This window comes from Herpailurus yagouaroundi, unplaced genomic scaffold (genome assembly GCF_014898765.1).
Source record: "Herpailurus yagouaroundi ecotype Mexico unplaced genomic scaffold, PumYag 77, whole genome shotgun sequence".
Classification (NCBI taxonomy): domain Eukaryota; kingdom Metazoa; phylum Chordata; class Mammalia; order Carnivora; family Felidae; genus Herpailurus; species Herpailurus yagouaroundi.
In genome coordinates this window covers 41,473,843-41,545,931 of record NW_024412388.1, presented here as the reverse complement: position 1 = coordinate 41,545,931, position 72,089 = coordinate 41,473,843, and the positions used below count along the sequence as shown (strand labels likewise).

Here is a 72,089-nt window from a genome sequence, read left to right as displayed (position 1 = left end):
GAAACGGTACTGATTTTTGTATATTGATTTTGTATCCTGCAACTTTACTGAATTCATGGATTAGATCTCAGATTTTTTAGTGAAATCTTTAGAATTTTCTATATGTAAAATCATGTGATCTGCAAACAGAAACAATTTGACTTCTTCCTTTCTAATATGGATACATTTTATTTCTTTTTCTTACCTGGTTGCTCTGTCTAAATAAGGTGAATAGGAGTGGTGAGAATGGGTACTCTTGTTTTGTTCCTGATCTTAGAGTGAAAGCTTTCAACCTTTCCCCAATGAAATATGGATTTGTTATATATGGCCTTTATTCTGTTGAGGTACACTCCTTCTATATCCAATTTGTTGAGGGTTTCTATCTTGAATGAATGTTGAACTTTGTCAGATGCTTTTTCTGTACCTATTGAGATGACCATATAATTTTTACCTTTCACTCTATTAATGTGATGGGTCACATTTTTTGATTTGTATATGTTGAACCATCTTTGCATCCCAGAGGTGAATCTCACTTGATTGTGGCATATGGTTCTTTTAATGTGCTGTTGAATTTGACTTGCTAGCATTTTGTTGAAAATTCTTACAACTATATTAATGAGGAATATTGGCCTGTAGTTTTCTTGCAACATCCTTGTCTGTATCAGGACAATGCTGGCCTCATAAAATTAGTTTGGAATGTGCCTTCTTCTTCAATTTTTTGGAAGAGTTTGAGAAGATTGGAATCAATTCTTCCTAGAATGTTGGGTGAAATTCACCAGTGAAACCAGGAGCAGGGATACTTCATCCATAATCACAAGAGAGAACAGAGACTATGAATTCAAATACTATGGTTTGATAGTTTGATGGTAGAGAGATGAATGAGTTTTTATCTGCTTTTAGTTAAGAAAAGGCTCAAAGCTTAGTGGTTAAGAATGTAGACTCTGGTGCCACAGTACCTGAATTTGAGTCCTCAGACCCATCACCTAGTAGCCATATGGCCTTAGGCAAGTTTTCTAACTTCTCTGTGCTTCAGTTTCTCCATCTTTAATATGTGAAAAATAATAGTATGTTGTTTGGGGGATTAAATGAGCTCATAAATGGAAAGAGCTTAAAACAATACCTGGTAAAGGGGCACCTGGGTGGCTCAGTTGGTTAAGCATCCGACTTTGGCTCAGGTCATGATCTCATGGTTTGTGGGTTCAAGCCCTGCATCGGGCTCTCTGCTGACAGCTCAGAGCCTGGACCCTGCTTCAGATTTTGTGTCTTCCTCTCTCTTTGCCCCTCCCCTGCTCATGCTCTCTCTGTCTGTCTCTCTCTCTCTCTCTCTCAAAAATTAATAAACTTAAAAAAAGAAATTTATTTTAAAAAAATACCCGGTAGATACTAAGCACTCAATGAATACTACTTCTTAGAATTTTTTCCAAAGAAACATGGCACAAAAGTGGAGGGGAAAGTTTGAAAGAGTCATTTTAGAGAATGAGAAATCAATAAAAGTGGAATAGGATTGCTTGGGCAGTATTGCATGCCCATTTAGGGCTCATGGTCACAAATTTAAAATGAAACCAGTCAACAGACCAGATACTGGCTTTTCTTCAGCAACATCAGGATGTTCAGGAGTAAGCTCAGAGTGTATAGAGAGCTAGATTAACCAAGCAAGCTGGATAAAGGGAGAGAAGGACAATTAAGTTCACAATGATACCCAAAGGTGTGATTATAATTTTGGACTATGAAACCGAGTTTGGGTAAGAAAGGAAGTAAGAACAAGAAGGGAAAGAATAATGGCTTGCGAATCTTATTAAGGTGAAGGAAGAGCTGGAGTGGGAGTAAATGACCTTGAAGGGTAAGAAGTGGTCATGAAAACTTCAGGTGGACACCTGAAGTCAAGATTTTGGAAGGAAAACAGTTACTGATGAGGGCAAAGACTGAGGTATGAAGACAGGCATGGGCAATTAAGGTCAGGGAGAGGAGCACATTGTGGATGTGGAAGTCTAGGAATGGAGAAGCAAAAGAGTTGTAAAGTGTTGTCCAAGGATATGTTGAGGTCATCCAGAATAATGACAAGACAGGTGTAAAAGAAGAAAGCTAGGAGCTAAAATCACCACCGAATTGGGGCTAATGCCCAGGGGGTAGGTAGATGACAACAAGAAAGCAGAAAAGCAGGTGGTAAAGTGGAATGGAAAGGACTTAAAGAAGCTAAGGTTTATGAAGGAGAAGGGGTAGTCCCCCCCCCCTTTGGTTTAGAGGCAGCAAAGAGGAGCATTTAGTCTTTAAAACACCCTATGGGATAGGTAGTAATACCCCTTCAGATAATGAGAAAATTGAATTTTCAATTTTCAATTTTCAAATTTTCAATTTGGGCAGATATACCCAAGTTCACAGAGTTACTAAATAACAGTGCTATCATTCAGCACAGAATTATTAAGACCTTTCTATGTGCCAGGCTTTTGGGCTAGTCACTGATATTATTCAGGAAAGTGAGTTCCCTCCCCTAAATATGAGAAAGTCTGATGCAAAAGAACAATATATAAACAGACAGTGACAGGACAGTATGATAAGTACTTTAGACTTCTTTCCCCCTCCTTTTAATTTTTATTTTAAAGAAAGAGAGAGCATGAGTTGGGGAGAGGGGCAGAGGGAGAGAGAAAGAGAATCTGAAGCATGCTCCACACTTAGCATGGAACCCAACAGGGGGCTCGATCCTATAGCTGCAGGATCATGACCTCAGCTGAAATCTAGAGTTGTACGCTCAAGCTAGTGAGCCACCCAGGCACCCCTATGCTTCTCCCCCTAATCCAATGTTCTCTCTACTGAATTCACTCTCAAGACTCCTGGACAAATAAACAATTATATATCATGGAAAATGCTGGGAGAGATACATGTTTATTGTTTTCTCTCCCACTTCAAATGTAATCTCCATGACAATAGAGATTGCATCTGTCTTGCTTTCAACTGTATACCCAGCAACGAAAGAAGTACCTGAAATATGGTTGGAGCTTCATAAATATTAATTGAAAGAATACTCTGTCCTCCCTTGCTTCTCATCTAGTTCAATTCAGCAATTCAATGTATTAAAATTGTATGAAGTGAAAGACACTGGTTTATGCATAGATATGTGGATGTAGTCCCTCGACTCAAAAAGTTTCCAGTCTAGTGGGAAGGATGGGCCACACACAAAAGTCAAATAAAGCTCATCAAAGAGGTACAAAGAAAATGCAATTGGAAGTCATAGAAAGGAGAAACTTGGTCAAAACGAAGGTGCTTATTAGGAAAAGGCTATTTTCATAATTATTGAAAGCATATCACCTGTTTCCTACATTCAAGAGTCTCTTTGACCTACCTGCTATTTGAGTTCTTCATACTATTCCGTTGCAAGCCACAATTTGTCTTTTCAAAGGAAATCTGTGGATCTCAATATACGTGAGGAATATTTTCTTTATCCTTATTTACATGGCTTTTCATTACTTTTCCAGAAGAGATGGCAAAATGGAATAGGAAGAACTTGACCCTAGAATTAAAGAGCTAAACATGAGGTATCCTAGCTCTGCCATTTTGGCTGTGCTTCGGTAAGCCTTTGTAAGACTTAAATTTATCTTCATAATCATGAAAGTAACATCTCTATCTAATTTAAGGAGCAAATGAGAACATATATGAAGGGGACAGCCGCCAATAAAAGTTACCTTCTTTCCTTTTCTTAGGATAGCCTCTTTCCTGTAGACTACAATTCAACAAAATTTGTTGGGAACATAGCAAGTGTTTGACACCTTCAAGAAAGCTAAAGATGAAGAGATATACTTTCTATCCAGTAGCTAACCTGGGGCATGAAACCTCTGTGCAACTGAGTGTAATATAAAGCCATTTTCTTTTTGGAAATTCTGCCACTATTGAGTGTCTACCATGTGCCAGAGACTGTGCAAGGAGTTTCATAAACCTTCTTATATTTATTTTTTTTAAGATTTTATTTTTTAGGTAATCTATACATCCCATGTGAGGCTTGAACTCACAACCCTAAGATCAAGTGTCTCATGCTCCACCAACTAAGCCATCCAGGGGCCCCAACCTTCTCACATTTAATCATCGCAATAACCCTATCAGTGTATTAGCCTCCACATTTTGCAAATAAAGAATGTGAGATTCAAAGAGATTGGCCAACTTGCCCAATATTAATAGTATCAATTGGTGAGTATCTGAGTTCAAGTAAACACACGTCTGTTTTTATTATGCTACATGTCCCCCCCAAAACACACTACACACTTCTCATAGAAACCTCATATTCTAGAAACATTATTTAGCAGAAAGCCTCATGTTGCTGATATTTTTTGAGATAAAGTGCTGGGATCTTGAAACATCATGATTCAGACTGAGTAAAAAGATTTACATAGTGTTAATAACTCCTTCTTTATTAGCTTCTTAAGAGCAGCAACCAGGTCTTATTTATCTTTGTAGCCCTAGAAATTAGCCCAGTACCTGGTATACAGAAGTGTTTAACAATTACTGTTTGATTTGAATTACATGCTGTATTGAAACTGACCTAAGTTCCAGGACTATGCTAAGAATCATCACCTACGTTTTCTCCTTTAATCGCACCACAATCCTTTAAGATCATTACACCCATCTTACAGATGAGAACACTGGGACACAGAGATATTGAGTGGCTTGTCCAAGGAAGCACAATTAGTGAAACAGCAGAACCAGAATTAGAATCTAGGTCTTTTCACTCCAGATCCATTCCACCCCAGCTGCAAGCTATATTTGCATTGTCTATGTGTAAATAAATGTCTTGGACATAACACAGGCAACACCATCAACTACTAAATCAGTTTTAACCAGAAGTCGACAGGCTTTACTTCAAATGTCAGAACACAGGTCCTCAGGAAAATCCAGGAGCAAGGACAATTCTTGACTCCTAAAACCATGTCCAATTGCATAGCACTTCGTCTATACTCTACATGAACTGTTCAACTACATGCTTTAGATTATCATCTAAAGTTAAACTTGGCAGAAATACACCAGCTCTCATTCTGACATTCCTCAGTGACAGACCTCTTGTGAAATGAGGTAGCAGCTGAAGCAGAGCAGAAAATGAGGATTAGATTCAGAATCAGAAGCTAGAGATGATATTAACCATCAAACATCATGAGTTCATCAAGGGCAGACACTGGGACTAATCCATCCTGCTACTTAGAATATCAATAAATGTTACACTAAAGTGATTTTTTAAAAGATTACTCACAGCAAAATTGAGAACAAATTGGAGAGGGGCAAGACCAGAGGCAGGAAGACGAACTGATTTTTACAAAGCCAAGCAAGCAGTAGAAAGAGTCTAAACTTGGAAGATAGCAGGGATGGAGAGTGGGAAAGTTACTCTGTTGCATATTTATTAAGAAATATTCTGGAGATGAGATCTTAAAACTCACTAAACAATGGGATTAAATGAGGAGAGAATAAGAGGAGTAAGAGACAATACCAAGATTTTTAACTTGTGTATAACTGAATGATTACTTAAGTGGTCAAGTTTGGTTTTTATGTGTATTTTTTAAGGAAGAACAAAAATGGCTATGTTTCTTAATATGAAGCTTCCTTCCTTTACACAGCTGTTTAGAAATGTGATTTTTTTTAGTTTCTTTTGTTTTTTTTTAATTTGAGAGAGAGAGCACGTGAGCTGGGGAAAGGAGCAGAAAGAAAGAGCCCAACAGGGGCTCAATTCCACAACCATGAGATCATGACCTGAGCTGAAATCAAGAGTCAGATGCCCAATGAACTGAGCTACCTAGGCACCCCATTTTTTAAAATTTTCTTGTAAAGATGATTTCCAAATTTTCCACAGCCAAGATTGTAGTTACAAATTGCTTCATAACGGATTCTGTTGTTGCTGGTTTGCTGCCTTCTCAAACTTCCAACCAACTGCTTTTTGTTGTTGCTGTTATTGTTGTCATGTTTCTTAATTGACAATTGTTGGGAATCAAATGATACCACATTTACAAAATTCTGCCTTCTTAAGGGAAAACACATAAACCTATCAAAACTTGACTGTCCTTTGCAGAGTGTAGAGGAAACAGAAGATGAAGCATAAATATGGAAAAAGCAAAATAAGACATAGCTTCTTTTGTCCACAAACAAGTCCTAGCTCTTTCCCACTCTTTCCTCTAGCAAGAGAGTAAGAAAGTGAAATGTCAAGTTTAGAAAAATGTGGCTATGATTTTGAGACAAAGAGAGTTGGGGAAGGAAAAGAAAATATTTTACATCTAGGCTATGGAAGTGTTCTAAGGAGAGAACAGAGGAATGTACTCATCTTTTGCCCTGCCCACCTAATGTCCCTTGGAGAGCCACATCCCAGTAACCTTTGGCTTTAAACATTTCCCTCTTTAAACATCCTCCCTCTTTCAGGTGGAATTGACCCCTCATTCCCTTGTATTCCACCTATACTCTGAACAAACTTCTAGCAGAAACAAACTTCTAGCAGAAATTCTGGAACACCTTATTGTATTTACTGATTCACAGAGTCTGAGTGCTTCCTTAACAGTGGGTTCTTTGAGGACTCAATTGTACGTGCATCCTCAGACTTAGCCCAGTGCCTGATATGGACAGTAGCAGAACAGTGGATGCAATTTAGCAGCAGTAGGCAATCTAGATGAAAGGTGAAGGGAAGTGGGTTTGCTGGGAACACAATTTTTACTTATATTTTATACTTATTTGCATTGGACTAAAGGAGCTAATAGAGATTAAGGAACTAAATCTCCTGAGCCACCCTCCTCAATAGATGGTAGTCAAAAAGTAGCTTCTCTGGATTATAATCTTCTTGAGGTCAGTGACTTACTCACCTCTATATCCCCAATGTTAGAATACTGCCTGAGTCATAGCAGCCCACACTGAATATTTATGAAACTGAACTGAACGGAGCTCTTGCCAGTCCCTCTTTCTGGATTGTCCTTTCCTTCTTTATCTGCTTTGGGAACTTTTTACTGATCATTCAGGTCCCAATTCAAATATAAATTTGTCTTTGAGGCCTTCTTTGGACACCCAGTCTATGCCAACAGCCAGATAGAATTGATCTTACCCTTTACTATGTCCCGCAGCAGATTACGCACTCCTCTAATAAAGATAGCAATATACGTTACAGTGTCCTGAATGAGTTCATCCACAATGCATTGTGACAGTATATTAAACATTGTCAGGATATGTTTTTTTTTTTTTAATTTTTTTTCAACGTTTATTTATTTTTGGGACTGAGAGAGACAGAGCATGAAGGGGGGAGGGGCAGAGAGAGAGGGAGACACAGAATCGGAAACAGGCTCCAGGCTCTGAGCCATCAGCCCAGAGCCTGATGCGGAGCTCGAACTCACTGACCGCGAGATCGTGACCTGGCTGAAGTCGGGCGCTTAACCGACTGCGCCACCCAGGCGCCCCGAGGATATGTTTTAGAACAACTCTGCTATGACCAGGATGGATGCCATGCTGGAGTTAAGAAGACCACAGTCTATAAGATGAGTCTAGAGCAGAGAGGATAAAGACTAGATTAAAACAGGAACAAAAGAGATGAAAAGGAACACAATGGAAAGGAGAAATGTTAAGGGATTAGGAAAAGGGAGGAATCAGGTGGACTCCAAATTTCTAGTTTGTGAACTCTAGAAAAGGTGTGAATTTGGGGAAACACTGATAAATGTTGGACATGTTGAATTTGAAGTATGTGGCACATCCAGATGGAAATAGATGCTCAGCAAGGCAAGATGATATACTAATTTGGAGCTTAGGAAAGAAACCTGAACTAGAATTATAAATTTGATAGTTTTAATCCATAGTTTGTAATTGAAGGCATGGGAAGCATTGAAATCACCTAGGGAATGTAGACAGAGCATATGGATCAGGATGGAACCCTGGAGGACAGCAACATTTAAAGAAGGAGAGGAAAAACAAAAACAAAAACAAAAAAACCCAAAACAGAACCCAAGAAAAAAGACTGACAATGAACAATTAGAATAAAGAAAAATGAGAAAACTTGGGGAAGCCAAGGCTGAAGGAAAATATTTCAAGGTCATATGCAGGAAATTAAGAGGCCTCCTTCTCAGTGGGCTCTTTCTGTGTGAATTAGAAGGTCATTGGTAGATAATTAGAGGGGAATTATTGGGGGAGGGGCATTGAGAGACAGGGAATGGACTAGATAGTGAACTTTAAAAGAGGATGAAGTATGAAAGGCAGGTGGGAGGGGCCTTGTGAAATGAAAAAGGATTTCCAAGTAGCAACAGGGGCCTAGCTGAGTTTAAGGATACAAACTTTTAGCAGCACTGGCTTATCTGCTTGTGGGGTTTGTTTGTTTGTTTGTTTGTTTGTTTGTTTGTTTGTTTTTCTCAGCAATTCTTAGCAACCTGACTCTAGGCACAGAAAAGCAACCTGACTCTAGCAACCTGACTCTAGGTACATAACTGGACATATCCAAGTTAGGGGGAATTAGAGGGTAGTTGTGGCAAAAAGGCTAGAAAGGAGTTGAGAGTATTGGTTGAGGTGAGAGATCATAGGATTTAGGCTGACTATAGCCAAAAAGGAGGATAGATAAGGAGAAAGGAGTCAAGAGACTGAATGGGATCTCCTTGTGAGGTTCCAAGTTTTAGTAGGATTAAGAAAGCTTGGAGGAAAAGAAGGTTATAATCAGACAGAGGAGTTTCAGATTTCACTAGTAGAATGGTGTCAAGTAATGGAAGGTTGAGGAAATAGCCATAGGAGTGGAGAGCTGAAGTGTGTTGGGAGGTATAGATTACAGGAGCTCCAGAAGTCAAGGAATTGTGAGGCCACTATACTGCAGAATTCATTCTCGTGGAGGTTGAAATTACCCATTTGATGGCAGGGGTTGGAGTTGAGAATAAAGCTGTAGACAAGTTGAGAATAAAGCTGCAAACTTAATAAAGGAAGTTGCTAACTGACAATGACAAAAGGATTCCTCTGTGATTGCCAAACTTTCCCAGTGGCCTGAGCAGAAGACTAAAGAAGGTTGAGTTTTGTAAATTATTTGAGTTTTATAAATTACTTGTGGCTATCAGTTATTTATGGTAACCCTTCGCATGACTAGCATAGATATTCTCCAGTTGCCACAGCAAAATAACATCAAGAACTTCTAGAAATTTATCAATAAGGAAGTAATATGAGATTTATATGCTAGGATGTTGTTTGTAATAATGAAACCCTAGAAACAACTTAAATGTATAACAATAGGGAAGAGGTTAAATAAGCCATAATAGATCTATCTGATGGGCTAAGGTATAGCTATTAAAAATTGTTTAAGATATATGACAAATGAAAAAAGTTATGATATAAAATTATATATATATGTATATCAATAGGTATAAAACAGTTCAAAATTATATGTATGATATGATTATGATTCTAATTTTATAAAAATGTTCATATCTTCCTGGAAGACTCTAAGGATAAATAGAAAAACATTTGAAATCAGTTTATAGTATTGTGATTGACTTTATTTTTCTCTTTATCCTTCTTTTGTATTCTCTAGATTTTCTACAAGTAACAGACACTTGTATTTATAATGAGGAAAAAAAATGCCATTTTATGAAGGAATTTTTAAAATAATATAAAAAATACCACCAGGTAATTATGTCAGCTCTGAATTTGTCCAGTATTTGCCATTTTTAGTCATAAAATGCCAGCCTTCTTAAAGAGCTGGAACAAGCTAACACCATAATTCAAACAGTGATATCCTGTCAGATCCCAACAAGCCTCTGTGCCAATCAGGAGGCCTGCAGAATTCCTATGCCCTCTCCCTCATTCTATATCCATATAAAACTCCATGTGGGCTGATACTACAACGTGTCACCTTTGCAAACTTAGAGACAGATCACTGCAGCCATGAATTTGGTGTGTATTCATTCACTCCTGTTTTCAGAAAAGCAGACTTTACTGAGCAGTGGTTCTGTGTCAAGCCCTGTACCAGACACTGAGGATAGAGATTAGTCGTGCGTGGTTCCTGTCCTCATGGGGCTCAGCGTCTGTGGGAAAACACAATGTGTTGCTGCACAAGATGACCTATGCTAAACCAGTGGTGAGCAAGGCTGTTAGGGGGGCAAAGAGGAGGCACCTAATGACAGCCAGCCTAGTGTCTGTCAGCCAGCCTAGTGACAGGGTGGAGTTTATCAGTGTGCTAAGGAAATAAGTAGCCTTTCCTTTTTCATGGCCACTGCTACCATCTTAGCTCAAGCCTGCACCATTTCGGGCTTGGATCGCAACAGTACCTTAGAGTTATCAACCCACTATTAGCCTCTTCAACTTGGTTTCCATACTGACTGTAAGAGCCATTTATATTTCAAAAAAGAAAAAAAAAGACAAAATTTGACTCCTTACTTTCCAATTTTACTTTTGTGTCACTCCTCTCTCCACATCCAAATATGACACTAGTTTCCTAAATTCGTCTTATTGATGATTTATGTTTCATTTTCGCTATTTCTGCCCACTCTAGGTTGAATGTGTTTTCTGCTCTGTTTCTGTACAAACATCTTTTAGGGCTCTGCTAAGGGATTTGTTATATCTTTTATGAAGATATAACACATGCTTGATTTCTCTCCCAACTAGTTAAAAATCACCATTCTCTTACTTGCATGGCTACTATAGCATTTGTAACACTTTTTTTGCACTTACTGGTTTACACATCTATCTTTTTCATTGGATTATAAATTCTTTAAAGACAAGAGAATAATCTTATTCATCTCAGTATCCCAAGTACCTAGCTCAGAAACTGGCAAACATTTTCTGTAAAGTGCCAGATAGTAAATGTTTTCGTTTTTGCAGGCCAGACATTCTGTATCACAACTACTTCATCCCCTTTGTAGAGCAAAAGCATAAGTGAATGGACATGGATATGCTCCAACAAAACTTTATTTACAGTGGCATCTGGGTGGCTCAGTCGGTTGAGCATCCGACTTCAGCTCAGGTCATCATCTCACAGTTTGTGAGCTGGAGCCCCACATCAGTCTCTGTGCTGACAGGTTTGTGAATTCGAGCCCTGCGTAGGGCTCTGTGCTGACAGCTCAGAGCTTGGAGCCTGCTTCAGGTTCTCCTGTGTCTCCCCCTCTCTCTATGCCCTTCCCCTGTTCTCACTCTGTCTCAATCTCAATCAAAAATAAATAAACATTAAAAAAAAAACTGTATTTACAAAAACAAGCAGCAGGCCAGATTTGCCTTCCATCCATAGTATGTCTATCCCTGACCTACTGTATAATGAACTTACAATAAGTACCTAATGAACTTCTTTTGAATGTTGAATGAAGTGGTAGAGGCAGGGTTTGTATTGCATTACATTCTGTAGCAGATGCTAATGGTTTCTTGTCCATATTTTCCTGGCATTCACTTCTATACACCAAAGGCCACTTACAAAGAGCACCTACAGCTCTTTGCCTTGAAGGGCTTTTTTGTTTTGTTTTGTTTTTTTAACTTTCTTACCAGAGAACATATTTGGCTTGTGCTGAGAGCAAACTGGGAGTCTCAGAGATTTAATGCCACCAGAAGCAGCCTTGAACTCAGTGATGGATAGTGAGCTAGTGAATAATACCCCAAGTTCCTCACCTTTCGATTACAATACCCTAAATGTGTCCTGTACTGTCACTCAGAGCTCCCCAGTAATTGAGCTTCAGTTGGCTACCATGGCAACTAGCTTGATAATGTATGTATTTTTGGCCTTCTTCACTCCCCTGTCTCACTACCCTACTCCCACTCAGGTTTTCTGACATCATAAGTAAGTTACTTGGATTTTAACCCAAACCAAGATACACATTCATTATACTATACCACAATGTTTAGCCAGAAGACCCCAGGGAAAATGTTATTGTTGCCTAAAGAGTAACATACAAATTATTAGTGTCTCTCAACATCAGGAATCATCAGAGAAATGCAAATTAAAACCACAACATGCCTCACACCTGTCAGAATGTCCAAAATAAAAAACACAAGACACAACAAGTGTTATTGAGGATGTGGAAAAACAGTAACCTTTGTGCGCTATTTGTAGGAATGCAAACTTAAATGGCCACTGTGGAAAACAGTATGGAAGTTCCTCAAAAAATTAAACATAGAATTACCATACAATCCAATAATTCCTTTACCCGGTATTTACCCAAAGAATATGAAAACACTAATTTGAAGAGATATATGTACCTCTATGTTTATTGCAGCATTATTTACAATAGCCAAGATACAGGAAACACAAGTGTCCATTAATAGATGAATGGATAGAGAAGATATGGCATATATATATATATATATATATATATACACCATGGAACATTGCTCAGCCATACAAAAGAACAAAATCTTGCCATTTGCAACAAAATGGATGGATCTAGATATAATGCGAAGTGAAATAAGTCAGAGGAAGACAGATATCATAGGATTTCACTCATATGTGGAATTTAAGAAACAAAACAAATGAACAAAGTAAAAAGAGACAAACCAAAAACCAGACTCAACTGTAGAGAACAAGTTGGTGGTTACCAGAGGGGAGGTGGGTGGGGGATGGGTGAAATAGTGAAGGGGATTAAGAGTACACTTATAGTGATGAGCACTGAGTAATATATAGAATTATTTTTAGTGGTTGTTTGTTTTGTTTTTTTTTTTAGTTTTAGTTGTTGTGGGGTGTTTTTGTTTTGTTTTTGTTTTTGTTTTCAAGTAGGCGTCACACTCAGTGCAGAGCCCAATGCAGGGCCTGAACTCATAACCTTGAGATCAAGACCTGAACTGAGATCGAGAGTCAGATGCCTAACCAACTGGGCCACCCAGACACCCCTAGAATTGTCGAATCAATATGTTGCACCCCTGCAACTACTATAACACTCTATATTAATTATACTGGAGTTTAAAAAGAAGAGTAGATTATGCTAATACAAATTTGGTATTTGAACAAAAAGAAAACCAAATTTCCAAGTTGTGTTACTATGATATTTGGTGATAAAAAATTCACAAAGCCCTTTTTGTCTTATGATGTTAAAAAATAAATAAATTACTAGTATCCCCTAAAATGTTGACACAGAATAATGCAGCTATCATTTTTTTTTTTTTAAGAAAAAAAAAAACAGGGCTCTTAGAGACTGGAACCTAGAATAGGCTCTGCTATATGCCAGCTGTGTGACCTTGGGGAAAACACTTAACTTCTTAAACAAAGAGATTTTGTTCCCTTTCTGGGAAATAGCCAATATCACTAACTTCACTGGATTTTATGAAGATGAAATAAGCCAACATATTAGAAGTGTTCCATCAAGTTCCCTAAATGGAACTCTAAGATGGTTTTCTCTCCAAGTCTAAAAATCTTTTTCTCAGTCCTCATTCACTTGGCCTTAGTTATTTTATTATATGGGTATGCAATGATGTTAGTCCTAATATTGTTTTGTTCATAATCTTTTTCACCTGCATATAGTTTGTGTTCTCATTTCTATTGCTAGCTTCCAAGGGCAGGGACTTAATCTTATGCTTATTTATAATTAAATAAACTCATATATGTGAAAATGGTTTACAGACTGCAAAGTGCTTTGTTATTATTCACCTCATTCCCTCAACATGTTTTGAATACCCTCTGTACACCAATCATCATGCCACATGTTAAGGATACAGAGAGAAGTAAGAATTGGTCTCTGATTCAAGATTTTAGTGAAGGAGACAGCTTATGCTGTTATGTAAATAAAATGCCATACAGTGAGAATTATTAGTATAGGGGTATGATGAAAAGGCTGTACGAGCACCAATAATGGAGTGGATTTTCCTGAGAGAGACAGCCCGGCAAAACCAGGTTAACAGTGCCACTTCCACTGTTTGCTAGCGTGAGACCTTGGCTAAGACACCTAACCTTCAGATGGCAGGTTCCTAACATGGGAACTGAGAATAAGCATAACATTTCACACAAAATTGCCCTGAGGATTAAACAAGATAATAAATGCAAAGGATCCAGCATAGTTTCTGAAACCATAGTTTCTACATAACTGTGTCTAGTACAAGTACATCCCTTTTTTCCCCTTCTAGAAAGGGAAGGTAAGAAAGGCTTCCAGAGGAAATAGCATTCAAACTGAGCTTACTAACATGAAAAGTTTGCTTTCCTACCCAGGAGGAGAAACTAACACTTGTAGAGTAGCTACCTGGAATAGGTACTCTCTCTGGGGTTTCCCAGAATGAGGAGAGGAAGAACATTCCAACCAAAGAGAACAGTAGAAGTAAAGACACAACACTTCGAAATTATATATTATGCATTTGGGAAATGGCATATCCTTTCGGGTGCAGTGGGGTTACAGGAACCAGTGAATCCATGGTGGGAGATAAATCTATAGAGAAGGAGAATAGGGAAAGATTGGATATCTATTGTTTGGAATTTAAATGTCCAGCTAACCCTGTAGAAGTGCAGACACACTATTTTATTTATTATTATTTTTTTCAATATATGAAACTTATTGTCAAATTGGTTTCCATACAACACCCAGTGCTCATCCCAAAAGGTGCCCTCCTCAATACTCATCACCCACCCTCCCTTCCCTCCCACCCCCCATCAACCCTCAGTTTGTTCTCAGTTTTTAACAGTCTCTTATGCTTTGGCTCTCTCTCCCACTCTAACCTCTTTCTTTTCTTTTTTTTTTTTTTTTTCCTTTCCCTCCCCCATGGGTTTCTGTTAAGTTTCTCAGGATCCACATAAGAGTGAACACATATGGTATCTGTCCTTCTCTGTATGGCTTATTTCACTTAGCATAACACTCTCCAGTTCCATCCACGTTGCTACAAAGGGCCATATTTTATTCTTTCTCATTGCCACGTAGTACACCATTGTGTATATAAACCACAATTTCTTTATCCATTCATCAGTTGATGGACATTTAGGCTCTTTCCATAATTTGGCTATTGTTGAGAGTGCTGCTATAAACATTGGGGTACAAGTGCCCCTATGCATCAGTACTCCTGTATGCCTTGGGTAAATTCCTAGCAGTGCTATTGCTGGGTCATAGGGTAGGTCTATTTTCAATTATCTGAGGAACCTCCACACTGTTTTCCAGAGCGGCTGCACCAATTTGCATTCCCACCAACAGTGCAAGAGGGTTCCTGTTTCTCCACATCCTCTCCAGCATCTATAGTCTCCTCATTTGTTCATTTTGGCCACTCTGACTGGCGTGAGGTGATATCTGAGTGTGGTTTTGATTTGTATTTCCCTGATGAGGAGTGACGTTGAGCATCTTTTCATGTGCCTGTTGGCCATCCGGATGTCTTCTTTAGAGAAGTGTATTCATGTTTTCTGCCCATTTCTTCACTGGGTTATTTGTTTTTCGGGTGTGGAGTTTGGTGAGCTCTTTATAGATTTTGGATACTAGCCCTTTGTCCGAAATGTCATTTGCAAATATCTTTTCCCATTCCGTTGGTTGCCTTTTAGATTTGTTGGTTGTTTCCTTTGCTGTGCAGAAGATTTTTACCTTCATAAGGTCCCAGTAGTTCATTTTTGCTTTTAATTCCCTTGCCTTTGGGGATGACAGACACACTGTTTAGACAAAAAAGTTCTCACAGATCCACAAGGTTTCAACTCCTAAGTGGGAGCATATCAATTACAAAGATCTAACCTCCTATCTAATTCCCAAGACTACACAGTGATTTCTAAAACATGGGCTGTGGTGCATAATTTATGCACTCACTTTGTAGCTCTGTAATTAAATCTGCAGAGGATTTGGAGTGGAGATACATAGCAATACTGGTACAACTCCTTGCATGTATAAACATACCATACAGGACTATAAAATTGATGGTTTCCAAAACTCATCTTTCTTATCTACTTATCTACCTGGCTAATGATAGATTGTGTTACACTATACCACCAATACCGCACGATAGATGTGTTATAAATGCAATTAAGTGAGCCCAGGGCACGGATGCACTGACAAAAAATTAAAAAGCATGCTAACTGATTGACGCACATAATCCTTCCTGACCCCAATTCCTGTTACATTCAGGATCTGTACCATACACTCCAGCTCTCTGATATCTGTTATGTACATCCTAAACTGTCCTCTAGGACTTCTGGTGAAAGAAACCTGACAGTTGTCAAGTGTTTACTGTATTCTGGCACTGTGCAGATAATTTCACATTCATATTATTGAGTGCTTACTGTGTCGAGTGCTGTAGGTACACAGTGGAAAATAAATTAGACTTGGTTTCTGCCCTCATGCAGCTTCTAGGTATCACAGATAATCATCCTATAACAATCCTTCAAAATTGGAATTTTCGGTAGCAGAAAATGAGAACTAGGTGAGGTCAGTAACTGGCCCCAGAGCCAACTTATCCATTTGGCTCAAAGGCACAGTATGAAAGAAAATAATGAATATATAATAATGAATCCAATCTGCATTGTATTTGGCTTTATACCATACAGTCATAAATATATATATTTAAATGCATTTTTTAAAATTTTTTATGGAGGAAGGGACTCATTAAGGCAAAGGTGCCTAGGGCCTATAAAAGTCATGACATGGCCCTGACTGGCCCAAGATGACACTGCTGATAAGTGATAGAAAAAGGTCAGGCAGGCCCTGGTAAGCCTGACATCCCTTTTGATTAGATGCATCTACAGGATGGAAACCATGCCTTTATTTCTCTCCTGCTGCATGGTACATAGGGGTAGCCCAATAAATGCTGAATTAAATTGCATTGGGTCACTCCAAAGTGCTTTATACAGTAAACAATTAACAGTATATTCTTACAGGTTGAGGAAAATCCTGTGGATGCTGCAAAAATCATGTGGGCCTATCTGATTTAGAAAATAAACCTGTAAATGAAATCTATTTTTTTATCAATTTGTATAACTTTTGGATCAAAAGATTAAAATATACATTTTTATTTGCTTGTAAAGATATTTGCTTAAACTATATATTAAACACCTGACAAATCAGGTGTCTCTATCAGTATGACATCCTAAAATTTTTATTTTATTTTAAATTTATTTTAAATTTAAATTTTTATTATACATATAAGTAACTAAAATTATATTAAATTTTATTATACATATAATCTTATTTATTTATATGTATAATAAAATTTAAAAATTCATCCACTCATTTAACATTCACTCCTAATTTTTGTTGAATACCTATTGTGCAACAGTGTATTTTTTTCTTTGTACATTATTTTATTAAATCTCTCAACAGTTCTATCAAAAAGATGCTATAACCTCTCTTTCATTGATGAGAAAACTGAGGTTCAGAGAGGTTGAGTGTCTCTCCCAAGGTTGCACAGCTAGTGTCAAAAGTGGTTTGGAGGCCAAGTAGGGCAAACTCTGGAAACGTTCATTGCATTGTATAGTTAGAAGACAATTTGATGACTCAGTGGAGTGGTGGAGGTGGAAGGATGACTTCAATAGGTTTAGGGGAGACGAGAGCCTAGAAAATGAATAGAACAAGTATGGGCTATGTTTTAGAGAATTCTGGCTGAGACACGAAGTAGAGATCCTAATTAATTTGGAATGCAAAGTGAGAATGGAAGGTTTGGATGACACAGGTGGGGGTTTTGCAGAAAGGCAAACAGGCAAGAGAGTTAAGAGACATGAGTAAGGTGATAGACCCATATCTCCTTCAACATTATAAACTTGCGTTAGTAGTGTCTGGCACATAGAAAATGCTCAACTAAAAGTTTGTGGAAAGAAGGAAGGAGGGAGGGAAGAAGGACTGTGAAAGTTACATAGGAAGGAGACAGCTGACTGAAAAGAAATGCAAGAGATCAAAGAACAGGTGTACTTCAAGTAACAGCGTGTGAGAACTGAAGGGTAGCAGGTCATGAATCATAAAGGGGAAGTCTGAGTTTGAAATTTCAGAGGCAGAACAGTTCCTGGTGATGAAAAGGCCCAAGGTGTGAAGGTAGGGACAGAGTGCTAAACTGGTGTGGAGGGAAGGTCAGTGGAGTGGGGGTAGCATTATCAATAATTGGGAACATTTGGAGACAAACCGAAATGTCCAACAGTAGGGGCTCAGGCAAGTAAAATATGATACATCCATAGAATATTTGGGAGGTCTTTAATGTCGTAAGGAAATCTTTGATATAAGCTTAGATGTAAAATGTATAAGATAATATCTAAGATATATATTGTCACTATTATAAAATACATTTGTTGTAGAAAAAAATAGAATATACCAAAATGTAAATAGATGATGGAATTCCAGATGACTTTAATGTTTTCTTTGTTTTCTACAATGAACTTGTGTTACCTTTTAATAAAAAAAAAAAAAAAACCAAGATTAAAAAATTAAGTGTTCTGCTGATCCATTTCTGCTTGGAACTAAATTTCCCCCTTTTAAACTCTGGTTTTTATAGCTAAATTGTATCAGAAACCTTAAGTAACCTTTGTTGAGCACAGTATTACTCACTAGGCACGATGCTTTCCATACTCCATTCCTCATCTGAACTCTGCAAAGTAGTTATTCTTTTTCCCAGTCTATAGACCATCTAACTGAAGCCCAAGGAGTTGGATCATTTATCTAAGGTCACACATTTATTAAAAGGCAAAGTCAGAATTTGAACCTGTGCCATATGAATACAAAAACTGATCTTTCTTGCATTACCCCTGCTCCCCACCCCACTGCCTCCCATGATTCCAATAAGTTGAAGTTCTTCTAGCTCACATTTTAAGTAGTATTTAACAACCTCGGGAAAGGTAAATCTTAGATACTTTGATGTTAGAGCTAAAGGGGCCCTGAGAGCTCATCCAGCCCCAAATGGCCTCCTTCTCCCCATATATAGATGGGAATACTGAGGTCCAGAGAGAGGTCATGACATTGCAGGGCCATTTAAAAGCTTTGTACCAGAGTTTGATTGAGGTTCCTTTCTCTCTGCTGTTTTCCTAGGCTATTCCAGGCCAGAGAGCAGCTCAGCAACCGGAGGGCATGCCAGGCCTTTAGAATCCAACCCTCTCACTGTACAGATGAAATGGAGAGACTCAGATAGGAGAGGTGGTTTTCCCAAAGTCACAGAGTAAGTAACTGGCAGAGATGCTTGTTGAACCCAGGTCTCTTGCTTCCATAAAGTTGTATTGGCCACTGCTGCAAAGCTGCCAAGTGTCAGTTAGCCAGCAGGAAGCAGTACCAGTGGCCTCAGGGCAAAATGAGCTTTTGGAATCTGAGACCTTGCATAGGGGCTGGCACATTAAAATATGCAGAAATGTTGATTGATTGAATTGGAGAATCCCTGAATTAGTGATACAAATAAATGTGAGGGGAGGGCGAAGGCAATGGCAGTGCCATTTGTAAAAGCACAAAATCAGGCAGAAAGAAACTGGAATGCAGATGAGGATCTAAATGATGCAGAAGTCACAAGGGGGTTGGGTGTGTGTGAATGTTAATTCTGTCAACTCTCAGACTTGACCATGAAAACTTGGCCGAAGAGACATTCTGAGACAAAGGGCCTCTGTGCCCAGCTGGCTCACACCCACGGAGGACAGCTCAGAGGGCTGAGGAGCAGCCTGCTGCTCAGGCCTCCAGCTGATGACGCGATTGGGTCCATCTGCCAATTGTGGATACTTGGACATGCTTGGCCTGAGGAAGAATCACTCTGGACAGATGCCCAAACCAAAGAGGCCTGATCCAGCTGGCCTTTCCAGGTCTCAAGTGCAAACTGATGGTAAGGATCTCTGCAGGGGCTGCAGAGATGTGGAGGTGGGAGCAGGGGCCATTGTTAACACACAAAACAACAAAAAGACTGGAAGGAAATATATCAGAATGCTGACAGTGGTCATGTCTGTGAGGTAGATTATAGTGTTTTTACTGTTTATTTGCTGCTACCATAAATTATTTTGCTTTGAAAAATCACGAAATATGAAATGAGAAAAATAGACACTATTAGACTGTGAGCTCCTTGAGGGCCAGAGGGCTTGAGGAATTGTGTCTTATTAGTACTTTGATGTCTAGCACTTGCACTGCAACAGTACAGGAGCTCTGTAAATATTTAAGTGAATGACTTGTATTGTCTTTTACTTCAAGCATTTAGACTCTTATTTAACGCCCCTTTCTTAATAGACTTGGTTATGTGCTTCCTAGGGTATAGTTGATTAGAAATGACAACCCATAAAATAAATGAAGGACCTACTAGTAGTACCCATTCAATGAGAGCAAAAATAATTATTTAAAAAAATGTTTTTTAACATTTATTTATTTTTGAGAGTGAGAGAGAGCACATGAATGCCTGAGTAGCAAAGGGGCAGAGAGAGCGAGAGAGAGAGAGAGGAGGACAGAGGATCTGAAGCAGGCTCTGCACTGACAGCAATGAGCCCAATGCTGGACTTGAACTCACAAACCATGAGATCATGACCTGAGCTGAAGTCTGACTGTAAGCTGACTGAGCCACCCAGGTGCCTTTTTATAAAATGTTTTAAATGCTTATTTATTTATTTTAATGTTTATTTTATTTTTGAGAAAGAGAGAGAGACAGAGCATCTGAGCTATCAGCACAGAGCCAGATGTGGGGCTCAAGCCTGCAAACTGCGAGATCATGACCTGAGCCAAAGTCGGATGCTTAACTGACTGAGCCACCCAGGCACCCCTATGTTTATTTATTTTTGAAAAAGAGAGAGGGAGCATGAGTGGGGGAGGGCAGAGAGAGAAGGTGAGAGAGAGAATCCCAAGGAGGCCCCACACTGTCAGTGCAGAGCCTGATGGGGGGCTTAAACCCACCAACCGTGAGATCATGAGATGAGCCAAAATCAAGAGTTGGATGCTTAACCGATTGAGGCATCCACGTGCCCCAAAATAATTATTTTTAATAATTATTAACAATCACAATAATAGAAATTATCTTAATTATTATTATCTTATTTAATTTGGTCCTCATGCCAATCGGTTATTCAATAAACATTGAGCAGCTACTATGTATTCAGTATCCCCTTCTTTGAAGAGTTTAAATATAAACCTTATTTATAGATGAGAACACAGATTCAGAAAAGGGATTGGCTCAAGTCACATACAGAAATAGGGGGGAAGGCTCAGATTGTTATCCAGTGCTGTTCACTATACCACAAGGCGTTTTATCAGTTAATAAATATTTGAGTGACTATGGTCTATGTAACAAACGTGGATAGACTGGCCAGTAAAAAGAAAGGAAAGGAAGTGGGCAGATAAGCTGGCAGGCAGGTAAGCAGGGATGTAGGTCCACTGATCTCGCTGGGTAGATTGCTAGAGGCAAACACATTGACCTCAGGGAAAAGTGAGTGTTCACGGCAGAACAAGAACAATGGAGACAAAATTTTCAAAACAAACCCACACCTTTGCTGTACATTACAACCTAATGTAGGGTTTGAGTCTTCAAGGAAATTTACATTTTAAGATTCTGTACGTAAGAGGTCAAAGTCTTTTATAATGTTTACAAAAATTTTCAATTGAAAATGATATATAAAATGTTGGCACCTGAAGAAATAAGCTTTAGTTTTGTCTAGCAAATTCTCTTTTGCAAAATGCAGTCTGATTATGTTGAATAAATGCAGCAAATCTGTATTTTCATGTAATTACACAAGCATTTTCTAAAGGACCTATTGTGTCCCAAGCTCAGGACTAGGTGTTGGGGAAGGTACAAGGCTTACCTTCAAGGCTAAAAAAGATTTCTCTCTCTTTACCTTTGATGTTGTATCTTTGCATACATATACACATATGTACAGATTCAGCTTCAGGTAGTATGTATTGAGCACTTACAATGTGCCTGACACTGTGTTACATTCTATTTTATTTGATTCTCCCAGAATCTCAATAAATTAGATAATCTCTTTCTATAGATGAAGAAACTCAATCTCAGAGAGGTTAAAGATACTGCTAAAGCTATAGGTGGAGATGAGTCCCTAGCCCAGTCTTTGGATTTGAGCTACATTATAAGCCAAACACGGTGGGAGGTGCAATGTGGATATAAGTTCATTTGACATAGGAATCATGTTATATGGCCTCCTTGGTCCTATATTTCTATAGACTTGGGTATGATTATGTGCACTCATCAGCTAGATGTACCAGCTTCCAAACATCTATTACTTTTTATTGATTGGATCTCTGGGGACATACAGTATTTGACCAATTTGAAGGAAAGATTTATCAGAGGACAAAAGATAGTAGCATATACTCGAGGTTGATACACTGCTCTCCTGCTCTCAATAAGATCTCTCTTTGAGCTGGTCCCTATTTACTTTCCTCTCCTGTTCCCTGAAAACTATAAAGTACTGTTTGCATTTCCCTTGAAACACTGTGCTGTTTGATGCCTCTGGGCCTTTTCATGTGCAAGTCATTCTATTTGGAACACCCACTCCTCATCTTTTCTGCCTTTCCCATTCTCACTTCTTCAGGTATGCCTTCTCTGAAGTTCACTCTGACTTTGGAGGGCATTCAGTGTTTTTCTGAATTTCATTGCCCTGTGCTTCCTTCTATCACTGTCCTTACCACACTGTGTTGTAACTGTCTACTTGTCTGTATTTTCTACCAGACTCTGAGACCCTAAAGAGAACCTGGGAGATCCATGCCTTTGTGCCTAATGCCTTGCACAAAGTGAATGCTCAAGAAATATTTGTTGAGGGGCGCATGGCTGGTGCAGTTGTCTAAGCGTCCAATTCTTGATCTTGACACAGGTCGTGATCTCATGATTCATGGGTTTCAGCCCCATATCTGAGCTCTGTGCCTGGGATTCTGTCTCTCCTTCTCTCTGCCCCTCACCTGCTTGTGCTCTCTCTCTCTCTCTCAAATAAACCTTAAAACATTTTTTTTAAATTATGTATTTGTTGAGTGAAGGAATAATGAACCCAGAACCAAAGTGCAGAAGAACTAGGTTCTAATCACAACTCTGCAACTGACAACTTTTTGTCTATAAGCAAGTCACTTCCTTCTCTGGGCTTTAGTTTCCCTGCCTGTAATATGAGGAGGTCAGATGAAATGACCACCAACAGTCATTCTGGCTTGAGCATTCTCTGATGTTAAGATGTTATGATGCTAAGAGGAAAAATATAAAACATTAAAGTAGGACTTTATTAACCACAGGACATTATTCTCCTAACAAGAAAGGCTCCTTATTTGGGGACATCTTAAGTTGTGTCAGGTTTGATTTATATCAGTACTGTTCACCCAGAAAAATAATTAGCCATAAACAATTCTGAGTTCTGCCCTAGCCTCTCTTACCATAAAGTTCAAGATCAAAGTTGTACAACTGTTTCTGCGTACTTGTTAAATTCAATTAACATTTGTCAAATGGATTAATAAATGAATCTATCCATTTGTAAAGCTGAGAATCTTATGTCATAGGCAAAAGGTAAGATCATACATACATCCATTCAGTCATTCAACAAATATTTTGGCAATTAACTTTATGAGAGATACTGGGACACAATGGTAAGTAAAACAGTTATGGAACTTACCAGCATGTTGGTGTCTGGGGAAGATAGACATTACTCCAATTATACACAAATAACTTTATTAATTACAAAGTGTAAAGTACTATGACTCTTACCTTTGCTGTGCATTCTAGGCTATAAAGGGCTTTTCACACACATCACCTCATGGGAAGCCTTATAGTATAGGGGTTAAAAGTAAAGATTTTGGCATTATAGAGGCCTGCGCCTGAACCTGGCTTGCCCACTTACTTACAAACTGGGCTCTTGGATAGGTTTTTCTTATCATTTGAATGGGGAAAAATAGCACGTTTGTCTCAGAGCTATTATGAGAATGCAGTGAGATAATGCATGTAAAGCACTCAGCACCATGCTTGACATATGACTGCTGTTAGTTGTTACTATGATTATACAACTTTTTGTTCTTCATAGCACTTTTCCCTGTAGCTCCCTCTTTTTCCAGAAGAAAGGCCAGGTTTGAAGTCAGACAAATGAGTTCACATCTCAAGTCCTCCACTTAGTAGACACAAAATGCAACTAATAGTACATTTTCATAGCATTATCCATGGGAGTAAATGAGGTGAAATTTTTAGGGACCCACATAAGGGCCAAACACACAATAACAAATCTTTTAACTTTGGTATCAGTCCTTATCCTTCTTTGGATGAACAATGGGAGGCCCGCTGTCAGGAGTGGTGGGTAAGGTGGTCACTGAGATGTCTTGTCCTGTCTAATGATGAGATCTTGGGAGATGAGGCAAGACCGTAGAAAGCAAACTCACCCCCTGAGCCTCATGAGGGGAGGAGGTGAGCTGTCAGGCTTGAGTAACAGGAGCTGACAGAGCCAGTTCAGGGTGGTCTTACTGGATGTGAGTTGAAGTAGGGTTTTCATGGGCAGAGCTCAGGCAATAACCCGACATACTGGGTAGTGGAATTTGAGAAATATCCATTTAGCTGCAGGGAGGAGATGAAATAAAGGCTACACCCAAGGCCTTTTCCATCACAAGCTGCCAAATTGCCCTGTGACTCTGGGACCATGGTGGGCCCAGGAAGTGGGAGTCAGCAACTCTGAAGCCTAAAATCAGAAGGGCACTGAATGTTTGCATGGAGTGCCAGGTCCTAAAAAGATGTCTGTATGCCATCTATGCCAAAGCAAAACAAATTTATCAGCATCTCCTCAAAACTGCAAGGAAGAGTCTAAAAATTTTAAGCAATAAAAAAATGGTAAATGGAAATTGATTGTTTAATATCATCATTACTAATTCAAGAAGTATAAAATGGTATTGCTAATCTCTTGGTGAGTTGATTTTATTATTTTATCTTACTAGACATAAATATGCATAAGGACTTAGTTCCCCTAACCATATTTTTTCCATCTATTGTTAAGAGAATCCCTCAAGTCTTTCAACCAATCATACATTGCCATGATGGTTTTTAAGACTTAACTCTCATAGAGGAGGGTAGGGTGGAGCATTAATGTGTAAGTGGCTCAAATATTTAGTAGTCAAGCCACTCCACACAGTAGGGCACAAATGGTAGAGTTTAGGGGGGTCTGGGTAGCTCAGTTGTTAAGTGTCTGACTTCAGCTCAGGTCATGATCTCATGGTTTGTGAATTTGAGCACCACATTGGGCTTTCTAGGCAACATGAAGCCTGCTTGGGATCTTCTGTCTCCTTTTCTTTCTGCTCCTCCCCTTCTTTCTCTCTCTCTCCCTCTCTCTCTTAAAAGTAAATAAACATTAAAAAAACAAACAAACAAATGGTAGAATTTAGGCATCAGATAGTAAAGGGGTTTTCAGGAATATTGGAGTTATCCCATGATATTCCCTTACTGTTCCTGTAGGCTTGGTCAGCCTTAGTTGCATCTTATTGTCTTTAAGAAAACACAAATAATTTCTATATGTTGCTTTTCTTCTTTCCCCCATTGGTGGGTGGAAAAAACGACGGGTATAATTTAAACATAGGCTTGATTATGGTAATTTCAGTTTACAGCAGGAAAATTTTATCGAGACAAAGAAGAGGATAAAGGTGAATGCTGGAATTCAGGAATATACTAATTGGGAAAAAGTTCTGACTTTCATGTAATTGTTTTTATTCATAATTATCAATTCATTTCTCTTTCTTAGAATAAAAAATTAGCAGGTAGAGAAGAAGGAACTGTCCACAAAATAATAATGTCCATTATTAAATAACAGATATTCAAAGCTAAGCCCTTAGACACATTATCCCCATTAATCTTCCTAACAACTTCATGAGATGGTTACTGTTATGTTCCCAGTTTTGCAGAGGGGGCCCAGAGAGGATGGGTAATTTGCCCAAAGCTATATACACAGCTGGCGAGAGGCAGAGCTGTGATCTGATTCTAGGTCTGACTCCAGGACTGGGTTAATTACTGCTGGGCTACCCTGCTTTCTCCACCCTGAGTTTTTTAAATATAACACTGCAATTGAAACAGGAAAAAATGCTGTATAACCTTCAAATGTTGCTTTCCCCTAGAGCAGCTTGGTGCAAAGGAGAGTGGAGCAGACAGACTGAGGGCTAACTCCTATGACTCACTAACTGCATAATTTGGGCAAGTCTTTTCACTTCTCTGAGCCTTGATGTTAAATGGAAATGATAATCATCACCTGCCATGCTCATTAGGCAGAACTGCTGTAAGAGCCAAAAAATATTATGAAGGAAGGGGGAGCTCTAAGGGCAAAGTCTACAAGGCAAGGGTTTTTGCCTGAGAAAGCTTTTATCCTATAAATAGAATCCATTGATTGTCCCCTGGAGTAACTTCCCATCTTCTCTCTCCTGGCTACTGTTATGAATCTCATTTTCATTTTTATTAAAGGAGAACATTACAAACTGACTTGAGCATTTAAAGTCTCATTTAAATCCACTCTGAAAAATTGCTTCCAAAGGAGAGAGAATTGGAGATTGAGAGACTCGTGGGACGCCTGCTTCTTGGTGGCTCTGGGGGCAGTCTGCACAGACACCCACCTCCTCTCAGTTTGATTTCTGATTTGTTGCTCCTCAGATCTCATTCCACTTAAGTGCATTAGGTTCCCTTTGGTTGTCCAGAAGGGCTCTTAGGTACAAATGAGGTTCAGCAAGGATGGAGGGGATTGCATTGGAGTACATAGCAGGGTCTGGTAGAGCAGAGATTCAGAGCTTGGTCTTCTGCTTATGGGTGCAATACTCTTTCCCTTTGGCCCACTCCCTCGCCCTGAAGTCTTCTCTGGCCTCACTTGAGGTCTTCAGTGAAGTAAGCATACTCTCTAAAATACACAGTTCCTAATGCAATATCAGACATGAAAGTGTTTAGCACAGAGATTAGTATGCAATAAATGCTCCAGAGATAGCTGAATCAGCACCTGTGATTCTTCTGTGCAATTTAACACATATTTATTGAACATCTCTTCTATGCTAGGCCTTGGCCTAGATTCCAGGAATATGAAGATTTCCCTTCTCTTCAGGAGCTTAAAAACTATTCAAAGAGACTGAAATAAACCTAGTTGCAACTTAGTGTGACCCAGGGACGTGCAGAGAGCTGTGGAATCATGAAGGAAGGACCCTCTCTAAGCATGAATGATGATAGCCCCTTGCATTTTATGTTGACAATGTACAAAGTGCTTCTCACATCTCTTACCCATATGAATTTCATGGGATCCCTATTAGGTAGGAATAATTATCCACATTTTCTGATGAGGAAACTGAGACTTAGAGAATTTAAGTGACAGAGACAAAACCAGTAAGCTGGGCAGCAGCATGGAATAATGGAAAGACCACTGGCTTGGAAGTCAGGAGACTTGGCTTCTTGTATGTCTGTTGTTTGTGACTGTGTGATCTTGGATAAATAATTTTCCTTTCTGGGGCTTGGTTTCCTCATTTATAAGATAACGTACATAGACTAGAAATGTTCTGTGCTTCTTGGGATAAACGGCCTTGTTTCGTAAAGCTGCAGAACAGTATTTATCTCTGAGCATTAAAGACAGAATGGTATAAGGGGAAGAAAGAATCAGACAAACATGGAATAAAATCCTAGTTTAGTTACTTATTAGCCACGAGGGCTTAGCCAGGTCACTTCACTCCCTGTGACTCAGACTTCTAATTTGTAAAGTAGAGATAATACCTATTTTGCAGGGTTCTTCTGAGGCTTGAATAAGGTAATGTGTCCAGGATAGCACCTGGCACATAGTAGGTATGTAAGAAAGTACCAAAGATTGGTGATACCAAGTACTGGGTCTCTCTGGCTGCTCTTTGAGTACTTAAGCCTAAAGATTTTGTGTTCTCTGCTCCCGGGTCTGCAGACCAATGAAGATGCCAAGTTTTATGCCCTTTCAACCAGGTTTAAGCCATTTAGCAATGAGAATGAGACCTTGGTGGTTCAGTTTTCAGTAAAACATGAGCAAGGCATTGATTGTGGTGGCAGGTATACAAAACTCTTTCCTGATACCCTGAACCAGGAGGATAGGCATTCAGAATCTGACCATTACATCATGCTTGTAAGCTCTCTGATAGTGGTCACTATAAGCCACATGAGGTCTTAATGAGAGGCACTGTAATTGTTGAAGAGGCTCAGATTGACCTGAAAAAGGAAGTTTCTAATCCACCTTCCTACACAGTAAGACTCTTCAATGACCTGAAAAAAGCAACCTTAAGCTTAAATGTTAATATAAATAGACGAAAGAGATAGTCACATGGTTATTAACAAGGCTGCAATACAGAGAGACATTCCCCAGTTCCCAAAAGGGAGAAAGGAACCATAAACTGTGTAGACACCCTCAAATGCACCTACTAAAATATGCTTTGCTTTGAAAGCGATTCCTGCCCTTGATGAGAGAAGGCCCAAGAGGTCATATAAATCACCTTTATTAAGCATCCATAGTGAGTCCAGAGTATTGCATCTGTAACCTCAAATATGTCACTAAGCCTCCTTGGAGCAGTCCACCTCTTACTTAGCTCCAATCTTGAATGATGGTTGAGATTTAAAAACCAACAAACAGGGATGCTTGGGTGGCTCAGTTGGTTAAGCGACCAACTTCATCATGATCTCGTGGTTCGTGGGTTCAAGCCCCACATTGGGCTATGTGCTGACAGCTCAGGGCCTGGAATCTGCTTCAGATACTGTGTCTCCCTCTCTCTCAGCCCCTCCCCTGCTCACACTCTGTCTCTCTCTCAAAAATAAATAAACATTAAAAAAATTTTTTAAACCAACAAACAACAATAAAAGCTAATCCAACTCCCAAAGAACTGATGAGGAATGTACCAAATGTTTTTGCACAAAGTCAGAGGCAAGCATTATGCCACATGTCATACAGCAAAATTTTCTTAAAATTTTCCCTAAAAATTTCTTTCTTTTCCCAGGGAATTTCAGATTTCTTGCTTCAAGCTTTTGCCAAAATCTTCCTCTTCAGCCTCTTTCCCTTTTTTTATTTGCACCCCTCCCCCACCAACTCTTTCTCCCTCATCTTTCAAGCTCTTGCATGCATAGAACAATATAGACTCTGGGTGCCTGAATGTGTCTTCGCCCATTTCTCTTTTCGTCAGAATCCACCCTCCTTACAAGGAGTTTATATATGTTTATGTATGAGATGGTTGTAGTAAGGAAAATGGAAATACTTTTTCAAATGTGATTTTTTCATATGAATATTATTTATTTGATGCTCAAACAACCAAAGCAGTTTCAGCTGTTAATAGCTCCATTTTATAGATGAGGAAACAGAGGCAAGAAATTTGCCCAAGGTGAGTAAGTGGGAAGTCAGAATTCATATCCAATCTATCCAGATTAAAGCCTGTGCTTTTTTCTACTCCATATTTTTGCCTTCTATTTCGTGGGGAAGCAAGCATGTGAATATTTTTTTTTAAAGGCAGAATGAAAGACATATTTTCTATTTATTTATTTATTTATCCATTTACTTCTTTTTGAGAGAGAAAGAGTGTGCTCATGCACGTGATCAGGGGAGGGGCAGAGAGAGAATCTCAAGCAGGCTCCACACCCAGTGCAGAACCCGATGCTGGGCTTAATCCCACAACTGTGAGATCATGACCTGAGTGGAAATCAAAAGTTTGTTGTTCAACTGACTGAGCCACCCAGCTGCTCCAAGACATAGTTTTAAAAAGATATTGATGAGGTGCTATGAGACTACAAAGATGGCATGACTCAGTCCAACTGGGGGTGCTTTTTGGATGGGGTATTAATTGTTCTTTGAAGAATGAGTTAGATGTTAATAGGCAGAGGAGGAGGTGGGGGAAATATAATGAGGACAGAGGAAGCTATACAAAAGCTCAGAGGCATGAAATTGAAATGCAAGTAGAAAACCGATGAAACCAGTGTGGCTAGAGCACTTTGCGCACGCACGTACGTGTGTGTGTGTGTGTTTAGGATAGTCAAGAAGAACATGGGGAGTGAGGTTGAAAAACTAGGTTAAAACCTATTCTTGGACCTTTGTCACATTAAGCTCTCCAGGCTCAGAGCCACTGATCAACAATTGCCTCTAAAGTTGTCACAAAGCAGAAAGAACCCCAGGCTCTATTTCTTAGTAGGCTTGGGTTGAATCCCAGCAATGCTACTTATTAGCTCTTTGACTTTGGGTGAGTTACTTAAATTTTCTAAGCCACAATTTTCCCAGCTAAGAGTGGAGATAGTAACACATGCTTGTCACAAGAACTAAATGATATGGTATAAGGTTCCTGGCACAGGAAGGATTTTCTGGTTGGGTTTGGTCAATGGAAGTCCTGGCAGTAGATCAGAGGGAGGAAAGAGAGTTGTGCCTCTCAACTGAAAGTCACAGCTTCCCTCCAGCCACCCTCCCCACAGGAGTCTTTCTTCCAGGCTCTGGTAACCACTCTTACTCTTTGCCCCTTCAGGGATAAGGGTAGGAATAGCCCTTCTGTTGCCAGCGCACAGCACAGCACTATTCTTTATGCCTTCTCAAGGTCCCCTATCTTTGTAAATAGTCCTTTTATTAAATTCTCCTCAAGTAATACTAAATTTGAGTGTGCTATCTGTTTCTTGCTGGGGCCCTGATTAATATATTAGCTATGTCTGTCTTAGCCTCAGACCAGGCAAACTGCCTAAAAGTGATGTAACACCATGCATTAGGGTTTAATTTCTAGGCCCTGACATTCTGTGGCTTTGGCAACAACAAAGTGCAGGTCATCCTTCATTATCAAGGGAAATAGCATGAGAACAACAAGACCATCAAATTCAGGGTAAGTATGTGGGCTGGTCTTCAGCCTAGGGGGAAGGATAAGCATTTTATATGTGTTATCTCACTTAACCTTTACAAAAACCCTATAAATTAAATACTATCAGAAAATAGATATAGAGAAGTGCTATAGATTGCAGAAGTTCACATAAGAGCCTGACTTCTGAAAGGAAGTTAGATAAGGTCCTCTCTTGGAAGAATGTTTGGCATGGCCCTGTTGCCCTGCTAATAAATATTGAAGGGATGGGCGAGGTGGCAGGTACTAAGCTAAAATATGAGTGATGGGCTTGTCTTAGTAGCATTAGATTAGAGAGATCTAGGTTAGCTGGAGGATAGTAGCTGGATTTCTTTAGCATCTCAATCGGCATTCACCAAATTCCAACTCTGTGTTGGGACTTGGGGTGGGGATAAAGTGAGCCCCAGACATGGCCTCTGACCTCACAGAACTCACAGTCCAGTGAAGGTATGAATCAAGAAAAGGAGAGGACTACCCAGTATGATCAGAGTCTGGGGAAGCACAGAAGAAGCCTTCTACACAACCTGGAGCCTTAGGAAATGTTTCCTAGAGGTCTTGCCTGTGCTGAGTTTTGAAAGATGAGCATGAATTGGTCTTGTGAAAGAGTGTGACAATTTTAGGGAGGATTTAATTCCTGGAAGAGGCAATCACATGAGAAAAGTAAAAAATACCTGAGAAAGAGTGGTACTGTAAGTAACTCAGCACAACCAGAGTGCGGGGGAGAGGCAGAAATTGGGTCTAGAGAAGCCCATAGGACTTGAGTCACTGGAGAAATTATGTTCAGGCTCAAGGCCTTTGCTAGCAGGACTGTGAAAGGACTGTATGTGCAAGGGCTCCCTGAGGTCCTCCTCTGGGGTAGGCCTTGTGCTGGAAGCTGTTAACACAGCAGATGAGTCAGACATGACCTCTGCTTTTGAAAAGCTTATAATCAAGGGGCACAGACAGAAAAACAGAAAACATCAGAGAATGACCAGAACTGCGATGGAGCTGAAGGATGGTGGTCAGGGGAGCCAAAGAAGTATGTACTTAGGAGAAAAAGATCCAGAGTCTCTACTGAATTAATCATAGAAATGGGAGGAGGGGTGTGGTGAAATATGTTTGTGTATATTTGGGGGATGGCATTCAGGAACTGTTTTAGGTGGTGCATTTAATGCTTGAGGTCCAAAGATGTCCAATAGTGGAGCTGAATTATTCCCTATCCTCTTTCTAGATCAATAAAGATACTCAACTATACACTTTGATCATTCACCCAATGCTACTTATGAGGTCAAAATCAACAACAACTAGCAAGTGGCTGCTGGGGGTCTGGAAGTTGACTGAGACTTCCTGTCTCCCAAGAAGATAAAAGACCTCTATGCCTGGAAACCAAGGAAATGGGATGAACATCTGCAAATAGAGGGTCCTAAAGATAAGAAACCTGAGGTTAGACAGTGTTTGGCTGGGAAACAGATGGAGATGTCAGCTATGGGGCTGGGAGAAGAAAGCTGGGAAGAGAAGCAGAAACTGGGGCATTAATCACTCCAAGAGGTATCCAACTAAATATTGGTATCCAAAGAGGTGTGGAGGAAAGAGGGAAGCAACTTACATTTGTTAAGACTCTATTGATCCATCTGACAGCCTCTGTGAACAGCGTGCTCTGATCCCTGTTATAGATAAGGAAACAGACAACACGTAGAAAATGAAGTGACTTGGCAAGTATACCTACATTAGCACCAGGATTTGAATCTGGATCTCTGACTCCAGAGTTATTGATATGGGGAGTGTGTGGAATATATTCACTGATTTCTTATCACTCACTGCAAAGCTCTCCTGGATATAGCTATGAATAGCACAATCCAGGGATTGAGAATCCTCCTGGTATTCAGAATCTAGTGGAGTTTGCAGACAAGTACACAAACAGAGGTCACACTGCGTAATTAGTGCTAAGAGTCAGGGAAACCCAAATCCTGTGGAGCCCAAAAGAGGCTCCTAACCTAGTCTGTGATAGGGTTTGGGTGGTGGTCTTGGAAGGAGGAGGCAATGTTTGAGTGATTGGGTTAACCTAGGGGTTGGAAACATAGACTGCAGTCATATAGATATGGATTGAAATCTGAGCTCCACCCTTTACTAACTGTGAGACTCCTACCTACTTGCAGTTACATTTGGGCAAGGAATGTAACTGCTATGAAAGTCAATTTCACAAACAGGGATTATTATAATACCTACGTGTGAAGCTGGTTGTGAGGATTAAATGAGCTAACACACATAATATAGTGATTAGAAAATAGTAAGTCCTTTTAATATACAGGATTTATATGTTAAAATGTACTGGATTTCAACACTGAATTTACTAGAGTAAGGGAAGTGGGAAACTGGGTTAGAGGGAAGATATTCCAGACCCAGAGAACAGCAGGAGCAGAGGCACAACAATTAGGTGGAAAGCAACATGGCTACATAAAAGAATTGAAAGCAGCAGTTTACTATTTTGGGAGCATAAATTTCAAGGTGAAGACTGGTGGGAGATGAAGTTGGAAAGGTTTGTTGGAGCCAGGTCATGGAGGGCCTTAGCTATTTTGTCGGTTCTCCACAGGTCAGAGAAGATTCATTCTCATGCAGAAAAGACGTTTAGGGTTAAACAAGGAGCAACATGGGACCCAGTGGCTGGAACTCCTAAGAAGAGGCCTGCAGAGAGGTGGGCAGTGGCTCAGCTGTGTGTAGGATGATTTAGCAAAGGAATCCAGTCTCATGGGAGGGAAGCATAGTCAGGGAATTAAGACAGGTGAGCAGGCTGTGTCCTGTGGTCCTTTGGCACCACAGGAAAATTAGGGGTGAGTCTTCTTCCAGGTGCAGTAAGCAGGCTTAGAGCAGCAAGACTAACCACAGACCCTCACTCCTGTTGAGGACCATGTACCTGATGTAATCAGGGTTGGCTCAAGACCTGGGGGAGAGGGGAGAGGCTACAGGTCTCTGTGCTCCCTGCTGAGTAAAATTAGAGAAGAGGGAAAGCAGTTAGATAGGCAGGGATCTATGAAGACTCTAGCCCTCATGATGGGATGCTGACTATTACATCTCAGGAATCAAAAAGTGGCTGAGACAGCTGAGGAACTAGAGAACTTTCCCAGCTGCAATGTTACTGAATGACAGGGTCTAGTTGGCTTAGCATTGAAGCTTTCAGTCAGTCTGGGCAAATGGTCAGCACCAAGATGACCTGCTAGGTAGATAAAACAAAATTTTGGAGGCTCCACAACAGAAGAAATATGAAAGTCAGGGTAGGTTGTTTGTGACTTGGAGTTTTGTCTTGGTAAATAGAAGAGGCCTGGAGTAAAAGGGAAGACTGGTACAGGTCTGGGAGCATTCTGGGTACAAAGCAGATCACCAAGGGGGGTCTTCAGGAAGAGTGATACAGGCTAGAAGACTTATTCTGACCATAGGGGCACATGATCGAGGGAGGGAGAGGGTCAGACAGAACGGAAATTTCCAACTTATTTGAGCTTGAAGTATTCAAGGTCAAAGTGATAATGACAACTTGAGGAAGAGCGAGAGTTGCTTAAAGGCTTTTTCTCTCCTGTATTGGATTTGTTTGCAGAATCTTGAGCTGGGCTTTCATAGGGGTAAGGACAGGAGGTTGGCAGGGTTAGGGAGTCAGGTCTAGCCTGACTGTAGGGACCCCAGTTTTATCCCAGCCCATTCACCTGTCCTAAAGAAGGAACATTTTGTTTTAGAACCGGAAGGACTTTGAGTACATCCCAGACCGAAATGCCAAGAAGCCAGATGACTGGAATGAGGTAGTGGATGGGGAATGGGAAGGGCCTCTGATGCCAAACCTGAAGTATAAAGTGAAGGGGCCTTTCCTTGCAACAGGTATGAGAAATAAGACAGAAGAGAGAGATGTAAGGTATAATTTACAAAACAGAAACTCTAAGATCCTGCGGTTTTCTCCTCACCACCACCCCCACCCCCACTCCCCATAAGACTGTAGCCTCATCTAGGCCCTGTTCTCAGGGCAGTGCCTACCTGGTGGTCTGGTAAAGGTCAATGCTGGGAGGGAGAGATCTAAGCAGCCCTAGACAAGGGGTTTGTCCAGAGTGGTGGAAAGCAGCCAAAGAAACATGGTCAAAACAGAAAATGGGTCTGAGGTCAGGAACTGGAAGTCTCAGAACTGATCCTGAAAGAGAAAGGTGGGATATGAATAAGCCAAAGGTGTTGGGGGTGAGGATGGAGAACTTCTCTTTAAGGACCAACTCCTGACCTCATGTCAGAAGTGAGAAGAAACTAAAAGGATTGGCTATCAAATAGTCCAGAGATATAACTGAGGCAAGCAGTTTGCATCAAACTGATACATCAGTTTGACAGAACTGATGATTTTATTGGGCCACAGTTTCCTGTGTCATATACTAGGAAGAGAATGGCCCAAGTGCCAAAGTCCTTAGATGGTGTTCCCTGTGAAGCTACATTTCCTTAATGTCATGAACGAACTTATGCACAGAGATGGAACCAGGCTTAGAATGGGTCTCTGCCACCTTGTTCTACCCTCTGGGTAAAAGGAGAACTTGGAAGAGTCTCATTCATTAGCTTGAGGAAAGGGAAAGAAGCTACAGGAATCCTACTGTCTTTATAAGTTGTATAAATACAACTGTCTTTATAAATTAGTCTTTCTGATTGCATGAGAAGAATGGAAAAATATTAATGCCATGTGCACTCTTTGGTTCTTTGCTTAGGAACAATGGAAACCTCAGATCACTGACAATCCCAGTTAACAGGGGTAGTGGATTCATCCAGGAATAGATAACGCTAAATATAAGCCTGATCCCACCATTTGTCACTATTATAACATCAATGTTTCTGGCCTGGACCTTTGGCAGGTAAAGTTCTCAGAGCTCAGAGCCACTGATCAACAGTGCCTCTAAAGTTTTCACAAAGTGGAGTTCCAGGCTGGAAATCACAAGACTTGAATGAGTCTTGATCTTTCTCACCCTCAAACTGCTCATCTTTAAAACAGGGCTAATTATATTCATCCTGAAAATCATAATAGCTAAAATGTACTGAGTCCCTACCATGTACCAAGCACCATATTAAAGACTTTGCAAATGCCACTTAATTCTCACTATGAAATCTCCCATTTCTAAAAGTGAACACTGAGGTTCGGAAAAGATAAATAATTTGCCTGAAGACACATTTGGTAAAAAGAAAATCTGAGATTTGAGTGCAGATCTTTCTGAGGCTAGATTCAAGGTTGCAATACTTTACACTGCCCTACTGGTCCCGCATGATTCTTTTTTTTTATTATTTTTTTTAACGTTTATTTATTTTTGAGACAGAGAGAGACAGAGCATGAATGGGGGAGGGTCGGAGAGAGGGAGACACAGAATCTGAAACAGGCTCCAGGCTCTGAGCTGTCAGCACAGAGCCCGACACGGGAATCGAACTCACGGACCGTGAGATCGTGACCCGAGCCGACATTGGATGCCTAACCGACCAAGCCACCCAGGTGCCCCCAAGGTCCCGCATGATTCTTGAGGGTGTTTTTTGGGTGTAAAAGGGAATCATCAGAGATGTGGTAAAATCTTGAAATATTAAAATCCCCAGATAGATGTTGGGTGTGATTGGCCCAGCCATGATGACAATTCTTGACCTAGTCTTTTTCTCTCTGCCAGTCATCTTTCCTGGTTCTGATTGGAGGGCTCATATACTCAGGTCTTCATAGAGTTGTTCTCTCTCTCTCTCTCTTCCTTTGAGACCAGTTATTGAAGATGGGGAGGATTCTTTCCCAACCCAGGAGAAAAGAGTGCCTCAAGAGCCAGCTCCAGAATGAAGGCCTTAGCCCAGGAGGCCTCTGAAAAACTGCAATCTATAAAAAAAACAAAACCTTGAAATCTACATAGTCTTGGAATTCCTTTGGAGAGGAAGGGAATTCACTTTTGGTAAATACAGGACTGGGGTCAATGCTTTACCTATATTGCTTCTTTTAATTCTCATAACTATGTAATGTATTATTGTCTCTTCTTTTACCATTTTACATTTGACAGAATTGAGACTCAGAAATGTCAAGTGATGTGTCCAAGAGTACACAGCTAATGTGTGGTAGAGACAGGAATCAAACAAAACGTTTATTGATTATAACCCACTATACAATAGAGCCTCTAGAAACTACAGCCACTTGTCTTGGAGTGTATCATGGAAGTTTCCATAGCCAGGGAAATCTGTCTCTGACCAGTGATTTCTACAGTACAGGGCTGCCAAAGGGTTCTTGGACAAGACACTGCCTCTATGAAGCTTTCTTGGTTTAGTTATTTTCCACTTTATTTATTTCCACTTTCTTGGTTTCCTAGCTCAGTGAGACTGGCATGGAAGTGCAAGGAGATGATGTATGTAAATTACTACACACACAGTAGGGTTTCAAGAGATATGGACATGAGGGCAGGAGGGAAGGATGAAGGAAGGAAGGAAGGAAGGAAGGAAGGAAGGAAGGAAGGAAGGAAGGAGGAAGAAAGGAAGGAAAGAACCAAGGGACACATGTTGTTCTTTCCTTCCTTTCCTATATGAAGAATGTAGATACACTTTGCACAAGTTGCCATTGTTATCTCTTTTTTACTGTTTTCTCTTTCTGTTTTTATTTTATTTTTACTTATTTTTAATTTTTTTAACGTTTATTCAATTTTTGAGAGACAGAGAGAGACAGAGCATGAGCGGGGGAGGGGCAGAGAGAGAGGGAGACACAGAATCTCAAGCAGGCTCCAAGCTCTGAGCTGTCAGCACAGAGCCCGACACCGGGCTCCAGCTCACGGACTGTGAGATCATGACCTGAAGTCGGATGCTTAACCAATTGAGGCACCCAGGCGCCCCTTTCTCTCTTTTTAAAAATATTTATTTATTTTGAGAGAGAGTGCGAGAGCAGGGGAGGGGCAGAGACACAGAGAAAGGGAGAGAGAGGATCCCAAGCAGGATCCACACTGACACAGGGATTCCATCTCACAAACAGTGAGATCACGACCTGAACCGATATCAAGAGTTGGACACTCAACCAACTGAGCCACCCAGGGACCGCTCAGTTTTCTCTTTTTAATAAATAATGGGAACTTTCTATATCTTGTGTAAATATGTGGTCATGTTAATATGCCTAATTTGATTGTTTTCTTAAAATCTATTGGGGTTTTTTTTTTCACTGAAAACATTAAAGTATACATTTAAAACTATGTATTTGTTCATCTATAAAAATGTATTTAGTTGTTTTTTTAAATGTTTATTTATTTATTTTGAGAGAGAGAGAGAGAAAGAGCAGGGGAGGGGCAGAAAGAGAGGGAGGGAGAGAATCTCAAGCAGGCTCTGCGCTGTCAGCTCAAAGCCTGATGCAGGGCTTGAACTCACAAACTGTAAGATCATGACCTGAGCAGAAACCAAGAGTCAGATGCTTAACTGAGGCACTAATAGTTCTGAGTTCTATCAACCTCTCCAAGCAGGCAAACCTTCTATTTGTGAATTTAAATCACGCTGAAGGAATGCTTCTCGCACTTTAATGTGCATATGAATCACTAGAGGATCTTATTAAAATGCAGATTCTGATCCATCAAGTCTGGGTAAAGCCTGAGAGACTAGATTTCTAAAACTCCAGCATTATCTTTTTATATTATTGTTTTTCTTGTGACACAGTTCTGTATGATGCTGACATCACCCTTGCATGCATCCTTTCCTTCTAAGTTCTAATTCGGTCTGATACTCCCACATCCTACTTCACCTTACACACTTAACCAGCTGAACACATCCAGTTTACCATGGGGTCCCTACACCTTACTGTAAAAACCTAGTGACTCTCAGCATGCCTATAGGTGGGAACTCCCTTACCTGCCCTGTCCCTATCAGGGTTTCCAGCCTTCAGATGCTCTGTGAGCCCAGCTGTCCTCCTGGTGGGTCCTAGCCTAGAAAACTGGTTAATTTCCCTGCCTGATCCCTCACCCTTCCTGCCCTCTGTTCTGACACATCCATACACTATCCCCTTGCTTTTGTTATTATTGTTGTTGTTTAGACAGAAGTGGTTACATTCTTTCATTAGGACAGAGGGTGAGGGGAGATGGCCACAAAGGAAGAAAATTCTTTCTCTTACTTTTGGGACTCTTTATGATCTTTGAAGGAATAATGACACAAAAAAGCAGTGAGTATAGCTTTGCCACAATGCAAAGCATGTTGATATTTCTTTTTTTTTTTAATTTAGTTTATTTTTTGAGAGAGACATAGAGTGTGAGGGGTGGGGGGAAGGGGCAGAGAGAGAGGGAGACACAGAATCCAAAGCAGGCTCCAGGCACTGAGATCATCACAGAGCCCGATGTGGGGCTCAAACTTACAAACAGTGAGATCATGACCTGAGCTGAAGTCAGACGTTTAACTGACTGAGCCACCCAGGCACCCTGCATGTTGATATTTCTTAAGTCATATGGTCTGTGAGGTCTCCCTTTTTCTGACGAGGAAGCAGAGGGCTCAAGAGGTGACTTGACTTGTCAAGATGCTATAGCTAATAAAGTGCCCAAACCTAGCCTCTTTCCGTTTTATGATTCAAGTGGGATAGCACGGGAAACAGGTAGCTTTCAGTGAACTTTTTAGCATTTACAGTCCAACAAAATGCTTTCTTATGTATTCTGTTTCTTTTCTTTTCTTTTCTTCTCTTATTTATTTATTCATTCATTTATTTATTTTTATTTTTATTTTTATTTATTTTATTGTCAAGTTAGTTAACATACAGTGTAGTCTTGGCTTCAGGAGTAGAATCCAGTGATTCATCACTTATATGTAACACCCAGGGCTTATCCCAACAAGCGTCCTCCTTAGTGCCCACCACCCATTTAACCCACCCCCCACCCCCACAACCCTATCAACCCTCAGTTTGTTCTCTGTATTTAAGTCTTTTATGGTTCTCTGTTTTTATCTTATTTTTCCTTCCCTTCTCCTATGTTCATCTGTTAAGTTTTTCAAATTCCATATATGAGTGAAATCATATATCTGTCTTTCTCTGACTGACTTATTTCACTTAGTATAATACCCTCCAGCTCCATCCACGTTGTTGCAAATGGCAGGATTTCATACTTTTTCATTGCTGAGTAGTATTCCAGTGTGTGTGTGTGTGTGTGTGTGTGTGTGTGTGTGTGTGTATACCACATCTTCTTGACCCATTCATCAGTTGATGGACGTTTGGGCTCTTTCCATAACGTGGCTATTGTTGATAGCTCTGCTATAAACATTAGGGTGCACGTGCCCCTTCGAATTCTTTGGATGCTTTGGATAAATTCCTAGTAGTGCAATTGCTGGGTCATAGGGTAGTTCTATTTTTAATTTTTTGAGGAACCTACACACTGTTTTCCAGAGTGGCTGTGCCAGTTTGCATTACCACAAACAGTGCACAAGTGTTCTCCTTTCTCCACATCCTCACTAACATCTGTTTCTTGAGTTGTTACTTTTAGCAATTCTGACCTGTGTGAAGTGGTATCTCATTGTGGTTTTGATTTGTATTTCCCTGATGATGAGCAATATTGAGCATCTTTTCATGTGTCTGTTTGCCATCTGGATGTCTTCTTTGAAAAAGTGCCTATTCATGTCTTCTGCTCATTTCTTCACTGGATTACTTGGTTTTTTTGGGTGTTGAGTTTGTTAAGTTCTTTATAGATTTTGGGTACTAACCCTTTATCCGATATGTCATTTACAAACATCTTCTCCCATTCTGTCTGTTGCCTCTTAGTTTTGTGATTGTTTCCTTTGCTGTGCAGAAGCTTTTTATTTTTCTTTTTGAGAACTGTATGAAGAAAGCACGTAAGGTCTATTTTCTTCTATTTTTCAGATGATAACATGGAGGGATAGAGAGGATGTTTATAGACCAAGATCACTGTACTAGTAAGTTTTAGGAAGCAGAACTAGCTCTCATGTCCTGATTTTTAGTTGAATGCAGAACCAAGAGTTTAGTGTGAGGGGGATGGGAGTAAGGGGGCACTGAAAAGAAGAGAAGATTAGGAACATTTTTTGTTGGAATAAGGAAAATGGAAGAGCCAACAAATGACCAGTTCTCTAACCAAGACTTCTGATGATTCAAAAGAGAAAAAAAATCTCCAACTCAAGAGATAAAAAAAATCCCAAAGATAAAAAAATATCTTAAAGTTGTAGAAGGAATTATTAAAACCGACTAAATCATGGCTCCCAGTAAAATAACAATCTCTATTCAAAGTGGCTATTTTGTCCTTCATTCCTCTGTTGGAGGCAGGGTTGGTAGGATTATATAAACCAAACAAAAGTCTTCTCATTTAAAGAAAATAAAACTTTTTTCAAGCCTTGGAGGAGGGACACATAACTTATGCTGTGAATTTTCTTTTTGGTCACACAACTGCTCCCACACAACTAACTTGCTGATTTATTTAACATACTGCTAAAGTAAAAAAAAAAATACAGAGACATCTACATGGCTCAGTCCATGAGATCCAGCCCCATGCTGGGCTCTGTGCTGACAGCATGGAACATGCTTAGGATTTGCCTTCTCCCTCTCTTTCTCTCTGCTCTGCTCTGGTGTGGGCACATGTATTCTCTCTCTCAAAATAAATAAATAAATAAATAAGCTTAAAAAAAATACAGAATGAATCTTTTTTGCTCCTTCTGAAACATATCCAGATGTTGAAAAGTTGTGATAATTGTTGCCATTTATTGAGTGACTATTAACTGCCAGATATTGTGCTTTACAAATATTTTTTTAAGTTTATTTATTTATTTTTTAATGTTTTATTTTTATTTTTGAGAGAGACAATGTGAGCAAGGGAAGGGCAAAGAGAGAAAGAGACAGATCCGAAGCAGGCTCTGTGCTGACAGCAGTAAGCCATATGGGGGGGGCTCAAACTCACAAACCGTGAGATCGTGACCTGAGCCGATATCAGGAGTCAGATGCTTAACCAACTGAGTCACCCAGGTGCCCCTACATATATTATTTTGAATTCTCATTACAACACTGCAAGGGAGTTATTGTCAATATTTTACTTAAGAGGGAAGAGGCCCAGGGGAGTTGAGTAACTTGCCCAAAGTCATACAGCTAGTATGTGGTTGAGCTGGTCTGTCTGACCCATGATTTGTGCTCTTTGTATTCTGTTCCTATATCATTAAATCAACAAACACTGGACTTATTATATGCCATTGACTTAATTCACTTTTTTCTTTAATTATAAATACTAAATATGTTATTTTAAGAAAGTAGAGCGGTGCCTGGGTGGCTCAGTAGGTTAAGCATCTGACTCTTGATTTCAGCTCAGGTCATGATCTCATGGTCACGGGATCGAGCTCCCACTCCCCCCACACCCTCCCCACCACATCCCCCCTGTCAGGTTCTGTGCTGGGTGTGGAGCCTGCTTAAGAATCTCTCTCTCCCTCTTCCTTTTCCCCTCCCCTGCTTTCGTACATGTACTTTCTCTCTCTTTCTCTCTCTAAAAAAAAAAAAGAAAGAAAGAAAAATAAAAGAGAGAAATATGGTAAAGAATCTAAATTCTGCCCATACTTCTTGTCAAACCTTTCCTTTTCCTTATGTTCTCTTAATGTTTCTTATTATATTAAGGAGAGAAGCTTAAAAAAGGGCATTTCTAAGTGGCATCAGAGGTAGATGCTGTCAATCTGAGCTGGGGCAAGAACCACTGGGCAGCAATTTGGAGCCTAGCAGAGTAATGAAAATTTCCTTATAATCTTCTAAAATAGTGGTCAGAGGTTTGAGGGACACAGAATCTTGGGAAAAAGTAAATGAACTTCTTTCTAGAGTGGATCAACTAAGGTGGTACAACATTCTGGATGCTCCATATTATCAATCACCTTTGTATTCCCTCATTCTGCCTCAATTATTGATTAAAATCTTTGGGTCCATGGTCTGAGAATCTGCATTTTAGCAAGGCCCCCAAGTGAATTTTTAAGATTTTTAACCTCATTCTAATCCCACTGTTTTCATTTCAACAGGTACAATCAGGCAGCATCTTGGATATTTTCTTTCTTACAAATGATGAAGTTTGCTGAGGAGACTGGAAATAAGACCTGGGGAATAAGAAAAGTAAGATATTCCCCTACCCTGAATTCCAGATGTCTGACTCCTCAGTTGTACAGTGTTCTTTGCATTTGCAAGATCAGCCTAATAGTCATTATCTCATTTGCTGGTCACATGGCCCTGAGAAGAGGGGAAAGGAAAGAGCTCATATATTCATTGGACATCCACAGCTTTGTACAGGAGCACTTTCCAAAAGTTATCCCACTTAGCCCTCAAAATCACCTAATGAGACAGACATTATTCCCATTTTTCAGCTCTAGGAACTGAAATTCCAAGAATATATATAAACAGCCAAGGTCACACACAGCCTTAAACTTACTGAGTTAGAACTGACACTCCTTCTGTGTCATACTCCCTGCTAACAGTGTGGTGATCTAGAAGGTGGCTGCTAAGCCCATTTCTGATGGATGCTTTGGAGAAAGAAGGAAGGTGTTAGAGCTGCTCCCCAGCTTTCCTGCTCTCCTAGAACTGTTTTATGGGTAGAGTAATAATTGGGACAATGGATTCATGACTCCCTTATTCTTCAAGAAGGTCTATTCAAGCAGATTTGTGGCCAGTGGCAGGTTTGATTACCCAGTAGGCAGATTAAACTCATGCTTAAAAAACCTTTTGAGAGAACTTTCATACTTAATATTTCCAAAGAAGCATTGAAGTAGTCATCATGGAAAAATAAAAATCTATTAAGCCCTTTTACACTTTTTAGTCTAGTTTTGCCTTGTTTTTACTTTGAGGTTATCATCTAATAATGTTTTGAGGCAATATTACATATTGGTTAAGAGTATGAGTTTTGTTTTTTTATTTTTTTAATTTTTATTTTGAGAGACAGAGTGTGTGCGCATATGTGTGTGCACAAGCAGGGGAGGGGCAGAGAGACAGAGAGAGGGAGAGAGAGAATCGCAAGCAGGCTCTGTGCTGTCAGCACAGAGGCTGAAGCGGTGCTCCATCCCATGAACCTGGAGATCATGACCTGAGCTGAAATCAAGAGCTGGACATTTAACTGACTGAACCACCTAGGCATCCCAAGAGCATTAATTTTGGAGCTAGATTGCTGAGGTTCAAATCCAGGCTCCATCACTTACTAGCTATATGACCTTGAGCAAGTTATTTAACCTTTCTGATCCTCAGTTTTCTCATCTATAATTTGGGAATGATGATAGCAACTACGTTATAAGTTCCTGGCATATAGTAAGTGCTCAATATATGATACCCATTATTATTAAACCATACGTTCACTTGACAAATATTTGTTGAGTGCCTGTTCAAAGCACTGTTATAGGTTATAAAGTTGTGTTAGTGAAATAAAACAGAGAAGTTTCTGTCACCATGGGGCTTACATTTCAGTTAGGGGAGACCAACAAGAAACATATACATATGTATGTGTCATACTCCCTGCTAACAGTGTGGTGATCTAGAAGGTGGCTTGTCAATACATATGTGGGAGATGGTAAAATAAGCTATGGAAAACAATAAAGCAATAGAGAAGGCTGTGAGAGTTTTGCTCTTTTCTTCTAGAGGTTGTCAGGAGAAGCTTCATTGAGTAAACAACATCCAAGAGACTTGGAGGAAGGATCAAGCCATGAAGATACCTGGGGAAGAAAACCTAGGTAGAAAGAACAGCAAATGCAAAGTCCCTGAAGTAGAAGCATAATTTGTTTCCTCATGAGTAAGAAGCCCAGTGTGATTAGAGCTGAGTGAGAGACAATGAGAATAGTTAGGTTCATATCCCTGAGTAAAATGGGGAGTGGTTGGAAACAGTTTTAGCTAAGGAGTGATGTAAACTGGCTCACAGTTTAAAATATTACTCTGACTGCTGTGTTGTAAAAGATGATAGGAATAAAAAGGCTATAGTTAGGGGTGCCTGGGTGGCTCTGTTGGTTAAGGGTCAACTCTTGATTTTGGCTCAGGTCATGATCTCACGGTTCATGGGAGATCAAGCCCTGCATCAGGCTCTGCACTGACACCACGGAGTCTGCTTGGGATTCTCTCTCCCTCTCTCTCCCTGCCCTTCCCCCGCTTGCTTGTACACGCATGCTCTCTCTTTCAAAATAAATAAATAAACATTAAAAAACAGACTATAGTGGAACAAAGGCAGAAGCAGGTGATAGTAGTGGAGGTAATGAGAAATGCTCAGATTCATTTTGAAGGCAAAACTCACCATAGTGATGGATTAGACATGGGACATGAGGAGAGTAAACAAGGATGGCTCCAAGGTTTTTGACCCAAATGACTAGAGGATGGAATTATTGAGATAGAGAACAAGGAAGGAGCATTTTGGTGGTGGAAGTGGGTACAGAAATCAAAGGCATAACTGTTAAATGTTAAGTCAGATATTATTATTAGAAATCCAAATGTCAAAGAGTCATTGAATGTGAGTCTGCTTAAGAGATATAAATTCAGGAATCATCAGCCTACAGGTAATACTTAAAGCCCCATGAAGCTGGGTGAAATCCCCTAAGGAGTGTGTTAAGGAGATTCAAGGATGAGCTTGGGATATCCCAATATTTAGAGATCAGGAAGATAAAGTGAAACAAGCAAAGAAGACAGAAAGAGTAGCAAACAAGGTAGAAAAAGAACCAAGAAAGAGTAGTATCCTGTAAGGCAAGTGAAGTGTTTTAAGGGGAAAAGGAATGATCAGTGGTGTCAAATGTTCAAGAAAAATGATGACTGAGAATAGACCACTGTTTTTAGTACATAGAGTTCATGTGTCTCTGACAAGAACCATTTTAGTAGACAGATATAGGGGGGAAATGGGTTCAAGAAAGAAAGGAAGGAGAAAAGAGAGAGACAAATTTCCTCCTACCTGCATGTATGCTAATGGGTATGATCCAATAAAGACAGAAATCAATATAGGAGATGCAGAGGAGAATTTCTGGAGCAACATTCTTGAGAATATGAGAATGGATGAGATTTAGTGCCCAAGAAGATGAATTGGCTTCCCATCTGAGTATGGATATTTCATCCGTAATTGCAGACATAAAGAATAACAATATGAGAATAAAAACAGGTACATATGGTAGTGAGGGGTATTTGTCAGTTGGATTCTTTGGGAATCAGATTCCAAGACAGAGCTAGAAATGTAGGCTATTTACTGGGAATAATGTGTGGGAGAGATAAAGGGTGAAGGGTACAGAAATAGGCAGAAAAGTCTGGCACCTGTAAAAGAAGAGGGGGGAAAGAGGATTGGGTAAGAATTTCTGTGAGTGCAGCACAGCTCTGAGAAAGACTCACTTACCCAACAGGGCTCCAGTAGAAAGACTGCCTATAGAGGAGTACTCTGTTAGAAATGGCCAGACCCCAGCACCCCCTCCATGCTCAACCACTGGCTAGGGGCTGCTTTGAAACAGAATGTCTTGGGTTCAAATGCTGCAGTGGACCCCCAGGTGCTACTTCCACATGCCAGCAGCTCACTGCACTCCTCACAAATGACTGACAGGCTCTTCTTCAAGGGAAATCCAAGTGGCATAACTCCATGGCTGTCACAGAATACGTGGAAAGTTTCTTCTGATTGTGAAATAGGAAGTAAGGCCAACAACTTAACTTGAGATTGGGAAAGATGTATTGGAGGTTTGAGGAGGAAAAGAAGGTGAGAAATAGTTATCCAAGTAGAAGGAGAGTGAATCAACTACAGAATATAGTAGGCTCACTCACTAGCACTAAGGGCTCGCCTGAGTTTAGTCATAATGAGTTTAAAATGAGAACAAGTGGTTTGGTTTTATTGTTTTCTCTAGCTATTTTCTCTGCTTTGATGCAGGCATGTAGAGTTGGATTTAACCAGAGTTGAGGGTTTGCCTACCTAAGGGAGGGCAAGGGAATTGAGGATGTTTGCAAGAGAGCAATCATACAAAAATAAAGAAAGGAGAAAAGGGAGGACATGAGTTGGTTGAGGTCAAATGAAAAATAGATAGGCTCAATGGATTGTTGTAGGTTCAAGTGGAGTTGAGAAACTGGTGGAATTGGAGGTCTCTGGTTACCTTTGGCAAGAGTAGTTTTGGTAAAGAAAGGAGGGTGGAAGCTGATGAATGAGTAGAGCCATGAGAGGGAAGGGAAGAAATAGAGACCTAAATTGTAGCCAGTGCTTTCCACACATAAGAAAATGAAGGCCTGGATGAAAGAGAATGTTTTTGCCTCTAATAATGTGGGAAACACAAACGAGATGCCAAGCATTTCCTCACAAAAGGATTCTAGAAGATCACCACCTACTGGGCATGCAGGTTCTCAGTCTAGTCTTATCCCCCAAAACTGGGTAAAAGACCACTTGGCCCAGATGCTCATCTAAAGCATCTGGAGGAATGTGGACTGTGTCCCTTTCTCAGTGACCTTCCGAGTAGGAAAATCTATGAAATTGGCTTTAGGGATCAAATTCTGGGACCTAGATGAACACATTGGAGAACATAGAAGGAGTCTCATTTCTGACTTCATACAAGTTTGTACTGATCACAGGTCAAAAGCAAATTCAAACAGTTCCCTAAGATTGTGTCACTGGAAATAGCAGAGACAGGACAAGACTCAGATGCAGAAAGCCTGGATTTCTAATTCCGGTTCTACCACTCACTAGCTATACAGCTTGGGCAAGGCATTTAATCAGCCGGAACCTCAGATCCTTCATCTAGGAAGTGGAACTAGTAACATTTACCTCATACATTGTTGTGAGGAACAGAAATAATGTGTATAAATTGTCTAGCACTATTCTTAGCAATGCTGTAGGCATTCGGTACATGATTGCTGAATCTGAACCAATTTTACTTATGAACAAATTACACACATACACAGAGTTCTCTCCACCACACACACAGACTGAAAATTTGTATGTAAACAAACACCATCCCAGAAATCTTTAAGAGTTTGGGAAGACACCAGACATTTCTAAAGTGGGTTAATTTTGTTTATACTATCTGTAAATTATTTTGAAATTCCATATTCTAAATAGGACAAAGAGAAGCAATGGATAAAACTGTATGAAGAGATGGAAAAAATAAAACAGGAAGGAGAAGTCAAGAAGAAAAAAGAAAAGGAGAAGGAATGGGAAGATGACATCTGGGGAGTTGAAGAAGAGGGAAGTGAAGAGGATTCTGCCAAGGACCCAGGAAATGACAGGCAGCGGAAGGAAGATGATGCTGAAAGTGTGTTTCTGGGTAAAAATGAAGAAGTTTGTGTTGACCAGAAGGATGAACTGTAATCTGGTAAAAAAACAAAAACAAAAACAAAACACCTTACATTCAGAGGCAAATGATGTTGCTTAGAAGGAGAAATGTTCACGAGGTTGGCCAAATCTGGAGAGCAAAATTACTTGCTCTTTTTAAAAAAAAAATGTTATTAATTTAATTTGCCTTAACAAATTTTTAATGTTTATTTTTTTATTTTTTATTTTTTATTTTTTTTAAAATTTTTTTCAACGTTTTTATTTATTTTTGGGACAGAGAGAGACAGAGCATGAACGGGGGAGGGGCAGAGAGAGAGGGAGACACAGAATCGGAAACAGGCTCCAGGCTCTGAGCCATCAGCCCAGAGCCTGACGCGGGGCTCGAACTCACGGACCGCGAGATCGTGACCTGGCTGAAGTCGGACGCTTAACCGACTGCGCCACCCAGGCGCCCCTAATGTTTATTTTTGAGAAAGAGAGTCAGAGACAGAGACAGAGCATGAGTGGGGGAGGGGCAGAGAGAGAGGGAGACACAGAATCAAAAGCACAGAGCCCGACATGGGGCTCGAACCCACAAACCGCAATATCATGACCTGAGCTGAAGTCAGACACTTAACCAACTGAGCCACCCAGGCGCCCCTAATTTAATTTTTTTAATTTTGTATTTTAGAGAGACAGAGAAAGAGAGCAAGTGGGGAGAGGGGCAGAGGGAGAGGGAGAGAAACTTAAGCCGGTTCCACACTCAGCATGGAGCCTGATGTGGGGCTCAAGCCCATGGCACTGGGATCATGACCTGAGCCAAAACCAAGAGTCATACACTCAACCAACTGAGCCACCCAGGCACCCCTACTTGCTCTTTTTGACCAGACTTTGGATTTGTTTTTCTACTCTACCTCCTTTGCTCTATATGACCTTGGGAAAGTCACATCAGCCTCTTGGGGCTCCTATTTCCTTGTCACTGGAAAGGGAGTGAGAATTCCTATTTCATGAGGTTGTTGCAGGGATCAAATAGTCATGTGTGTACAGTGCCTGATATAAATATATAGTCAACAAATAATCACTATTCCTACTATCATTATCATGGTGTTTCTGAAATTAATTGTTGGTAAATAAACTTCTGTATAAACTTGATCTTCACTTTCAATTTATCTTAGTACATCCAGGGAATTTTATTTTGTTTAAATATCTGTATTACTTGGGGCATCTGAGTGGCTCAGTTGGTTGAGCATCTTCCTCTAGATTTCGGCTTAGGTCATGATCCCAGGGTCATGGGATAGAGCCCTACATCAGGCTCCACACTGAGCGTGGAGACTGCTTGGGATTCTCTCTCTCTGTCTCCCTCTGTCACTCTCCCCTGCTCACATGCTCTCTCTTTCTCTAAAATAATAAAATAAATGAATATCTGTATTACTTAATATTTACTGAGTCGTTCTGATGGTTATACCTGTGGGTGATGTTGTTTTCTTCTTACAGATGTAGCAAGCACTTAAAAACAAAATCAGACTTCCTCTTAACATAAAGAAGGTACTTTGTGAAAGTCCTTTTGCTTCTCTGTTGTTTTGTGCCCTAATTTTTAAATAATTGTTACTCATTTGCAGGTTTGCTAGTCTTACACTTATCTCTTCTTACCACCTGCTCATAACAACATTATCATGGGCATTCACATAGCTCTTTACAGATTGCAAAGCACTTCCCATAAATTTGAGGAGTTCCTTCAGTGTGCTTATTCAATCCTCATAGCAGCAATTGTAGAGGATACCATTATTAGCTTCGTTTTACAGATGCAGAAACTGCTTAGAACAGGCAAGTCATTTGCTTAGGGTCAAGCTGCTGGTAAGGGACAGGACCAGTATCTGAACTCAAGTTTGTCTGATTCCAAAGCTTATCCTTTCATTGTACTAGGCTGTTGATTGAATGAGTGGATCTACATTATATTGAATGCAGATAATACAGATAGCAGATACAGAATAAATACCATTTTAAGATAAACAAAAAGTCATCTTCCTCTTTTCAAAAATTTCCCAAAAAACAAACATACAGACAAGCAATTGAGTTCAGTGTGACAGCCTTTTCATTTTCAGAAGTGATACAGTTAGTGTGTTTGCCAGCTGTTTGAGGTCACTGTGCTTGATTCATGGCTCTGTTTACTTATCAGCTGTATTATCTTGGGCAAGTGATCTAACTTTCCTGTGCCTCATTTTTCACATTTGTGAGACAGGGTTAATAACGGGACCTACTGCAGACTTAGCTGTGAGGATTAAATGCTGACTCCTTCCTGCCTTTGTTTTACTAGAAGTATACCAAGGACTAATCCCAGTCTAGCTGGGGAGTCAGGCCAGGCACAGCTGTCATATGATAGCACAGGGATACAAATATAATATGGGTCTGGAACACCATAGGTACTTAATAAATATTAGTTGAAAGAATGAACAAAACTCTGGCTGGTATTTTCAGGGAAGATTTCATGAAGGAAGTGACTTTTGAGCCAGATCTTCAAGAATGTGTAAGAGTCTGTCTGATGGAGAAGGAGATGTGTGGACCAAATTTCAGGGTCAAAGATTAGGGCACCTAGATAACAGGAGTTGGGTGGTGAGTCAGGAAGAAGTAGCAAGTATTCCATCTCCTTTTTTGTTATAGGTTGATGCCTAGCGTAGTTTCTGAGCCTTACAATCTTTGGAATATTCTGGCTTGGGAAACTTGCCTTAGTAGAGGAGGCAAAACTTTGCCTCTACCCTCTAGGATCTTTGACTGGGCCTGAACATTTAATTGACATAATACAGATTAACAGGAAAAAAGCATACAAATTTATTTAATATAAACTTTTATGGGACACAGGAGCCCTCATAATGTTCAGGGAGGCTATAGGAAGATAAGAATTATTTTAACAAGGTCTGTTTGTACAGAATCCTCTTAATCTCAACTTTCTGTCCTTCATAAGAGTGTTTCTTTTCTCCTAGGAGCTCAAGGGCAGCTCTCACACAGGAGTTCTATCTCCTGTTTTCAGGAAGAAAAGAGATCAGAGTGTCCCTATTGTATCTGCTGTTTTTCAAGTGCTTTTCACTCAAAATAATCTTTATGCCAAAGCGGCATTTTATAGAGTGGCTTTTTTGGGCATCCCTCATTTTTATACCTCTTTCTATAACATAAGAGTCTTCCCATTGTGAAAAAGGGCAAGGCTTTAGATGCCTGCGTCTGAACACTGTGTTAGGGCTAGAGGACTGGCTTGTGGGTAATCTATATTTTAGGCATTCCAGTCTGATGAGAGCATCTCGTCTACTGCCAATATCTGTTCTAATTGGTTAGGCATATGCTCTACCAATTGTTATGTATTTTCAAATATCACCAGATAAAGTTACTGATTTTCATGCAAAATTTGGGTGGGGGGGGGGGAGAATAAACAATAAGGATCTATTCAAATATTTTTTAAAGCTGCTACTTTGGAGCATACAACTCTTGATCTCGGGGTTGTGAGTTCAATCAAGCCTAGCTCCACGTTCGGCTCAGAGCTTACTTTAAAGTATATATACGGGCACCTAGGTGGCTCAGTCGGTTGAGCGTCCAACTTCAGCTCAGGTCATGATCTCCCGGTTTGTGAGTTCAAGCCCCGCGTCGGGCTCTGTGCTGACAGTTGGGAGCCTGGAGCCTGCTTCGGATTCTGTGTCTCCCTCTCTCTCCACCCCTCCCCCACTCACACTCTGTCTCTCTCTCCTTCAAAAATAAATAAACATTAAAGTGTACATAAAAAAAATTTTTTAAGCTGTTGCTTTTACCTTTGTTAAATTTCCTTGCCTTTATTTTGATAGATTGTAGAAACATTATTTCAAAAACTAAGGTAATTTAACAAGAGAAAAATGCATGCATAGTTCCACCCATTCTGCACAGACTTTGAAATTTTTTGTATTTCCTTTCAGGTCTTGTCTTTTGAATACTACCATTCTACCACTGAAACCTAAATCTCCAGATGAAGTTTTTTTTGTTTTTTAAATTCTGGTCAGTTAAGCTTCCAACTCTTGATTTTGGCTCAGGTCATGATCTTATTGTTCCTGGGATCCAGCCCCATGTTGGGATCTGTGCTGAAAGTGCAGAGCCTGCTTAGGATTCTCTCTGTCTCTGTCTCTTTCTCTCTCTCTCTCTGCCCCTCCCCTGCTTGTGCTGTCTCTCAAAATTAATAAATAAACTTTAAAAATCTTATATATTTTATTTTATTATATAATTTATAACTATATTATATTATATGTTATATAAATTATATATTATTATAATATAATATATTATATAATTTATATAACATATATTATAATATGTTATAATTATATTATATAAATTATATAATATATTATATTATATAAAAATCTTATATATTTTATTTTAGAAAGTAACAGGTGTTCAATGTAAAAAATTTTGATTCTACAAATGTATTAAGTAGAATATAAAAATTTCTCATTATCCCCAAATCCAGGGGCAACTATACAATACCTACTGTCTTTTCTTCCAGTTTTATGTTCATTTGTTGATTGGTTGGTTTGACTGGAGGTGTAGAGGTTTTAGTTAATCACTCTCCTCAGTACATGGCATTTTATCATCTTAGGTCACTGATAATACTTTTAAAAAATGTTTATGTATTTACTTTGAGAGAGAGAGAGAGAAAGAGCATGAGCAAGCATGCATGAGTGGGGGGAGGAACAGAGACAGAGAGAGAGAGAGAGAGAGAGAGAGAGAGAGAATCCTAAGCAGGCTCCATGCCTAGTGCTGAGCCTAAAATGGGGCTTGATCTCGCAACAGCGATATCAGCACCTGAGTCTAAATCAAGAGTCAGATGCTTAACCGACTGAGCCACCCAGGTGCCCCAGTGTTTATACATTTAAGTCTTATTTGTTATTTATTTTTTCTCTTTTATCCCTTTCCTTTCCCCACAAAGGCAGCTGTGTTCTATTTGGTGTATATCTTTTCATTTGTATATGTTCATATGAAATGTGAATTTTTATTTTGTGTAGATGTATTTTAATTTATGCAAATGGTACAGTATTTAAATCTCATTGTGTTTCTTCAGATTTTTTACTGAGCACTGTTTTTAAAATGCATTCATGTTGCTGTGTATACATCTAATGCATTGCTTCTGACTGCTATGTAACTTCACGATATAAAATTTACTACATTTTAGCTATCTAGTCTCCGGTGATAGACCACCAAACAGGTAGTCTTTAAGTCCTTGCCTTCATAAATAATACTGCAATTAACATTTTAATCCTTTGTGTGTCCGCATAAGAATTTCTTTGAGATATATCCCAGGAGTGGCTATGGGCTCATAGAATATGTGAGTTCATAATTCTCTTAACTTATGTCAAATTCCTTTCCACAGTGGCTATAGCAGTCCATACTCCTGCCACCATGCATAAGGTTCCTTCCAGCCACCAGCAGGCATCAAACATTCTGATTTTTATAGTTTAATTGATATAAAACCATAGCACATTGCTGTTTTAATTAACATTTCTCTGTTTTTTTTAAGCATCTCTTCACATGCTTTTTGATTTGTAGGTTTCTTCTCTGTTCATATCTTTTGCTTATTTTTCTCTAGAGGTTGCTGTTTTCTTTATTTGCAAGAGTTTTGTATGCTAAGTATTTCAAATATCTTCTCCCATTTTCTCATCTAGTTACTTTGTCCACAGTTTTTTGTTGAATGGGAATCCTGATTATTCATCAACATTATTGTGTCATAGTCTGTGATTTTTAAGTTTTGCCTTTCTCTTCTCACAAACTGTTTCCTATTTTAAAAATATATTTTTAAATATTTATTATGTCTTTAATTCTCCCAGAGTCCAACTTTGTATAAGGTGTAGAATTGTCAAAATATGGTAATTATAGTATTCCAGTCTTGATAGACCAGTTTCTGAGAGGGAGATATTAAAATCTGCAGCTATAATTATGCATCTATTTCTCTCTGCGGTTCTGTGTATTTTAATACTCTGTAATTAAGTGCACCTATGGGTTTGCTTATGTTTCTTTAATGAATATATAATTACTTTTTATCACTTTTTACCTTTTGATACTAAAATTTCTTTTTGACAGAATTAAGATCACAACCCAGTTCATATTTGCCTAGTGTATCTCTTTTCATCTTTTTATTTTTAATCTTCATATATTTTTATATTTTTTCATTTTTTAATGTTTATTTATTTTAAGAGAGAGAGAGAGAAAGCAAGCAGGGGAGGGGCAGAGAGAGAGAGGGAGAGAGAGAATCCCAAGTAGGCTCTGCACTGTCAGTGTGGAGATCAACGTGGGGCTCTAACTCATGAACCGTGGGATCTTGACCTGAACCAAGATCAAGAATCGAACACTTAACCTACTGAGTCACTCAGGCATCCCCTATCTTTTCATGTTTTAAGTGTGTCTCTTACAGCCAATTTATTATTGGATGTAATTTTTAAAAATCCAATTGGTGAGGTTAACTTATTTGCATTTAATGTAATTACTATATACTAAGGTTTAGTCCCACCATCCATTTACTGTACATTCCTTTTTATCTTAAATTTCCATTTCTACTTTCCACTGGCTAGACTGAATTTTTTTCTGCAGGTTTAAACTTTATACATAACATTGTATTTACTGTGGTAGTGGCCACTAACTTCAGTCTCCAGAGAGAGTTCCTCTCTCTTAATGGCTTGAATAAAAGCCTAAACAAAAGTTCCAAGCTTGACATCCAAAGATCTGATGTGTCATGTGTTCACATTGATCTAATCACTGTTGCTGTGATGGAAGGTACTTGATCTCTAAAGGAAACGCGGGGTGTCATTACCAAAAGGAAGAAAGGAGTCTGGGAAAACACAAAACAGTATATGTCCACTTCTTCATACTAAATCAACTTCTTAAGCCTCAGTTTCTTCATCTGTGAAATGGCAATGATAATACCTATCTCAAAGGGGCGATATGTGGAGAATTGGGTATCACATCTCTTATAAATTATAAAGTACTGTACAAAGATTAGTTATTATTCTTGCTCTTGCATTTCTCACATGGTATTATTTATCTGTATGTATTTGTATTGTTTGTCTGTATTTATTGATGGTATTTATCTGTACTATTATATGGGGAAGTGCCATTCTAGCCAGCATTCTCCCTAAATTGTGCCGATGCTTATGGAACTGATTTTTCTTTCCTGAGAACAATGAGTGGGCAAGATGTTAGAAGGGTGTTTGACCTGAGAGTAAGTTTCCATCCAAAGAGCCCTGAAGGTTCAGAGCAGGTTAACTTGTTAGTAGACGTGCCAGACTGCACACAGCTGAAAGTTCAGTGCAATAGTGCCAAACTGGGCTCCAGTTCCTTGTCTACCTCAATTTAGATGTGTGACCTTAGGCAGATCACTTAAACTCTCTGAGCCTGAAAAATGGAGGTCACAAGAACACCTATCTCTTAAAGTTGTGGTGGGATTAAATCAGACTATATGTTAAATGCCCTGGCCTTAAAGAAATTCTTAAGCTTCTGAGACACATACTCAGATCTCTTTATTGAGCACTTATTAACTTCCATTCTGCTATATAATGGCTATGCTGAGTGTAGGTTCTTTCTCATCTCTGAAGTACATTGACTTGCTCTCTTTTCTTAGAGAATAAATGTTGTCAAGGCCCTATGTCTTCAGAATTTGAATCAGGAATACTTGCCGACAGAATAGAATCTCACAAGAGATCCTGATCATTACGGGCAACTAAAGTTGATAATTATATATTTTTTCACACGTGTAGATTTAGATTCACACAAAACTGAAAGTATGTAGCTGCTATGTTTACTGGAACAGGCTATTTTACCACATGATTGCTCATAAACCTATGATAATCCCATGAATTAGGTACTCATATCCCCATTTTACTGATAAGGAAATACAAGGTCACATAAATTAAGTAACTTGACCAAGGCAACACAGTTGGGAAGAAGAAGGGATACAGTCTAGTGTAATCTAAGGAAGATGGGCTTTGGAGTCAGAAAGATCTAAATTAGAATCCCAGCCATGCCATATACTAGATCTTGAACTTGGAACAGTAATCTAATCTGTTAAATCTCCATTTCCTTGGTGGGTATTAGAATATCTACCTCACCCAAGTATTATGAGGTTGAACTGAGATAGTATTTGTAAAGCAGAGTGCCTGGTACATGGTAGGTGCTTTGTAAACCCTTAGGTACTTGATAAGTATATTGGGAACCCACAGCCCATGGAGCCACCTATGGTGCTATTTTAGAGGAAACTTCAATCATCATCCAGTTTCTTTAGATACAGTGAAAGGAGCCCATCATGGGAGTTTAGAGACCTGGGATTTGATGCTGGCTCTTATTTAGTATGTGTCTGACTTTGGGCAAGGAAATTGAGCCTCAGTTTCCTTATTTATAAAGTGGAGACAATATTCTTGGCCTCACAGGGTTGCTAGACTAACAAATACAGGTGGATGCATACTCTTTTTTAGTTTTAGAAATGCTGCGTAAATGCGAGGGCTTTCAATTTGTGTTTACTATTTTCAGAGGGAGAGTACACAGGACTCGAGATAACCTGAGACCTGCCTCCTAGAGAGCAACTGTTGGAGAACCTGACCCTTAAGTGAGGCCTGATTAACTATTTGACACTGCTGCTGCTGTGGCTGCCGCTTGTGCTCAAATATCAATCATTGTGCCTGATCGGAAAGGCAGCGCTGTGCAGAATATACCCCCCCCCCACACACACACACATACACCCTGCCCCACACAACTGTTTGGACCAGGACTAGGAATCTGACCCAAAGGCAAGCAACTCATGAGCTTGCCAATGACCTACAAATGTCTGTCTCCTAAAAAATGAGTTGGACAAATAAATATTTCTCTTTCAGGAATTTAAATTGGGAAACATGAGGTGATTGAGGCAATTAGTAGCACTAAAACTATGACTAAAAGGATGCAAAGAGAGAGGCCATGAGGTTGAGTAGGGGTATATGAGAGAGGAGACAGAGTCTAGGCTGTGACAAACCAAAGTGATGAGGAGGCAGAAATTATGAGTAAATGGAAGCTATAAAGTAGAAAATGATAATATATGTTTATTCAACAAATATTTCTAGGGTTCCTTCTATGAACAAGGCACTGTGTTAGGCTCAGAATACACAAAAGTGACTAGGACACAGCCTCTGTCTTTATAGCACTTAATTTTAGTGGGGAAGAGAGACAAAACAAGTAAACAAATAATTACAAATTGTTTTAAGGGCTAAAAAGAAAACAAATATGAAGCTGAGATAGAACATACAAGCAAGGGAGCCACTTAAGAAACAGCAATGGTAAGGGAATCACATATCATTAAAGTGATACCTGAAGAATGAGAAGAAGCCAAGGAGAAGAGTGTTTGAAGTGGAGGATAAATAATGTCGACTGGCAGGAAATGGCTTATCATGTTCAAGGAAACTGACAAACAGAAAACAAAACAAGCCATGTGGCTGAAGGAAAGTCAAGGAAAGGGAACAGCATGAGCTAAATTTGAAGGGGTAAGCAGGAGGCACATCACAGGACCCAGCAGGCCTAAGTATGGAGTCCGGAATCTAGTTCCAGTGAGCCCCAGTGAGAAGCCATGAAAGTATTTGAGTCTGGGTGATATGATCCAGTAGCATGTGTACATAAACTTGAAGGCTAAAGAGTCACTCTGGGATCAAACCTAAACTCCACCATATACCAGCTGTGTGACCTTGGGCAAATTAGTTAAACTCTCTGTGCCCCAATTTCCTTTTCTATAAAACTGAGATAGGTTTTACCTCATAGAGTCATTGTGAAGATAATATATATACAAAGTGCTTACAGCAGTTCCTGGCACATAATAAACACCCAAAAAATGTAAGCTTGTATAATTATCTTGTTTTCAAAAATATCATGGTAGCTACTGTATAGAGAATGAATGTGTGAGGGATAAAAGAGAAGCCAGTTATGAGGCTGATGGGTCACCTAGGTAAGAGATGATGCGCAAAGTGGTAGTAGTGGTTTCTAGCTAGAGCAACCAGGTGGAGGGAGGTGACATTTACTGAGAGGGAGGAGCTTGGAGGAAGCAGGTTTGGCAGGGAAATTAGGAGTTCTGTTTTAGACATGTTAAACTTCAGCTGTCAGTGAGATCCATGTAGATGTCAATGAAGTAGTTGGTTGTAAGTTTGGAGCCCAGAAGAGAGGTATGGGACGAAGGCATGAATTTAGAAGTCATTGACATAATCAGCATTCAAAGATTCCCTTCCTAGTATCATCATTCAAAGATACAGAAGTAGTTGAGATTATCTAGGAAAACAGTATACAGAGAGAAGTGAAGGGAGCCAAGAAGAGTCCTGAGCAGCCACATATTTTGGAGCAGTTGAGCAAACAAGGAGAATGAGGAGAGGCCTGTAAAGAGGAAGTAGAACCAGAAGAGTGTGGAATCAAAAACCAAGAGAGTAGAGTGTTTCAAGAAAATTAGGTCAGTTGAGTGTGGAAAGGTCAAATAATATAAGGATAAAAAAATAGTGAAGTGTGTGTGTGTGTGTGTGTGTGTGTGTGTGTGTGTGTGTGAAGGCGCTAAGTAAACATCAAACGGGCTGAAAATGAATTGAAGGTGTTCTTACTTAAACAGCACATATGCTAAAACTAAAACAAAACAGAGAAAATTGGCATGACTCCTCCATATAGATGACACACAAATTGCGAAGCATTCCATATGTTTTCATGTGGATTTGACAATGTTAACTTTTACATATTCAAACAGAAATTTGAATCTACAAGAATGAAAGTCATTCTAAAAATTAATATAAATAGAAAACAAATAAACCTAACTATATATAAATAAGTAATATAAACATTCTGAAGGAAAATAAAACTTAATCCAAATAAATTTTGAATGCAGTACTTTGCATATATACCTTTAGTCTAAAAACAAAACAAAACTACAAACAAATTTTGAATCCAATTTAATAGACTTTTTAGGTGACATGGATATAGCAATTCTGAAACTATTTTGTGTGTATCACAACACTGAGCAAATGAAAAAAGACAATGATGCTGTTGGGAGTCAGAGCTCCCACTGTGGGAAAATAAGGAATAGGAGATGCAAATAAGGAATAGGAGAAAAAACCCTGTGGTGCTGAATTGGAATTAGAGTGTGCCAGTAATGAATTCATGATTAAAAATAGTTAAACTATGTTAAGTTGCCATTTTTCCTTCGTGGCTCTGTTTACCTAAAAGGCCTAAAAGCAATTATACCCCAGTAACAATGAGTATATCTGGTGCCCAGATCTTGGTTTCTAAATACCATTGCCTACTAAAAGGGGAGCTCTTTGGAGAGATGGATGATTTCCAAGACTAGACAGGAAAAGTAAAAGATGTACCTGGGATGCTATATTACGCCAGAAAGCAAGAAAGTGCTTAAAAAAAAAAAAAAAGATGGGTGTGTGTCAAAAGGATACAGGAGCCAGTATGAAGGAGCTCTCACTGACCAAATCTGGGACAAGTTGAACATTAAAATGAATAATGACAGTAATAGATTATAACCTATTAAATAAAATAAGAATCTATAAGTCTATACTGACAATAATAAATATACAAATAAATGGGAGAAAAGGGAAAGATCTTGCTTACAGTATAATGCCAACTAAAAATGTAGGTGGAATAATGGAATGATAAAATCACCACTTGACCACCTTTAGAGTAATGAATTCAGATGTTGCTCTGGAGTTTTATTTTACACACGTTAAACTGAAGATGTCAGTGAAATATCCAAGTAGATATCAATTAGGCAGTTGGTTGTAAGTTTGGAGCCCAGAAGAGAGGTCTGGGATGAAGATATGAATTTAGAAGTCTTTAGCATAATCAGCATTTGAAGACATAGAAGGAGTAGAGACTATCAATTAGCAATGAATGTTGAAAACTTTGAGCATAAATTTGAAGAGGAACAAGATATTTATACAGTTTCAAAGTACCTCTCCAAAGATTACTTATTTATATGAGAGAAAATGCTAACTTTATAGTGAAAAAACCTGGCAGATGCCATCTTAACCAACTGATCAAAGGTGAACAATAATGGGACCATGTGACATAATGTTTTTCCTCACCTTATGCACTCAGGACATAACATCCCCTGGGTAGTATTCCTGCTCCCTCTAAAAAAAAAGAAAAAGAAATAGAATTATAAGTAAACATGAAACAAAACCAAATAGAAGGAAATTCTACAAAACATTGGTATGTACTTTCCAAAAATGTCAATATCATGAATAACAATGTAAGACTAGGGAACTGCTCTAGATTAAAGGAGACTAAAGAGTCATGACAGTTAAATGTAATGCATGATTAGGGATCAGGCACTGGATCAGAGGGAAAATTGCTAGATAGGACAGTATCAGGCCAATAAGTGAACTTTGAATATGTACTAAATATAAGGACTTCTATCAATGTTAAATTTCCTGAATTTGATCATCATACTTGGGGGTGGGGGAGGAATGCAGGTACATAAGAGAATGTCCTGGGGTGCCAGGTTGGCTCAGTCAACCATGACTTTGGCTCAGGTCATGATCTCACATTTCTTGAGTTCTAGCCCCACATCAGGCTCTGTACTGACAGCTCAGAGCCTGAAGCCTGCCTCAGATTCTGTGTCTCCCTCTCTCTGCCCCTCTCCCACTCACACGGTTTCTCTCTCTCTCTTTCTCTCAAAAATAGTCAAACATTAAAAAAAATTAAAAAAGAGAGAGAATGTCCTTGTTCTTAGCAAATACACACTCAAATATTTAGGATATTAGGGGTAAATACTACAAATCTAATGGTTCAGGAAACATTTGTATATATGCATGCATTCATACACATATGCAAACACACACAGACAAAGAGACTGTGGCAAAATATTGAATTCTGGTGCATTGGGGTGAAGAGTGTATAGGAATTCTTCATAATATTAGTGCACCTCTTCTGAAAGTTTGCAATTATTTTGAAGTAAAAAGCTTAAAAATAAACTGGAAATGAGGAACTAGAAAGAGTATACTGATAACTCTTGAAAAATTTGGCTCTGAAGGGAAGCAGAGAAATAGGACTGGAGAGGGAGTCAGGGTTATAAAATAGCTCTTTAAAGATAGGAGAAACTAGAACAGATTTGTACGCTGATGAAAACAACGATGAGCCTCAGCCCATCCTTTATAAGAGATTCGATCAAAGCTAGTTGCGTTAGGCTCCTCTGAAAACATTTTATTCCTTAAACTACAACCAAGAAGACATTTGGGTCACCACTTGAGGGCAGTACAAAATGACGCTGTATGTCATTCTGGTGGTTTTACTGTTTCAGCTGCTGGAACAAAACAAAGCCCTTTATGTGATTTTCTCTCAAATATGCCATGTGAAATAAACCTCCTAACACATCACTTTTTCCAAATCTTTTAAACAAGAAAAGACCAACATAATTCATAACAAGGGTGAGGAGAGAAGGGGGTGAGAAAAAGGGTCTCATCCTTAGAAAAATGCCTGTCACATGTCATGAATTTAATACAGAATAGAAGGTAACAGAAAAATTAGAGCATGTCAGTTGGAAGCAGCTCTAGAAAAGGATGAATCCAGCCCCCACATTTTATAGACAGGGCCTTGGGTCCAGAGGAGGGAAGGGACTTGACCAAACCACAATAATGTGGTAGAAAAGATAATTTTTTTAAGGCAGTTCTTGCTTGATTTAAAAAAAATTTTTTTTAATGTTTTTATTTATTTTTGAGACAGAGAGAGACAGAGCATGAGCAGGGGAGGGGCAGAGAGAGAGGGAGACACAGAATCTGAAGCAGGCTCCAGGCTCTGAGCTGTCAGCACAGAGCCCAATGCAGAGCTCAAACTCAGGGACTGTGAGATCATGACCTGAACTGAAGTCAGATGCTTAACCAACTGAGCCACCCAGGCACCCTGAAAAGATAATGGTTTTAACATTTACCCTGGTTAGTCTGTAAAGACAGAGGTTCTGATACTTTCAAATGACATCGTAAATATAGCTTGCAAAGAGACTGACCCCATCATTGGTACTGATACTGAGTTCCTGAAAAAATTGTGACCTCTGTTGTGAGACTGTGCCCCTTATGTCTTCTTCTACCCTGGGAGGATTTGACTCTTCACCTTCAAATCTTGTCCACTTTGTTTTGTTTTGTTTTGCTAATTTTTTAAAAAATATTTTTATTTATCTTTGAGACGGAGAGACAGAGCATGAGCAGGGGAGTGGCAGAGAGAGAGAGAGGGAGACACAGAATCCGAAGCAGGCTCCAGGCTCTGAGCTGGCAGCACAGCGGGGCTCAAACTCACGGACCATGAGATCATGACCTGAGCTGAAGTCGGACGATTAACCGACTGAGCCACTCAGGCGGCCCAAATCTTGTCCACTTTGACTAGTCCTAATGCTCTGGACAGCATAGTTCTGATCACAACCAACCTATTTCCTACCCCTTTCTGGTAGGGCCTAAAGGGGTCACATAATTAGACTTTCCTACCAACACTGGGGGATGAAGTTGAAGTTGGAAGATGAAGTTGGAAAAAAAGGGAATGGGCATGTGGCAATACATTATTTGGAGAGAAATAACAGTATCAATGCAGTAGACTAGAGATGATCTTACAAGGACAATCAGAAAATCCAAGAGAAGTACAAAACTATAAATATGACATAATATATAATGGAGAAGAAAGCACTTTTAGATTGATTAAAATACAGAAACCAATATGACTTCTTATCATGCTAACAAGTGGGCTCAATTATGCAGAAGGGCTCCTAACCTCTACAGGTACTACAGGTAACTATTACCTGTAGAAAAATGCTCACACATCAGCCTGATGTTTCAAATGCTCACACTATTACCAGCCTAACCTGGCCCCAGCCCATGCTTTAGTCTCATGTCCTGCCATAGTTCCCATCCCATGCACCAACCACGGTTTTCTTTTTCTTTCTTTCTTTCTTTCTTTCTTTCTTTCTTTCTTTCTTTTTCTTTCTCTCTTTCTTTCTCTTTCTTTCTTTCTTTCTTTCTTTCTTTCTTTCTTTCTTTCTTTCTTTCTCTTTCTTTCTTTTTCTTTTTTAAATATGAAATGTATTGTCAAATTGGTTTCTATACAACACCCAGTGCTCATCCCAACAGGTGCCCTCCTCAATACCCATCACCCACCCTCCCCTCCCTCCCATCCCCCCCATCAACCCTCAGTTTGTTCTCAGTTTTTAAGAGTCTCTTATGATTTGGCTGCTTTCCTCTCTAACCTTTCTTTTTTTTCCTTCCCCTGCAAAACTTTTCTAATGTTTATTTATTTTTGAGAGAGAGAGAGAAAGACAGAGTGTGACCAGGGGAGAGGCAGAGAGAGAGGGAGACATAGAATCTGAAGCAGGCTCCAGGCTCTAAGCTGTCAGCGCAGAGCCTGATGCAGGCATGGAACCCACGGACTGCAAGATCATGGCCTGAGCCAAAGCTGACGCTTAACTGACTGAGCCACCCACATGCCCCTCCAACCACTGCTTTCTGAACACTTGCTGCAATAGTTTAAGTGCTGTGGTATATCAGGCTGTGCTCTGCACGTGCTCCATTTTGAGGTTCACCTCAAATGCCACCTTCTTTGGATGTTTTTCCTTGATCTGACCCTCACATTTACTTGAAGATTCCTTTTGGCCCCCACAGGCATTGCATGTACTTATCTTGAGCATTCATTTCTGCCTTTTCTTCTGCACTACATAATGAGCACTTGGAAGGCATAGACTGGGTCTTAATACTACTATTATTTCTTAGGGAGTGTTTCCATTTATTAGTAATCTACTAATCTTTCTTTTTAAACATTTTGCTTCTGAGGGAGAGAGGAGAGAGGAAGAGAGAGGGGGCATGCAAGTTGGGGAGGAGCAGAGGGAGAGGGTGGGTAAGAATCTAAGCAGGCTTTTCTCTCAGTGCAGAGCCCCATGCAGGGCTCAATCTCACAACTGTGAGATCATGACCTGAGCTGAAATCAAGAGTCGGATGCTTAACTGACTGAGCCACCCAGGCACCCCTACCAATGTTCTTTCTTATTTTTCTACCACTCCTGCCTTTCCAGCTCACTCCTTCCAACATCCCAACTCTAACAGTGCTCTGATAACCCCTGGACCAGTGATCCCAACACCTCTTGACCATTCCTTACCCATCTTATATCCTTACTTCTTTTCTTACCCACTTAAATTCCAATGTCCAATGTTATAATAATTCCCTTGATATGTCTTCTTCTCTTTTGCTCTTGTTGCTTTGTTATTTTGCCTCACAAAACTCCTACCCAGGACAATCTAACTCTCCACCTACTCTCTACCTTTTGGAAAGTTGTTGAAGAAAACCCACAATGATGTCAACTGGACTCTACAAATTCATTACCACTAATCTCAAGTGATCCTTTACTGCTATCTGGTAATCATTTTATTTAATAGTCCATCTACTTTCCCTAAATGATTATTTCATACCTTTTTTCCCTTCAAACTTCCAGTACCTTCTTCTTTCTGTTCCCTCTCAGCAGATAACCCACCCACCTTCATCCATGCCTGCATATTCCTGTCCTCTCAGTGGTACTCTGAAAGCCAATCCTTTCCCTTATGCTCCAGCAGTTCTCTCTCTTATCTATCTCATCATATTTCCCTTTCCAAAGGATCATCCCATCAGCTTAAAAAAGCACTATAGTATATCTAATATTAAAAAAAGAATATTCTCTTGACTCCATATTCCCTTCTAGCTAACACATTATTTCTCTGCTCTTCATTTCAGTCAAATATCTGTAAAGAATTATATATTATTCCTTGATTTCAAGTCCTACCTTTTCATTCTTTCTAGAGTCCACTTTAATCAGGTTTTATCCCCTCCCTTAACTAAAGCTCTTTTTACCAAGGTCACCAAAGAACTCCATGTGGATAAATTTGGAGGTCAATTCTCAGTTCTTATCTAAGTAGCTCTATGATCAGATCAGGCACATTTGCTAACTTCCTCCTTCCTTCCTCATTTCTTCTTGAAACATTTGTCTTTATTTGGTTCCAGGGCAGACACCATGCTCTCCTGCTTTTGCTGTAAACTCACTGGTGGTTGCTCTTTCTCAGTTCCCTCTCTTTTGCTAGTTCTACTTCATTTCCTTGATCTCTAACATTGGAGTGGCTGCAGTTGGACTTGTTGGATCTACAGACACTCTTTGTACAGATAGTCTTACCCAGTCTCATGGTTTTAAAGTTATTGGCCCTCTGAACTCCACACTTTTATTCCAATTGCATTCTTGACATTTCAACTTAGATGTTTAAAAAGTATCTCAAACTTATGGGGCACCTGGGTGTTCAGTCAGTTGAGTGTCCAATTCTTGATTTTGGCTCAGGTCATAATCCCAGGGTCTTGGGATCAAGTCCTGCATCAGCCTCCATGCTGACCATGGAGCCTACTTAAAATTCTCCCTCCCTCTGCCTCTACCCTGCTCTCTCTCTCTCTCTAAAATAATAAAAAAAAATTTTAAAGAACCTAAAAAGCTTTGCTTTTAAAAGGTTTGCTAAAAAGCAAACCTAGAGCAAGACAAAATTCCTGATGTTCTCCCCAAGTTGGGTTTTTCCACAGTTTTCCCCCATCTCACCCCATTAGGCAAAAACCTGGCAAAAACCAAGCATCATCCTTGACTCTTTTCTTCTCTCATACCTCAGATCTTTAGCAAACCAAGTAGGCTCTACCTTCAAAATATATACAGATCTGACCACTTCCTACCACTTCTTCCCCTAACTCCCATTCTTCCCCACCTCCAATTGCTAACTCTCTGGCCCAAGTCATCATCATATCTGGATTGTTGTAACAATATCATATTTATTTTACTGCTTTCTGCTCTTGTTATCTACACTATATTTTTCCCACAGTAGTCCAAATAATCTTTTTTAAACCTAAGCTATACTATGTTCTTCCTCTGTTCAAAACTCCCGTAACTTTCCATCTCATTCAGTGTAAAAGGCAAAGTCTTTAAAATGGTCCATAAGGCCTAACTTGATGTAGGATACTATAATCTCTCTGACTTCCTTTCTATTTTTTTTTCAATATATGAAATTTATTGTCAAATTGGTTTCCATACAACACCCAGTGCTCATCCCAAAGGGGCCCTCCTCAATACCCATCACCCACCCTCCCCTCCCTCCCACCCCCCATCAACCCTCAGTTTGTTCTCAGTTTTTAACAGTCTCTTATGCTTTGGCTCTCTCCCACTCTAACCTCTTTTTTTTTTTTCCTTCCCCTCCCCCATGGGTTTCTGTTAAGTTTCTCAGGATCCACATAAGAGTGAAACCATATGGTATCTGTCTTTCTCTGTATGGCTTATTTCAGCATCACACTCTCCAGTTCCATCCACGTTGCTACAAAAGGCCATATTTCATTCTTTCTCATTGCCACGTAGTATTCCATTGTGTATATAAACCACAATTTCTTTATCCATTCATCAGTTGATGGACATTTAGGCTCTTTCCATAATTTGGCTATTGTTGAGAGTGCTGCTATAAACATTGGGGTACAAGTGCCCCTATGCATCAGTACTCCTGTATGCCTTGGATAAATTCCTAGCAGTGCTATTGCTGGGTCATAGGGTAGGTCTATATTTAATTTTCTGAGGAACCTCCACACTGCTTTCCAGAGTGGCTGCACTGATTTGCATTCCCACCAACAGTGCAAGAGGGTTCCCGTTTCTCCACATCCTCTCCAGCATCTATAGTCTCCTCATTTGTTCATTTTGGCCACTCTGACTGGCGTGAGGTGATATCTGAGTGTGGTTTTGATTTGTATTTCCCTGATGAGGAGTGACGTTGAGCATCTTTTCATGTGCCTGTTGGCCATCCGGATGTCTTCTTTAGAGAAGTGTCTATTCATGTTTTCTGCCCATTTCTTCACTGGGTTATTTGTTTTTCGGGTGTGGAGTTTGGTGAGCTCTTTATAGATTTTGGATACTAGCCCTTTGTCCGAAATGTCATTTGCAAATATCTTTTCCCATTCCGTTGGTTGCCTTTTCGTTTTGTTGGTTGTTTCCTTTGCTGTGCAGAAGCTTTTTATCTTCATAAGGTCCCAGTAATTCACTTTTGCTTTTAATTCCCTTGCCTTTGGGGATGTGTCGAGTAAGAGATTGCTACGGCTGAGGTCAGAGAGGTCTTTTCCTGCTTTCTCCTCTAGGGTTTTGATGGTTTCCTGTCTCACATTCAGGTCCTTTACCCATTTTGAGTTTATTTTTGTGAATGGTGTGAGAAAGTGGTCTAGTTTCAATCTTCTGCATGTTGCTGTCCAGTTCTCCCAGCGCCATTTGTTAAAGAGACTGTCTTTTTTCCATTGGATGTTCTTTCCTGCTTTGTCAAAGATGAGTTGGCCATACGTTTGTGGGTCTAGTTCTGGGGTTTCTATTCTATTCCATTGGTCTATGTGTCTGTGTTTGTGCCAATACCATGCTGTCTTGATGATGACAGCTTTGTAGTAGAGGCTAAAGTCTGGGATTGTGATGCCTCCTGCTTTGGTCTTCTTCTTCAAAATTACTTTGGCTATTCGGGGCCTTTTGTGGTTCCATATGAATTTTAGGATTGCTTGTTCTAGTTTCGAGAAGAATGCTGGTGCCATTTTGATTGGGATTGCATTGAATGTGTAGATAGCTTTGTGTAGTATTGACATTTTGACAATATTTATTCTTCCAATCCATGAGCAGGGAATGTCTTTCCATTTCTTTAAATCTTCTTCAATTACCTTCATAAGCTTTCTATAGTTTTCAGCATACAGATCCTTTACATCTTTGGTTAGATTTATTCCTAGGTATTTTATGCTTCTTGGTGCAATTGTGAATGGGATCAGTTTCTTTATTTGTCTTTCTGTTGCTTCATTGTTAGTGTATAAGAATGCAACTGATTTCTGTACATTGATTTTGTATCCTGCGACTTTGCTGAATTCATGTATCAGTTCTAGCAGACTTTTGGTGGAGTCTATCGGATTTTCCATGTATAATATCATGTCATCTGCAAAAAGCGAAAGCTTGACTTCATCTTTGCCAATTTTGATGCCTTTGATTTCCTTTTGTTGTCTGATTGCTGATGCTAGAACTTCCAGCACTATGTTAAACAACAGCGGTGAGAGTGGGCATCCCTGTCGTGTTCCTGATCTCAGGGAAAAAGCTCTCAGTTTTTCCCCGTTGAGGATGATGTTAGCTGTGGGCTTTTCATAAATGGCTTTTATGATCTTTAAGTATGTTCCTTCTATCCCGACTTTCTCAAGGGTTTTTATTAAGAAAGGGTGCTGGATTTTGTCAAAGGCCTTTTCTGCATCGATTGACAGGATCATATGGTTCTTCTCTTTTTTCTTGTTAATGTGATGTATCACGTTGTTTGATTTGCGAATGTTGAACCAGTCCTGCATCCCAGGAATGAATCCCACTTGATCATGGTGAATAATTCTTTTTATATTCTGTTGAATTCGATTTGCTAGTATCTTATTGAGAATTTTTGCATCCATATTCATCAGGGATATTGGCCTGTAGTTCTCTTTTTTCACTGAGTCTCTGTCTGGTTTAGGAATCAAAGTAATACTGGCTTCCTAGAATGAGTCTGGAAGTTTTCCTTCCCTTTCTATTTCTTGGAATAGCTTGAGAAGGATAGGTATTATCTCTGCTTTAAACGTCTGGTAGAACTCTCCTGGGAAGCCATCTGGTCCTGGACTCTTATTTGTTGGGAGATTTTTGATAACCGATTCAATTTCTTCGCTGGTGATGGGTCTGTTCAAGCTTTCTATTTCCTCCTGATTGAGTTTTGGAAGAGTGTGGGTGTTCAGGAATTTGTCCATTTCTTCCAGGTTGTCCAACTTGTTGCCATATAATTTTTCATAGTATTCCCTGATAATTGTTTGTATCTCTGAGGGATTGGTTGTAATAATTCCATTTTCATTCATGATTTTATCTATTTGGGTCATCTCCCGTTTCTTTTTGAGAAGCCTGGCTAGAGGTTTGTCAATTTTGTTTATTTTTTCAAAAAATCAACTCTTGATTTCGTTGATCTGCTCTACAGTTTTTTTAGATTCTATATTGTTTATTTCTGCTCTGATCTTTATTATTTCTCTTCTTCTGCTGGGTTTAGGCTGCCTTTGCTGTTCTGCTTCTATTTCCTTTAGGTGTGCTGTTAGATTTTGTATTTGGGATTTTTCTTGTTTCTTGAGATAGGCCTGGATTACAATTTTCCTCTCAGGACTGCCTTCGCTGCCTCCCAAAGCGTTTGGATTGTTGTATTTTCATTTTCGTTTGTTTCCATATATTTTTTAATTTGTTCTCTAATTGCCTGGTTGACCCACTCATTCGTTAGTAGGGTGTTCTTTAACCTCCATGCTTTTGGAGGTTTTCCAGACTTTTTCCTGTGGTTGATTTCAAGCTTCATAGCATTGTGGTCTGAAAGTATGCATGGTATAATTTCAATTCTTGTAAACTTATGAAGGGCTGTTTTGTGACCCAGTATATGATCTATCTTGGAGAATGTTCCATGTGCACTCGAGAAGAAAGTATATTCTGTTGCTTTGGGATGCAGAGTTCTAAATTTTGGGATGAATGTCTCATTCAGGGCCCTTGTTTCTTTATTGACCGTGTGTCTAGATGATCTATCCATTTCTGTAAGTGGAGTGTTAAAGTCCCCTGCAATTACCACATTCTTATCAATAAGGTTGCTTATGTTTATGAGTAATTGTTTTATATATTTGGGCGCTCCGGTATTCGGCGCATAGACAATTATAATTGTTAGCTCTTCCTGATGGATAGACCCTGTAATTATTATATAATGCCCTTCTTCATCTCTTGTTACAGCCTTTAATTTAAAGTCTAGTTTGTCTGATATAAGTATGGCTACTCCAGCTTTCTTTTGGCTTCCAGTAGCATGATAAATAGTTCTCCATCCCCTCACTCTCAATCTAAAGGTGTCCTTAGATCTAAAATGAGTCTCTTGTAGACAGCAAATAGATGGGTCTTGTTTTTTTATCCATTCTGATACCCTATGTCTTTTGGTTGGTGCATTTCATCCATTTACATTCAGTGTTATTATAGAAATATACGGGTTTAGAGTCATTGTGATGTCTGTATGTTTTATGCTTGTAGTGACGTCTCTGGTACTTTGTCTCACAGGATCCCCCTTAGGATCTCTTGTAGGGCTGGTTTAGTGGTGACAAATTCCTTCAGTTTTTGTTTGTTTGGGAAGACCTTTATCTCTCCTTCTATTCTAAATGACAGACTTGCTGGATAAAGGATTCTCGGCTGCATATTTTTTCTGTTTAGCGCACTGAAGATATCGTGCCAATCCTTTCTGGCCTGCCAAGTTTCAAAAGAGAGATCAGTCACGAGTCTTATAGGTCTCCCTTTATATGTGAGGGCACGTTTATCCGTTGCTGCTTTCAGAATTTTCTCTTTATCCTTGTATTTTGCCAGTTTCACTATGATATGTCGTGCAGAAGATCGATTCAAGTTACATCTGAAGGGAGTTCTCTGTGCCTCTTGGATTTCAATGCCTTTTTCCTTCCCCAGTTCAGGGAAGTTCTCAGCTATAATTTCTTCAAGTACCCCTTCAGCACCTTTCCCTCTCTCTTCCTCCTCTGGGATACCAATTATGCATATATTATTTCTTTTTAGTGTAGCACTTAGTTCTCTAATTTTCCCCTCATACTCCTGGTTTTTTTTATCTCTCTTTTTCTCAGCTTCCTCTTTTTCCATAACTTTGTCTTCTAGTTCACCTATTCTCTCCTCTGCCTCTTCAATCCGAGCCGTCGTCGTTTCCATTTTGTTTTGCATTTCGTTTAAAGCGTTTTTCAGCTCCTCGTGACTGTTCCTTAATCCCTTGATCTCTGTAGCAAGAGATTCTTTGCTGTCCTCTATACTGTTTTCAAGCCCAGCGATTAATTTTATGACTATTATTCTAAATTCACTTTCTGTTATATTATTTAAATCCTTTTTGATCAGTTCATTAGCTGTTGTTATTTCCTGGAGATTCTTCTGAGGGGAATTCTTCCGTTTGGTCATTTTGGATAGTCCCTGGAGTGGTGAGGACCTCCAGGGCACTTCCCCTGTGCTGTGGTGTATAACTGGAGTTGGTGGGCGGGGCCGCAGTCAGACCTGATGTCTGCCCCCAGCCCACCGCTGGGGCCACAGTCAGACTGGTGTGTGCCTTCTCTTCTCCCCTCCTAGGGGCGGGATTCACTGTGGGGTGGCGTGGCCCTTCTGGGCTACTTGCACACTGCCAGGCTTGTGGTGCTGGGGATCTGGCATATTAGCTGGGGTGGGTAGGCAAGGTGCACGGGGGCAGGAGGGGCAGGCTTAGCTTGCTTCTCCTTAGGTGATCCACTTCAGGAGGGGCCCTGTGGCAGCTGGAGGGAGTCAGATCCGCTGCCGGAGGTTTGGCTCCGCAGAAGCACAGAGTTGGGTGTTTGCACGGAGTGAGCAAGTTCCCTGGCAGGAACTGGTTCCCTTTGGGATTTTGGGTGGGGGATGGGCGAGGGAGATGGCGCTGGTGACCGCCTTTGTTCCCCACCGAACTGAGCTCTGTCGTCCGGGGGCTCAGCAACTCTCCCTCCCTTTGTCCTCCAGCCACTTTCTGAGCAGAGCTGTTAACTTATGACCTCCCAGACGCTAAGTCGCACTTGCTGTCGGAACACACTCCATCTGGCCCCTCCACTTTTGCCAGCCAGACTCGGGAGCTTTGCTTGGCTGGCAGGCTGCCCCTCCACCCCGGCTCCCTCCCGCCAGTCCGTGGAGCGTGCGCCGCCTTGCGGCCCTTCCTACCCTCTTCCGTGGGCCTCTCGTCTGCCCTTGGCTCCGGAGACTCCGTTCTGCTAATCGGCTCCGGAGACTCCGTTCTGCTAATCCTCTGGCGGTTTTCTGGGTTATTTAGGCAGGTGTAGGTGGAATCTAAGTAATCAGCAGGACGCGCGGTGAGCCCAGCGTCCTCCTACGCCGCCATCTTCCTGCAGTCTTCCTGTGACTTCCTTTCTTAATCATTCACCCTTTCCCTCACTCTACCCCAGCCATATTGGTGTCCTTCATATTTCCCCAATCCACTAGGCATACTCCTGCCCTGCACTGCTGTTCTTTTTGCCTTGATTGCTCCCCACCCTAGATATACTCTTTGTCAGTCTCTTACTTAAAGTCTTTTCTCTAATGTTCCCTTATCCATGGGACCTTTCTGACCACCCTTAAAATCCCAAACACTCTTCCTTCTCATATTCTTTCCCATCCATCTTTCTTTCTTCCCTGATATGTTTTTCTCCTTATCAACTTATGATTATATATATTACATATATTTGTACTTTCATAAATAATTTATATAAGCTACATGAAGACAGAGATTTGTCTGTTTTGTTTACTGCCATATCCTCAGTACCTAGGACAGAGCTTAGCACATAGTAGGTACTGAATAACTGTTTCTTGAATTAATGAACAAATCCTCATGATA

General features: G+C 39.8%; 1 non-coding gene and 1 pseudogene across 1 annotated transcript; both read left to right on the top strand.

Annotated features, from left to right (window-relative positions):
- Positions 1 to 19,457: 19,457 nt before the first annotated feature.
- On the top strand, positions 19,458 to 44,157 carry LOC121017639 (calreticulin-like; annotated as a pseudogene).
- A 14,102-nt stretch (positions 44,158 to 58,259) lies between these two features.
- Positions 58,260 to 58,367, top strand: LOC121027883 (U6 spliceosomal RNA). Its single transcript, XR_005788968.1, has one exon. It is a non-coding gene; the product is annotated as a U6 spliceosomal RNA (small nuclear RNA).
- Positions 58,368 to 72,089: the final 13,722 nt, after the last annotated feature.